The following is a 67,598-nucleotide window of genomic DNA, read 5'->3' as shown; positions in this document are numbered from 1 at the left end:
CAAGTGCATCTTAAATCCTCCCGTACACACCTTCACATTTCAGGTGTTTTTAGACTCCTGACCCATTGTTAGTGGACAGATGAATGAAGGGAATGAAATATTTGATGTGTTTAATGAGAGGGAAGGTTACAGAAAGAGCCTTGCATACAATATTTAGCAATTTATTTAGATTTCCTTGGGGTCAGTAGAGAAGAATACATGTCAGGTTTGCTTCTCATCAAAGCTTCATGTGTTTGCCTCGGCAAATAACAACAAGACAAGTGTAAAGAAGAAGAAATATATAAATAAACGTGGAGAAAGCCTTTTGAAACTAAACTCAAAAGTTTGATACGGCTTCCCTGTCCACGATGCCTTTGAAAAACGGGCAGGCTGCCGAAAAGAAAGTAGTAAATAAATAAATAATAATAATAAAAAGCACAGACAACATAAATTATTAACATTAGACTGAAAACTGATGTTCACGATGCTTTTTCGTTTTCCTTTCAGCTCTCTCTGCCCCCCCTTCATTTCAAAACACTGGATGTGTTTCTGAGTGGTGATGGCTGAGGTGTACACAGCTCGAGTGAGTTATTTGATGTTCTTTTGTTGTCGATCCGCGCCATTTTCATTGTCTTTCCCATTAACGGCGTAATTGTGCAGATGCAGCTCCTGACCCATATCTTGTTCCCTCAAACTGTTTGTGCTCTGCTGCTGATAAAAGTTTACTTTTCCGTCGTGTCTCTGCCGCAGCACAGCTTTTCAGTGGAGAGTAACGGAGTCCTGGCGCAGGATTACAGAGTAAATGTCAGGCTTTCAGCGTTTTATCAATCATTCTCAGAGGTGAATCTGAGAAGAACGCGTCACGCATCAAAGTTTTGTTCCTATTTGTGCACAAAGTTTTACCGTATCCCAGATTTAACAGTTCACACGTACGAGAACGCAGCATCCCTTTCCCAGAAGGTGCCTTTCCGAAAGCCCCTTCACACTTTTACCTTCTTAAATGTGAAAACATGCAATTATTTCATTCAAATTCATTAAACTTCTCATTTCTGGCGTGTTTTCTGATCAGAACAATTTCCACTGCTCATCCAACGTAATCTCAATCCAGTTTAGCACCAGTTTTCATCTGAAGGCATTTTGACGGGTCACAGCAGGAAGTAAAAGTTGCAGCAGTTATTTTTCAGATTAAGATTTCACGTGAGTTGTGAAATATGATGCATTCTTTAAGATTAGATAATGATCGTTAATAGCGAGTTTTTACAAGACAGCCGTTGAGGCCGTTTGTCACGTTTCAGTTCCACAAAAGAGACATTTCCCTCCTAAACGTCAGAGTTATTTTTAATTACTGTCAGAGGCTGGAGAGAAAGAACTCTACAATAAATAAATAAAAAGGCAGTGACAGGAGGATTGTCCAAAAACTTCAGAACTTTTGTTCAGATCTATTTTGTGTCTCTCTGGAGGGGCCTGACCCCCAGGTTGGAACCACTGCACCAAACTCTATATAAAGTAGTTAAAAGTAGCTCCAACCTCCAGCAGCTGCAACACTGAGATGATGAATTGATGCAGTGATGCATCAGTATTGATGATTATGGATTACGAATTGGGCAACGAAGGCAACTGCACTGGGGCCCCGAACAATCAGAGGCCCCGAAGCTTCATGCACCTGATTCACTGGGTGGCAATTAGTTAGTGCTAATTTGATTTTAATTAATGTAGTAAAATGTGCCGTTATAGTAGCATTAAAGCTTTGTATAAAATCCCATGAGGGGAACACATATTCCAAACCAGATTAGGCTGTGAATGCTGTGGTAACATTGCATCGGTCCTCACTCATAAAACAAATATTAAATAAACAAAGAGATAAACATGCAGCACCCTCTACCTTTAGATCCTGGAGCTGGATTAAAGGAAAAACCGGATAAAGGAAGGAATCTCAGGAGAAATATGAGGAAAATCATCATATTTTTTCCATAAAATCTAACATTAAGTGAAGGACGACAGTATATAAAGCAGCATATAGTCTGAGGATTCACACTGAAGCCTCGGTGGTGTGTGTGATAAAGACGGTTGAACAGTGAAGAAGACTTTTGATCTCTGGAGTTTGTGCTTTATTGTTACTTTCTGAGCCTGCAGAGGTCAACACAAGCAGCTGAAGTCTCCTTAAGAAGGATTTAAAGTGATCCGTAAGTCCTCCTTTTCTTTCTCTCCCTCCATCTCTCTCTCTATATATTTTTTTCTGAACAGAATCAAAGTGAAGACTCCAGTTTTCAGCCGACTGTCTGACTTGTTGCAATAAAACATTCCAACCTGCACCCACCTGAAATTGTCCTGAATGGGGAGAGGGAGGCCGGATAGAAATATTATGACATGTCGGCGCTCCAAATGGATTATGTTTCAATATCAGGCAGGACACAGAAACACAGAGGTGGAGGGAGAGAGTGCATGTGTTGGATGCAGATGGTTTTAAATTGCTGCCTTTGTTTTCCATCAGGCATGAAGCATTCACTTCCCTTATCTTTCAGACAATGCGCGGTGGGCTGATGTTCTGGGTAAATGAACTGTCTGTATATCCCTCACCCTCCGCTCCTCCGCCTCCTTGTTTTCACTTCCTCCTCAAGGTTGAGATGTTGGTACGCTGACTGTGAAGCCCGAGCTGCTCAGGCGTCTCCCACTTTGCTGCTTTGCACACCCAGATGCCTCTGGGGGTGCAATTACCAATCCTCACATGCAATCCGGGTTGGCCATGCATATGATCCCTTTTGCTTTCGCTGTTGTTTCTGGGTTTTTTCAGCCCTTTTTTCAGCATTATTAGCAATGACACACTGCGAGGTATTTGCAGGTAGAGGAGTTAATAGCCCGGGTCTTCGCAGAGACACCTGTCTGACTTGAGCAGCTGATTGCATCGGCACATAGTCCATTTAACTTTCTAGCAGCCCAGTTTTTGAATGCATGTCTTTAGGCTGTGATGTCTCTGTTTTCCCGCGGCCTGAACTCTGCTTCGTGTTTCTGTGCAGGAATGTTTTCCCCAGAAAGTCTCACAAACGCGCAGGTGAGGCTGTAAGAGCTGCTGCGGCGCTCCTGCTTCCCGCCTGGCTCCTGCACACACAGCCTGCGACGCTGCATTTCTATATTGTAGCAGATAAAAGAAAGCAATCAATAAGACTTTATTTTAAAGTTCACGTGCAGCTCTAATGGCTCGTGGGCGTGCACATGCTGAATGCACATTCTTTTGAATTTAGTGAACGTGCAGTAAGAAACACAAGGACGTGGTGAAAACAATCACAACCGCCATCAAAAATGTATTCGTACAGTCGGTGAATAGTTGAAATAGTTTGTTTTATAGTTGCTTTAATCAATAGCTGAGTGCTTGTTGTTGCTTGTAAAAAGATTATCTTTGTGTTGTGTCGGCCTTGAACATCAGCACCATTATTATGGAGTTTTATACGACACATTACATTACGTCCTGTTAAAGGAACTTTAAAGTTTGATTTCGGAAGCGTTTCCAGCCTGAAGTGCATCAGGATGCACATGATAGCTGAGTTTTGTCCTCAGACAGAAACCTTCATTGTATACAAATCTTCTAAGAAAAACCCGACTTCATTCATTTTCTGCTTCAGTGACGGCGGTCTCATAAGAACAGGTGTGTTTTATAAATGACATTTTAAGAAAAAGCTGACGTAAAAACTAAACTAAACTTTGCTTTGAGCCCCGGAGTTTATGAAGGAGATTCATTTATTATTGTTTCCATTTAATCAAATGAGGAATTCAGTCGTGATGGAGTGAAAGCAGCTGAATTTATGAGATTTGGTGCGAAGTTCCCTCCAAATATTTACATGTGTTAAACTTGATTCTGATATACTTTAAATATGAATAAATATTCTCCATTATGGCGACTTTAAATGATTGAGATAAAGTTTATTTTCTTTGAAGGTGAAGAGGCAGAGTGCAGTGTCTGCATCTTCTGTGTCTGATCTTAATCAGCCTGAAAACTTCATCGTTCTTTATGTCACTGCTTCTCCAGTTTCTCAAAGGCTCATCAGCAGCAAAGAATCACACTGCATCGTATTTTGTGTGTTGTGTTATTTTATATTAAGTGTGTGTGTGTGTGTGTAAAGTACTTGTACTTTACTTGAGTATTTCGATTTTATGCAACTATTAGTCCACAACATCTCAGAGGGAAACATCGTACTTTCTCTTCCACGACTAATTTTTCATCCCCTTCCTGTCCAGTGAAAACCACGTATCTCCAAATGTGTTGATTTTGAATTTTTCCCTTTTCCTTCCTTGTTCAGCTTAATAAACTCTTTAAAAACCTTCTTGGATTATCTGAAAAAATGCATCATCACAAAGCTGAAAACAGGCCGCCGTTTCACCCATGAAAAGTTGACTTTTTGGAGACACGTGGTCCTCGCAGGACAAACGTATGATGATCCTATAGAATGTGAAGCATTGCTGTAGATTAAACGAGCCTCAGCCGTTAAAATGAGCTCAGCCTTAAACATCTACAGCGGTAAAATGCACCATTAATGCAGCAGTAACATTCCTCCAAAAACATCCGCTACTATAATAAAACCCTGACAGGGAGCATTTTACTGCAATTTGAGTACATTTTCCTGATTACACTAACATGCTTTTACTTTAATTAGGTTTTGAATGCAGGACTTTTACTTGTAGTGGAGTACTTTCACTGTGTTTTACTGGTACTTTTACTGAAGTAAAGGATCTGAATACTTCTCCTGCTAATGTGCAGCAATAATTAGAGCCATTATTACAAAATGTGTTGCAGGAATGTGCCACTTGCTACCTGAAATGGATGATTACGAGTTAAAAGCAGCGGATGAAAAGTGAAACAGTTTCCCCTCCTGTCAGGTAGTTTGTAAGCAGCACGTGGAAAAGCCTTTGGCAAAGTGCAACTTCGCTGCACATGGGTCATCGCTGCTTTAAGAGCTCGAGGAAAATAACCGGCCCTGCCCTCCATCATCCTCTCATCCCGCTGACCTCCACGTACGGTATAGTATACTTACAGCACATGCAGAGAGGTGGGGGATGATTGCATATCTGAAGGCATCAAGAGAGCGGATATGGATGGTGGAGGAGTGACATGGTCAGGCACATCTTTGCTTTCTTATTAGTGAGGGCCTGTACGGACACTTTGGTCCTTTTTTACGGGGGCCATGATGAAACCCCTCTTCATGCATCTGTGGAAAATGGCCAGGGGAAATCACAGATGAGAATCACTCAAAGACAGGGAGATGTCAACAGGCACATAATGATAGCTGATGGTCCCAGAACACTCTCCCCTTTTCCCTCTCAGCCTTACCTGCGCAAGTTGCACTATACCAGAAAACATAATTAGAGGTAAAACAGAGCGATGGAAGCGTTATCTCTGTGTTTTCTGTAAGCAATGCTCTTTGTTTAATACATCTGGGAGTCCTCTTTTTCTTCTTCTTCCCAATCTCTCTTTCACTTCATGGAGAAGAGAGGGAGGAGGAGGAGGAGGAGGAGGAGGAGGAGAGCTCCCTCTGTGAGATGCCAAGGTGCTCCCAGTCCATTGTGCTGCTGGCTGTCAGGTTAAATTAGGGAGTACAGGCTCCGTGAGTGTAAAAAAATCAATACTTGATGGAAGATTGCTCCCCGGAAAATCTGTTTTGATTCCAGGATTAATTCTTGACCAAAGGCTCCAGCAAAATGACATGCCATTAGCCTGAAAATGAACACATTCTGCAGTGGAAATTGGATGGAAATGTGTCAGGTGATTGCCCCGGCTGGTTGTTTTGGCTCTTTGAGCGAGGGGACTGAAGGTGTGGCTGCCGTGAATGAGGCCTCCATTTCCAGAACAGAGACAACTCCGCCGTGGCCTGGGAGTGGTCTCAAGGCCATTGTTGTCCGGCAGCTGCAACAACAAGGTGAAAGGATGTGCCCGCCGTGCGCTCTCTCCTGTGTTTTCCAGAAAGCATGGCACGAGGAACGAGAAAATCTGAACATGAAACAACAAGAATTTTCCACCTTCGTGTCTTTGCTCAGCAGTGAGGTGAAAGACTGGGTGAGATGCATTATTGATAAGTGAATAATGTGTTTGTCATGATGGATGACACTTTTATTGTTTGAAAACTTAAACGGGAAGCTGTAAAGATGCACCGGACAGTGATTTGAAGCCTTCAGGCTGCACTGAACATGCAGTGAAGATGGAAAAAAAGGCAACGACAGGCATGATTTCTGACACCCAGACAACATGTTTCTGATCAGAAGTTAAATGTTTTTTCTCCGTGTTTTGCTGATCAGCTGCAGATGCTTTTAGAGACAAACATCAGTCTGTGCATTATTTTTCTTGGATATATCGTCATCATGCAGATGCAAAGTGACATTATTGTGTATTTTTCATTACATTTGCTGTTGTGTTTAATTCCATACACTCAGAAACAATAAGTGCAATGTTGCTTTTACCCCAGTAATTCAAGAAATCAGCCTGAAATTGAGGGCTGAAGTTCATTTCTGATTAATCTGCCTGCAGATCAATTACCAATTACCAAACAGCCTCGTTTAAGGCTTTGTCACAGTGCATTTTTTAAAGATAATTCAGTGAGATTTTAGAGTTTTTTTTTTTCTATCTTTAGACATTGGAACTAAACCTAAACCATTTTTTAAACCTAAAAATTCCAAAATATGGAGACAGTTTTCACTGTACAGCAATGAGACAGATATTTTCCTGAATCTTGTTCAAACTTTTCTTGGCATCATGACTTTATGTATATCCGTAAGGAAAACAGATGAAAAATAACGTTTATGTGTTTTATTGTATTAAGTATTTGCACCTCTATTTGACTCAAAAACAAACAGCAAAGATCAGCCACAGTGCTGTTTGGATGAAATTAAAAATATGAGACAGAAATAAAAGACAAAAACGGCAAGCTGACATGATGATGATGATGATTATGATGATGATAATGAAAGCCAAAACTGGAACATGTGTTAAGGCTTAAAGCTGGTCTCACATCGCTTGTGAGCGCTGTTGAGCTCTGATGTTTGGCTGTTAAGCGACACACTCAGTTTTCCAGTGAGCCGCTAGCGCCCCCTGCAGGATATGACGGCATGCAGCAAGGCTCAAACACCACAGAAGAAGTGCGCGTTAAAGGAAAAGTCCACCCTAAAAGTAAATACTCAGTACAAAAAAGAAATTGACAAGGTTTAAAAATGCTTAAAATAATTATATAATAATAACAAATTAGAACAAATATCTCATTTACATATTTAAACTGCGTCGTCAATAAATGGACACTTTCCAAAAGGAATTTAATGGAATATCTCATTAATCAATTCCATGTCTTTTACTCTCACTTACTTCTTCTTTTTGAACAAATTGATGTTAAAAAGAGATTGAGGGACGCTCCTTTCTTCCATTTATAACAATGGACGTGTTATTTATCCACCATTAAAACCAATTGAGTTTAATTGGCTATATTTGCTCCTATCTGAGTTGGAGATCGTTAATTGAACGTTATCAAGCTTCAAATGGATCTTTTGTGAATGCCAAACGAGAACATTTGATATGAGAGCACGAAAAAAAGATGCTTCAAAGTTTCCACTTGGTTAAATAAAACTCACAGTCAGTGGTGTTTGTATATGTAAATGTAATTAAGCACATTTGCTCACTTATGTACTAAGATACAAATTTTAAGCATTTGTGCTTCATCTGAGCACCTTTGGGACCCAAATTTTGTGATTAAATTATTGTTTAAACAAAACATGTGAGATCAAGTTCCAAAAGAGGTAAAATTAGTCGAGGGAGTAAATTCCGTTTTTAGGTAGAATTTCTCTTTGAGGCGCAGGATGATGACGTAGTAGAAGTTGTTGCTGCTGTAGCTTTTAAGTTATCCACCGACCGGCAGCGTGTCCAGATCCCTGTGACATATTGACGGTGTTCGTCTAAACAGGTTTTTATGATAAACTCACGATGTCTTGGGTCAAAGCAGTTTCGCACAGTGAAGAAGATGTTTTCGACGAGAACGCGGACGACATCAGTTTGCTCACGAGAGAGTGGACATCCAACATGAAGAGGCGAGTCAGGGTAAAGCTAATACCGCTAGCTATGTCATGCTATGTTAGCTCGAAAACCAGCCATTAAATATGATGTTTAACCGACTGACAATGCTAAACGTGGCCTGTATACCGTAGTAGCTTCTCCTCAGTCACACCTCACACGTATTCGTTTTGTGTACCATCTGTAAAGCTAAGTTTAGCTTCTTAATGTCCACCGTTTCCCTCCTGACTGTTGTTACGGACAGGATGGTTATGTAGACGGAGTAGATGACGGGGAGGAAGCCTCACTCCAGGTCGGTTTCAACATGGGCTTCAGTGAAGGAGCAGCTCAGGTTGCCCCTGTGGGCCGTCTCAAAGGCATTGTAAGGTAAACCATCGTGTAATTTATCCCTTATGTCTTATCTCTTCAGAGTTAAATGGTCAGGCCAGCGACAGAACTGTGAGCCCCAATTTGATTACAGGTAAAATGAATTAAACATATAGATATCAGATTTTCTGACCTCTCAGAACATTTTTTATTGTGACATGCTGAGTACTTTCACATCTTTATGCCCTTAAAACGTCCTTCAAATGAATAAAAGTGTCACTCCTCATAATTCACAAGACAGATGTGTTAAGAATCACTGCTTTAGGTAATCCTCCAGACCAGATACATGTTAATAAACCATGGTGCACAGTGGGTACTGTTAATCTTCATTGTTGTTCATATGTCAAGCGTCCATCTGAATCAAGAGCGAGTGATGACGTCACCTGGCTTTCAAAAAAGGAAGAAAATTCATGAATGGTTCCCTCCAGAAAACGCCAAGGGGATTTTTCCAGTGGTGTTTGGATTGTTCCAGAAAATAAGATCTGTGACAAACAGAAGTTTAGGATCCTGACACCTTTGATCCCGCAAGATAAACAGCACATTTGCATTTATTAATGAACTAAACCTCAGTTGCATCACTTCAGCGTCACCACAGCTAAGCTTCCTACTACCACTAGACAATGTACAGGTTTCAAAGTTTGGGTGAGGATAGTTTGCAAGAGTACGAGCATAAACACAGTGAGGCTGTGAAGACAGACGAGTGAGTTTCTGTGCACGCTGTGATGACGTTTCATGTCCCTGACAACCTCTGTAGTCTCATTCAGCAACCTCCTTTTTTATGTCGCATAAGAGCCTTAAAATTCACAAGTGGCGGGTTTTGCTGATGTATTTTATGTTGTAGAACAAAACATGAAAATGACTTAAGCTTGTGTTTATCACAGACAACACTGCTAACTCTTTGCCAGGGTTTAGGACTCATGCCCGCAGCACTCTGATATCAACACGAAGGACAAGCATGTTCATTTTTGTTTTACACAAAAGGGCCCGGGTATCTTTTGAAATGTTTCAGTGCTAGTGCCGAAATGAAACCTTTGTCAGTACCCTACTTTGAGGAGCACAAAAATGTTAAAAAATAAAAGCTAACTATTGCCAACTTTAAGAAACTTTGCAGCAAAAACAATACGTTCTAAAACTGTCAAAATTAGGATTTCTAATCGTAACTAAAAATAAGTGATCAATTATTAAAAAGCCTAAATCTGAGCAAAACATTTAATGTCAGGATTTAGTCATTTTATTAGAGAATGTAATTTTGTTATTTGTCTTTTTTTTATTATGTCAGTTTTTAAGCTTTAACATGATGCTGCACGATTATTTTGTTGTAGTCTCTTTTTTTAGATGTAATTTAGAGGACTGTTTTTGCCCTGCCTTTCAGTTTCACGCACTCTTTTAAAAGCGTTTCTGCCTCTTTCCTGCACAGAAACATCGTGAGCCTCCTTTGTTCTGGTCATTATTGAAGACTCTTCTCTGTCCCAGTCTCTTCTCTGTGCCATTGTATCTGATACTGTTGCCTCTTTGTGTGTCACGTCATAGTGCTGTATGCTGCTGGTGCCAGATCCAACATCCGGAAAGTCCCGTCCCAGCCTCTGTGACTGACCTCCTGCAGCGGGTTTCGCAATATGAAGACACGGTCATGGACGGCATCAGGCAGGTGTTGGAGAATCCTCCTCCCAGCGTGAGCGACATCTCTGAGAGCATGGAGGATCTTGAGGTGAAGCAGGCAGATCCAGGCTGTCATGGAGAGGGATGTAAAGAAACAGACTGCTGCAGGGGAGGAGAAAAAATGGACCTGGACCTTCCTCACCAGCAGCAAAAGCCCTGTTCTGGGTCCGCTGACTCGTCCTCCAGCTCAAGTGAAAGCCTGAACTACCTTTTGCAGCGCTGCGTTGATCTGGTGTCAGAGCTCGGACTGCCGCAGGAGCTCATCGGTCACATACAGGAGCTGAAGAACATGTAGTGTTGAGCATCAGGACAACTGCACAGGCACATGAACTATGAAACAAGACAGGTTTTAGTGTAAATTTCTTACACAGGGCGATGAAGTGTTTGATGTATATGGTACAATATAGAATTTTGCATTCAAAATTTGTGTAAGATGGTTGAAGAATATTTGAAAATAAAAAAGGCTTTACTATTTTTTCTACATTTCTGTTCTCATGCCTGCTTTGTTGCCCACCTGAATGAAAACATGTATATTACATCTTATTTATCACCGGCCACATACACTTTTTGTAAAGAATCACCATTAATTTGTTCTGATATCTAGGAAATGTTTTGGCCCTTTTGCAGAGCATGCAAACCCTTACAAACTGTTCATACTTTACTCATAACAAACATCGATAACATATTTTGAACCACAGATCTATTCTGACATTAATAAATGAGGTATAAATCCTTATAGTCTCATGTAAAGTTTCAAGATCCCCTTGATTTGCCCCACACAGGTAGACCTAAAAAACGTTTTTTGCATAGAAGTGGATCAAATTTGACCCAGAACAAAGGTTTAAAATGTAGATATTTGCAAATTTCTGCATTCTGGTTCACTTTTTAAGAAATTTCAGGCTGAATGAGAATGAGTGGCATTTACAGCGTTTTTTTTTTTCTATCATATGTTAAAATGGGTCATTCATTTGACCTGAATATTATCACTGAGAATGCCCGTTTTTGATTATTTTTTTGTCAGTTTATTTGGTTGTTTCTCTAACTCAGAATGTGGTCAACTGTGCAATATTACATATTTATGTTACGGGACAAAAAACTCCATTGCCAATTTACTTTTAACTTCTCGCCACTAATGTGCCGCATTCAGTTTTTGTAGGGCTGCAACTGGCTATTCCTATTATCAACTCATCTCTTAATTACTTTTTTAATTCAGTGATAAGTTGTTTGGTGAAAAAGATGCCAGAAGACAGTGAAATATGGCCCGCCAAGTTCATACAGCCAAACGTTGCGTTTTCAGTCCAACACCCGCAGATACCGTACTAGACCAGATACTGTCATATACAGTATAACAATATGAAACAGCTTTTTTTCACTTTTGAAAAGCTGGAAACAGTGCATTTTGGCTTGCTTTGCATTATCGTCAAATTTTTTGTCAATTTTGCTGATAGACTAAACGATCAATCCATTCATTCTTTCAGGATTAATACTTCGTACATATATCAAAATACACCACGGTTGATATGGTTGAACTCCCGAGTTTCCGAGGAGCCCTTGAACGCAGCAAAAGTCTCGGCGCACATGAGTATGACGTAATGCGCTCGGACCGTGCCGTGACCTGCTGCTCTGGCTAGCTAGGGGTTCGTACGAACAGATGTTCCGCATAAAATACAGTAAATGCGCATTATTTATGAAATGCGTCGTATTAAACGGCACTGATTTAATAGCCATAGAAGATAACCAGTGTGTCAGCAGTGATTCTCAAGACAGCGATCAGTCTTTAGTAGCGAATGTTATTTTTTATTATATTTTAAGTTTACCTCAGCTAGCTGGCAAGCTAACTTAAGCTTGTTTCCCAGCTAGCCAAAAGTGAAACAGGAATTGGAGCTACATGATTGCACGCTCGTGGGCTTTTTCTGTAACTGAATCGAGGTATGTTTTTTGTCATTATTATCAACATGGCAGCGACAGTTGAATATGTAGTGTCAAATATTCTGTCACTATTGTTAATTTCCTGTATTGTGGTTATATTAACAGTTAAGCTAATTTTACACTTACTGTATATTATAAAAACGTAGTAGCGGGTGTTACACTAAATTCTCCTACCGAGCTTGAAATTTCAGGTATAATGCCACGGTTTAATTTTTTAAAACCATCACGTACTGCATGTCTATAAAACCTGCTCCCTCGCAGTATGTAGATAGGGTCAAATTTTTTGTTAGCTGATAGCCAAATATTGTTAGCATACAATATTTAGACACAACAAACTTTAACCATAAACTTCATTGTACAGGCCTGTCTGTACAGCTCTGACACCTCACTTGACATTATTTGTTTGACCCTTTGGTGTTTTTTCATGTTGTTAATCCTCTTGTGTCTAGTGATTGTGGCAACAGCTAAAAATTCTTAATGAGAATTTATTTTAACCCCAGTTTTCATCCCATAGGGTGTGTTTTTAATCGTTCATTCAGTGATGTTTCACATTCTGCTTTTTAGGTACTAACTCTATTACAAGAGGTAAACATGGGTGCCTCCTGGCTTTAGCAGCAGCTTGACCCTCGTCATCATGGACTCCTGAATTCTTGACGCTTCAGCGACTCATCAGGTCGCTTGTGGCTGTTTTGGACCAGAGGTCACCGTTCAGCCTCCGACCTGTCTGACCTCCCACGCAGAGGGAGCGGTTGGGCATAGATGGGGAGCAGTTGCTGTCACGCTGAGAGTCCCTGTGGTAGTGCGGAGGAAAGAAGTGGTTTGCTGAAAGATGAGTCGAAGGCCACGGTGCCCAGAGGCGAAGCAGTTGTGGTGGGCACTTGTGGTCCTGAAGGAGATAATGTCATAAGGTGAGATAACCATTTCAGTAGTGCTTCCCTTTTTTGGAGTTTTGAGACCTTTAGCTTCATTTTAACCTCAGCACTGTGCATGTCACTACATGATCTGGTGACAGTGTTTCCTTATGCAGACTTCCAGGGAAAAATCATCAGGTTATTTTAAACCTGTTACTCAGCAGCGGGTTACACCCTTAAAGGTATTTTCATTCCATAGATACGCAGTAGAGAGAAGAGAAAACCTTTAATGTCCCAGATGGACAGTTTGGCTCAAAGACAGCAGCCAACAAATAAATAAAAAATAAAATAAGAAAACAAATGAAAATGATAAATACAGAAAAATACAGCGGTGGTAGGCAAAAGAAACCATTGATACCAAAAATCGTTCTAAGATCATTTAAGAGATCTTTATGTGACCTTATGGTCCACAGTCACAAATTTTCCCACTAAGGTTTGGTTTTCAGATCATAGCAAATGTCAGAATTGACTCAGTGAAAGCAGTAAAGGCCACTTTCCACAGAGACTTTTCAACATCAAAATGAACTTCTTAAGGAAGCTTAAACCTTTGTTGTTCTGTCGATCTGTGGAAGTATTGTGTCAAAACATTGGTTTTGACTCAGGCAAACATGTTATCTCTCCTGGCAGAAAGTTGACAAAAATGTGAGATCTTAAAAAAAAAATACCATTAAAGATGTGACCCGCTGCTGGGCAACAAGCAGAAAAAATAATGTTTTGGTGAGAAGATTAGATGGTGTGCGTAGGATGTGTTATATGACCAAATCACAGAGTGCTGAGGTCGCCAACCGGGCTAGGGGACTTTCCAAGCTCTTAAAGGGTTTCAGGAAGAGTTTCTTTGTCATTTCACACACAAGTAGTTACTGCAAAGAGAGTAAATTAAGTTTTTTTTTTTTCCCACCTCCCCCACACCTACAATACAGAAAGAACCTTGAAACATCACATATCAACTTGGGGTCCCTGGTCATGAAAAAGGTTATTACTCATGATAGAAAAGCTCTAACTGAGTTGGGGAGTTAATTTCGTCTTTTTTTGTGGTATGATGTCTCATTGCTCATCCTCTCTGTGTTATGTCCCTCAGGATCACGCCTGATGAGGCTAATATAAAGGTGGAGGTAAAGGCTGAGACTGTGCAGATGAAGCATGGTCCTGAGGTTGGAGAGACAGAGCCCAATAAGACTCAGGAGAATGGACCCTTGCAGGAGATGGTCACACAAACAAAGCCTTCTCCCAGGACGGGGTCTGAACTCAAAGAAAACTCCACCAGAGCACAAAATGAGGACGCAAAGGACCGTCCTGCAGACAGTGGACAAGCTGAACTTCTGCAAAGCACTTTAACCTCCCTGCAGAAAGAACACGCCACAACTGATTGGGAAGTTTTTACTGCAACAAACGCGGCACCAGAAGAAGAAAATCCAGCCTCAGCGCAGGACAAAGTCCCCGATAGCACCTCACTACCGGCCGAGGCAGTTTGCCCTGAAAACCATACAGACACAAACACAACAAGAGAGCACACAACGTTGTCCGCCGATGATAATGATGAAGAAGCAGCCTCCAAGGTCCCTATTGACAATGCTGTAGCCGAGCCATCGGGGGAGTGTTCTCACAATAATGAAGTGTTATCTGTGCCAAACACCCAGCTCGCTGCAGCAGCTTGTCAGTTGCCGTCCATCTCTGTGGTCAGTCAGGAGATCAACAAAGAGTCTCTGAGCTGGTGAGTCACATGACAAACTGTAAACTCTCTGTTGTGGTTTTTGGTTAGAAAAATGCATCAACATATCATGAGGTGGAATTGGAATGTGTTTCCAGATGTGATGGTTGGGTAGCAAGTTAAAAATGAGGCGTTGGAGGGATGATTAAAACATAGGAAAGCAGAAATAAACATTTCTACTATAACACTTTTAGACTTTTTCTGGTGAATTACTTCATAATTTTACCTCTTTAGTTCACTTAAACATATTGCAAAATTCCTGTTGACATGGCTTCATTTTGAGTCAAAAACATCAGGAACCAAGTGATTTTTCAGAACTAAAAAGATTCCATTGAGTACAAACATAAAGGAAAGTCTTCTGGCTGTAACTGTAGTAACAGTATTTTTACCATTCTGTGTGCAACATATGATATACAGGTATACAATATCATATGACATGACTTGATTCATCAAGTATTAAATACACTGGGCTGAATTAACTCTGTAAACACACATCAATACAATATTACAGGAATATACAGCGATAAAAGATTGTATCCATATCACCTAACCTGCTCCTGAACAATCAGTATTGTGCATTATTGTGCATACTGTGTAGAAATGACCATCTCTCTCCTGTCATCCTGTCTCTAGTGCTGCGGCACAGGATCCAGAGCATGAAAGCTCTGCAGCGTGGAAGGAGGCCGGTCCTGAAGTCATAAAAAGCCACGATGTCTCTGAGTCTTCTTCTGGATCAGAGCCCACGGGACCCAACCACAGTGGTGAGGAGCGAGACTCCACCAACTATGTCGGGGAGCCAGAGACCTCAGCTCTGGCAGAAGCCGGCGAGAGGTCAGTGGGTTCAGAGTTAGCGATATCAAAACAAGGCACTTGTTTACATAAACTGTGTACTTGTGTTTTTGATAGCCTTCCTGTGACCACTAGGGGGCATATAGACACCACCAGCTTGTTACATTAGCAAAATGATATTCAGACTCCTATAGATATTTTCTACAGTATTTGTGCACCTAAATAAGTATCACATGGTATAAAATGTCATCTAAGTGGCACATTTAGAACTTTTAGCCATTAAGGACATAAAAAGTAAAGTCATATATAAAGCAGGAAGAGTCAGAAAGATCAATTCTCTCTCTGCAGCTCAAAGTCCGATCAGGATGCAAAGCCAAGTCTTGAGTGTGCAGCTACGAGCTCGAAGGAGGTCAACACCTCAGAGAGCGTCAAACAGGATATTGGGGAGGAAGTTATGCTGAAAGGACAGGACGAAGATGGAGATGCTCCCAAAGCGGAGGAGAACAATGAGACGGAGGAGGGGGCGGAGGCCGAGACTCAGGCCGGGAAAGATGGTGAGATTCAGGAGGTCGCTGGAAATGAGGAGCAGCTGACAGTGAGCTCATCCGCTGGTTTAAAGGCTGATGAGATATCTGTCACGGAGAAGGAAGGCTCTGCTGAAGATGGCCTGGGGAACAGGTTTGTAATGATCCATTTTTTTAGGCCCTTCATCGAGCGAATTGGGTTTTAACGCCGCACATCACGCGTTATTTCATCTGTTGAAAGATTGAGTTGCAACACAGGAAGGCACTGTTTAGAAACTGTGTGGCGATGTAGACTAAGCACAACGTGTTTAGTCTTCAGATTTGAAAGATTTTACACATCGTCATCATCATCCCTGGAGACATGGTTAAAAAGTGCATGTGCTGTTGCTGCAGAGTAACCACAAAGAATACACAGCTGTCTAGTGAAAGTGAAATGGGATTTAGGTACAAAAACATGAGAAAATACTGATTATGCAGAGATTTGGGTATTTTTTATCCAAGATAAGCCAACAAATAATTATTTTCATTGTATTGTGAGTAAAAGGATAAGGTTGGTGTTATTCTCTCTATATTTTTTATTGTCAACAAATTCCATAAAACCACCTAAACCAACAGTGTTTGTGGCACTCAGCCCCAAACCCACTCCTTCCTACTGAATACCTAACTCTTTAAACACAGGTTACAGGCGTACAGTATATTTTCATTGTTTTTTTGTTTTTTTTTTAGAAAAGCTGTTCTTAGCAAACATTACTCAAGTAGGAGTAAAAAAAAAAGTGCATTCATTGGGGTCTATTTTCAGCTGCAGATTCATACCAATTTGGTGCGGTAGTGGGTATTTACAGCAGCAGGACAGAGTGTGCGGGATTGACTCAGAATAAACTACAGTGCCCATCATCACCCAGTGAAACGGTGTGTTTTTAATAGTTTTGGACAACAATGGAGATCCATGGCACTGGAATAAGATCTGTCAGCCATTGGATACTCTAGTTGTTAGCAGGATTTCTCTTCTTTTTTTAGCATTTGTTGACAATAAGGAAAGGATCAATCATTTATAATTTCTATATATTTTTTTTCTTCTAGCGAGGAAGACTTGTACAGAGGAGTCGATGAGCTGCCAGCATCACAAGAGAATAAAGCAGGACCACCGCCTGTGTTAGAAACTGCAGGTCAGTACATCCAAATCACACATCAGAGAGTTGAAACAACACTGCTTGTGTTTTGTCCTGTAAAATATAGACACCAGTCTTTTAGTTTTGTCCATGATGTCCTCTTACTGTCCTCTCTTACTCAGTTTTGAAGGTGGAGGACAGATGCAGTTTGGCCCCGGCGATGGACATTCTGTCTTACAGTGAGAGAGAGTGGAAAGGAAATACTGCCAAAAGTGCTCTCATTAGAAAGGTCGGTGTGCCTGTGGATCGTGGGGAGACATGTTTCCCATTAAAGCCAGTTGTTGTTTTTCATGTTTAATGGCTAAGAGTCTTCCTGCGGTGTCCCTGTGTGCTGCTGCAGGGTTATAAAGAGATGTCCCAGAGGTTTGGCGGCTTGAGGAGAGTGAGGGGGGACAACTACTGTGCCCTCAGAGCAACGCTGTTCCAGGTGCTCTCCCACAGCACCCAGCTGCCCCTGTGGCTGCAGGAGGACGACGTTTCTGTGGTAAACAATCGCTCACTTCACGAGAGACTAAGCGTGAAGTTGGCTAAGCGTTACGCTCTCGTTACATAGAGAATTACAATAATAATAATGTAGATTTAACACCGAAAATCTGAATAATTTCTCAAATAATGTGTGGATGTCAGAGAGTGTTAACAGTGAGACTTAGCCAAGGTTCTTATTCCTAGCCGTTGATTGTCCATTGTGCCGATTGAAATTTTGCCACCAGATTTTTTCACTTGTCGCCATAGACTGTATAAATCATAGACACGGTCTCCATGACATCACCAACAGGTTTCTGAAGAGCCTCTGTAAAGCTCATGTGCTCGTCATGAATCAACTTAGTTTGCCTTGGAACACTCATTTATTACTGTAGTTAGCTAGTTAGCAATGCTAATGATTGTAGCAAGCATTAGAGCATCTTATCACGGTTTAATTAATTCCTCTACCTGTTTGCAATTGTGTTTTTGGCTTTGGAAAGACTACAAAAGGTCATCATCCTCCAAACTCTTCGAACGCCTCTTCACCATTAGCTTGACAGACCTGCTGTGCATAGCTGTGGTTGCTAAGCTATGATTGGACAATCGCTGTTTGAGGGAGGGGTTTAAGAAATGGTTAATTACACATGACCATTAGAGCACAGAAAAGATAACATGAGAAAAGCCACAAAACAAGACAAAATCCAGAAGAGTGCCTGTTCTGACACTGGTGTTCTAATAATGTCCGAGCTTCAGCTCCTTTGAACATCCTAGCATCTTCATTCTGTGTGTTTACAGCTGCCGAAGCAGCTAGAGGCCCAGGAAGGTCTGATAAGTCAGTGGACATTTCCTGGAGAATGCTTGCAGGGAGATGGGACCGGAGATGCCACCCTGCAGCTAAAAGGCTACATGGAGCTCCTCCAGAATAAGGTACTGGCTGCAGATCTGCTCAGAAACAGAGGGAAAGTATTTTAAAGACACATAGCGAGAAAACCGCAGCACTATATTTATGCCATCCGTGGACACTGAGGGTATTGATACTCATCCGCAGAGCTTTTAGATGTGATTGCTTCCATATGTTAAAGGGAGGCAGTCTTCTAAATGCTGCACAGCTCCGTCTCTCAGGGCTTTTTTTTTTTTCTGTAGGTCATTAACACACAACCTTGTAACGCTTTAAAGGATTTTGAAGGATAGATGAACCCTCAGCCTCAAAGAAACTGCTTCAACAGTTAAAACCACAGTTCCTCTTTATTGTAACAGTATGAGGCCCCAGCCAGCATTTACTGTCAGTCACCGCCGCTGCTAGCTTGTGAGGAATTCTGGTGTTTACTGCACACACATTTTTTTTTTAATGGCAGACCTCTGTTGCTGAGCTGTGTGCTGGTTTTCTGCCTGACATTATGCATCCCATATAGCTGCACTCGGAGTAAACTGCGTTATTCTGGTCTGTGCTGGTTCCATAAATATGACTTTTCATATGCACTAATGTATATGTGTATGCAGGGAATGGGACCAAAACACTTTGCAATAGCCCTTCTGTAAATACCAGCGCTCCAAAACAGATTTTTTTCCATGATTTTTTTTAGGCCCATACTTTGAATTCTCATGTTTGATAAAACAGCCCCAGGAACTAAAGTGAAGAATTAAATAACTACGCCTCCCTGTTTTATATTCCTGTTTGCGTTTCCACTGCAAAGGACTGACAAGATTTACAAAAAAAATGATGTGTTTGTTGTCGTTCTTTAACAGAATCACTGTGTTGTTCTTTGGTTTTTGCTGGATGGTGATTTAAAAGAGATGTGCAGAGGTGTAAGGACTGAACGCACTGATGTGCATGTCTCAATTAGCAAATGCTGAAGCATCTTTCATTAATGGCTGGTCAGGGTAAATAATTTAGATCACTGTGACACTAGTCTTGGGCGTCCACCTTGAAACTGTGCTGCTTGGTTGAAAATGTGTGTGAAGCATCCACGCTCTTTGCTGCAGCCTCCATATTTGTGGCATTGTTGTCACCACAAGCTCATTGGTTCTGCTGATATTGAGCTTCGGGTGATTGTTGTTGCATCATGTGATGAAGCTCTCTATCAGTCCTCTGTACACTGGAAAAAGTTGTCTTCAAGTGAAGACAGCGTGTTTCTCACTGGGAATTATTCAATAGAATCACACACATCAAGATAGAGATAAGTTCCATTGACCAAAGATACGCTGAATACCTTTTATTAAATTCCTTCAAAGTCTTCACTTCTTATTTCATGAGTCTGGACAGACATGGAGGTAAACTCCAGGCATAAAACTGCCGGGCGGTAATTCTAGTTTGCCAGTGGTGTTTTCCTGTATTTGGCACACTAGTATGTCATCATGGTGGGGCTTAATGACGGTATTGTCACCCAGTTGATTAGTCTATGCTTTGCTCCAAACGAAGAAACCTTCCAACCACAGGCCAGATCACCATCAGTCTTTGTGTGGATATACAGGGTTCCCGAAAGTATGATTTCTAATTGACTGGACCAAAAGACTGGACCATATTCATTGTATCCATATGACAGACCTGTCTGTAACCATTAAGCCAAAATGGCAACTTTACACACAGGATACCTTGTAATTTCAGGCAGATTTTAATGAAATTTGCTGAATGGATCCATGTAGGGCTGCAGCTAATGATTATTTTTATCATCTGTGCATTTGCTGATTTTGTCCTTGACTGATTGATTGGACTGTAAAATGTCAAAGTATTAAAAGTGTCCAGCGTAATTTTCAGAAGCTTGAAGGTGACATCTTAACTTTGCAGCACAGAACCCAAAGATACTAAACTACGATTATTGATGTGCAATATGACGGCATGTATCATGTGACGATAGAAGAACGTCTCTCATTTCATTTCATGCTCTATCGGTTATTTTGTTGTGTCACATTTCGCACTCTCTACGGCAGTATTTTGCTTCATTTGCACGACGCTTTGTGTTCTTCCACTCGGATGCAGGCAGGAAATTTGCATGAAGGCAACACAAACAAACGTGGAGGAGTGAACGTCACACAGTACGTAGTCATTCGGACCAGGAAAAGAAGCTCATACCTAAAAGAGGCGCTGCAGACTGAAGCATCGCTTCCATGGAGATGGAATGAGGTCACATTTGGCCTTTTTCCTTGAAAAATAGCATGTCGGATAAATCAATTATAGAATAGTTGCTGAATCATTCTCTTATTTGACTAATCTATGAATAGATTTTTTCAGCTCTACATCAGCTCTCTCAGAGAAAGTTGATTCAAATGACCTCATGGCTGCAACTACTTCTTTTCTTACCTTTCATCATTCAGCAATCAGTCGATTTTCATTCATTGATTAATGATTTAGGCTAGAAAATGTCAAAAATAACGAGAAATTCTTGTCACACAGTTTAAAATGATCTCTTCAAATTGCTTATTTTGTCTGACGGTGACAATTTACAGTTGAAGTAAACAGGAAAACTGCAGCAAATCCTCCCGTTTGCAAATAAAACCTGCAGATGTTTGGCATTTGTGCTTGATAAATGACTGGAGCGATTACATGCAGAAGAGCTGTTGATTCAGTTCATCGGTTTGCTTCCAGTGGCGGGCGGCAGTGGACTGCTCCTCCACGGTGGAGCGGCAGCAGCTGTGCGAGCGAGTGTTCCGGGGAGGAGAAGAGGAGCTGGGGCTGCTGGAGGCGCTCAAGCTGCTGATGCTGGGCAGGGCGGCGGAGCTGCACCGCTGCATGCAGGCCGGCGGAGACGTCCCGCTCTTCTGCTGGCTGCTGTTCGCTCGCGACTCGTCCGACTGCCCGCGCTCCTTCCTCTCCAACCACCTCAGCCACGTGGGCCTCAGCGCCGGGCTGGAGCAGGTCAGAGACTCCTCTTTTTATTTGTCGATCAGCAAACCGCAGATCCACTTGAACGGGCATTTAAAGACCCGCTGAACGTTTTACTGGCTGCATACAGCAGTTTCCTGGCAGGTAGGGAGCATTTATGTGAACCTTTTATGGAAAATGACACTTACAAGAAAGTAGCTGCTGGGATTTTCTTGCACTTTTGAATCCAGCAGTAAATTGTTGCTGAATAAACCGCTGTCACACTTGGTAACAAACAAAAAAACAGCAACTAACTTCAGATGTCTTGATGGGGCGTGTAACGTTCTCGTCATCTGAAAGCTGAACAGTAAAACATGTCGGCACTTGTGCTGTTTTCTCTGTTATCGAGCTGTGGTGTCTTGCGCCATCAGCCTTGGGGGTGAGATGGTTTCAGGGAGAACAAGGTGTTGAGTGGTTTAATTGTTATTTTCACTCTTTTAATTGAAGCTTTAACAGGTACCGTTTCCATAAAGAAACCCCACCCATAAATATCATGTGCTTGAGCAGCTGATTGTGCTGTTTTGGGAAGTGTGCATTCTCTTACTGTGCAATTATCTCCGTGCTTTGTGCATTTTGTGCAGGTGGAGATGTTCCTGCTGGGCTACGCCTTGCAGTGCACCATTCAAGTTTACAGACTGTACAAGGCCGACACAGAGGAGTTTGTCACCTACTACCCAGACGACCATAAGGACGACTGGCCAACCGTGTGCCTCGTCACGGAGGACGATCGCCACTACAATGTGCCAGTTGTAGAAGCTGTGGAACACAGGGAGCTCGACTCGAGCTGATCGCCGCTGCAGAGAAATCTCCTGCCATACGAACAAAACACTCCTCAGGTGCATCAAGATTAATAGATTTACGCCAATTAAAGGAAGTGTTAGACATTTTGGAAAATATGCTTTCATGCTGAGAGATGGATGAGACGATGGATGCCACTGATGTCTGTCCGTTAGCTACAGCTTGCAGCTAGTTAGCTTAGCACAAAGACTGGAAACAGCTAGCTCTGAGGAAACGTAATAAAATCTGCCTCCTGGCCCCTCTAAGGCTCATTAATTAACATGTTTTATCACATTTTTTTCAACTGAACAAACACAAAAGTGTAAAAATTTTCATCATTAAACAAGATAAAGTGTGTTCATTAGTCAGCTTAAGAAGTACTGGTAGGTGGACTTCATTACCTTGGGACAGAGCCAGGCTAGCTGTTTCCCTCTGTTTCCAGTCTTTATGCCAAGCTAAGCTAACTGGCTGCTGGTGTTAGCTTCATAGTTAGCATACAGACATGGGAGGGGTATCAATCCTAAGGACAGCACATAAGCATACGAGCCAAAATGTCTATTCCTTTAAAAAATATGCTGATTTGAGACCCTGTACAAGATGTGGTTTACACACGTTTGTACACACTGTACTGTATAGAGTTTTCTATTTGGGTGTGTGTACATATATGTGCATCTGATGTTGCAGGATCATCTCAGTTAGGTCAGAATTAGTTTCCCAATGGAGCTGCCAACGGCGCCAAAACGATCGGTTGGTGTTTACACTGGAGTTTCGGCACTTTGATTTGTGTATTTAATTTATTCTTTTTCATTACGTCAAAAAAATGCATTTTTAAATTAAGAACAAGAGAAACGATTGAATTCGTCCGTGAAAGCGTTTGATGATTTATCAGGTTTAACAACAGCTCACACCAGACGACGATCGGGGGATTAATCGCAGCCTGTGTGTCGGAGGATTTGTCGTGGTCTGTGTGTGCATGTTTGCAACTCTCTGTGTGTGTGTGTGTGTGTCAGACTCAGTGCGTAACATGTTGCCTTTAACCAAGCTGTTCTGAGGATAGAAGTGTGCCAATGTTGCTGCAAATACTGGAAACGGTCCCAACCACCAACCACTGGATTCAGTAGTAAATGCTCGCTTGGTCCTCCGTGTTGCCTTAGAAATAATGCACAATAAGAATGAATGTTGGTCATTAGTGATAAGAGGCCATTTCCTTGCCCTAATTCTTAAATAAGAGCAGGTGAAGGTGATGTGTTAACAGTAAAATATTGCTTTTGCCATTTGCAGGAATGTTCTTGCACTGTCAGATGTTTGGATGGCGTTTAGATCAAATGAAAGAACAATTTTTGTATAAGTTTTTTTTTTGCTTTGATTTTATCAACTTGATACTTTGAATTTTCCTTATTTAATGAGAACTATGAACATGATTTTGAACTGATGACATTTCAGAAGTACGCTAGAGAAATTGAGTCTGTTTGGTGTCTCAGACTCCATCAGTAAAACGTGGTTGAATACAATGGATTTGTACGCGCCATACCTGAGTGGTGTCGACTGTTTTTTCAAATCACGCCCAATAAGTTTATCTAGAGTTCTGTTATAGAGTAAGAACAGGAGCTCTAACTGGGGTCAAACGTGTAACTTCAGTATGCCGGATAACATACTGTACATTTGTTTCGTCTGTCAGTGACTTCTTGTTCATGCATGGCTCATAACATCAAAATCATTTCCTTATTTGGTGTAATAACATGCTTTATGTTCAACTCAGTGTTTTGTCACCTGCACAGAATGTGCAAAACTGGTTTGCGTCAAAGAGAAGAGGTTAGCACGTCAGTCCTTTAATACGTATTTGGTTATTTAAAGGAAAAATAATGTAATAATATTTTACAGATACAGCAGTGGGGGTCAAACAATGAGGACTATTATAATGAGGGCCAAAACAAAACACAAGGGTTAATAATAAAGCAATTTATTTGCCAAATAAGAATGCCTATACAGTATATACAGTACATACGACAGTCTGAATACTACCAGGAAAATGCTTGGCAAAACAAAAGTAGATGGACTCCCAGACTGCATGGAAAGTGAACAATCATAACTGTATTCTGTAACACACGCAATGATATAACGAGGGATTCCTGACCCCCCTGGGCAATTAAATATACACATTGCATTACCTATATAAAACAACAATAATCTGTACACCATTGTATGTAAAATACGATTGCACAACCCAACAAGTCCCACAACATGTCTATATTTGAATTCAAGCAAGGCCTTGCTGCTTAATCTTGATAAAATAACATAAAATAATGAACTCTGTATTTTGGCAACTCCACTACCACTCGACAGATGTTTCTCGCTGCAGAGGAGGAAAAGTTCTCCTGTGTCGTTTTCCCTTGTTTACCAGTAGACACATGAAAGTGGTTAATACACCCGCTGATGTGATGATGCAAAAACTATGAGAACTGTTGAAAAGGTCGGAAGACAAAAGGTATTTACACTGATGAATGAACACTTGGAGGTGCATGGCTTTCTTTACAGTGTGCGTTTTAAATGGTGTGTGTGGGTCCACGTGAAGAAGACCTCGTCACTCTTTATTCAAAGTCTGTCGGGAGAACCTCTGAAACCAAACCATACTCAGGTCCTCGCTCCGCTCCAGCACTGTAACACTCGGCGGTCTCCTCTTCAGCAAAGTTCCAGGTGGAGGTCGGCTTTACCTTTCCTCCTGCTGTCAAAGAGTTCACTCCTGTTCCTCCTCCTCCTCCTGGAGCTCCTCGATGGCGTCCATCTGAGTCCTGGAGCACACCTCGCTCATCGGGGCGGAGTCCTCGCCCTCCACCACCAGCTCGTTGGACATCTCGTTGTTTTTCTGCGGAGACGGCAATAAAAACCAGGGAATGCTTGGAAGTCATTGAGAAAAGGAGACCCGGTGCTGCCAAAAACTGCAGCTGATGCCGCTGTTGTGCTAATCTAACACTTGATAAGCTGCAAAAAGAAAGACGGCAGTATAACTGAGTAATCCAGGCCTCACGTGAAGATGGAAGTATTTAGGAGCATGCAGAGCCTGTTGCACCTGATCACCTCATTAGGTTATGCTTCTGGTTATTTGCACCAGCTCATTACACACTGGCTGTGATTGCAGTAAATTTTTACTTAGAATAATATGCATTTGAAGAGATTGAGAAAGGTGTGGCTGCTCTTTGGGCTCTTAACGAACAAGAAAGATTAAAAAAAATATAATATATATAAAAGTCATGTAGTTCTAAATAGAGTAAATTGTGTATTGCTGTGTGCAAATCTTCCTTCAATTAGTGAGCAATATACAACATGCAAGAATGTTTAATAACTCTTGGTATTAAAGGAATAGTTTGACATTTTGGGAGGCCAACTTTCTTGCTGTGAATTAGATGAGAAGGTCGATAAGACATCTGTCCGCTAAATATAAAGCTACAACCAGCAGCCAGTTAGCACAAAGACTGGATAAATAGGCCTATCTAAAGTTCACTAATTATACCTTGCTTAATCCATAACCAGCCAGGCTCTTAACAAGTCACAATGTTTGGTTGCGTTTAATCCCTACAAAACCTAAATTGTAGAGATGACAAACGAGATATAATGAGTTAATTAGTGAGCTTTACAGGTGCTGGTAAGCAGGTGTGCTTTGGTGGCCTGGAGGTAAAAGGTGCTGACCAAGAACCGCGATGTTCCTTCTCGCCCCTCATTTGTTGCCATCTTTCTCATGTATATAATACAGTAAAGACATGAAAGTCCAGTGAGACAACGACTGGCACAGGAAGTAAAAACAGCTCTACTGTACAAACTGCGTGATGGCGCTATCAATGGATAGCGATCATAATAAATTGGGGGGCACGCCCGTGTGAAAATGGCTGCTGGCAGGACTTGCAGCACGGAACAAGGTGTGTACTTTCATGTTTGCAATGACCTCAACCCAGGTGCTCTCACCTGTTGTCGATAAACATAGCACGCCGCTATGGCAACCATTGTCGACTCTCCTATGAAACCGGCCAGGAGGGATCCAACCCCGAGTGTGGCCCCGTGAACCCTGAAAAACAAAAGGATTGTGTGAAGTTTCAGCTGCTGCTGCCTTTTATCCAAACTTATTCAACAGTTTTTGAGGCGTAGATATGAAGCCTCCTGTCGTTTGACCTTTTCAGGGATAAAAAGAATATAAAAACACAGAATAGTGAAAAAAATAAGGCAGCCTGAGTAACAGGGCTGACCTTTGTGACCCTGACAGTGATCTCTGAAGTGTTGACTTACCCCATATAAGGCAGCACAACCAGACTGGTGATGAGGACAATGATGCGGAGAACCGAGCTGGGGGCCAGCACAAAGGTCTTTTTCAGGGTCATGAGCCATCCAGTCAAATGAGCCCGAACAGTCACTGCAAACACACACACACACACACACAAAGTGGAAACATCACCCCACTGGTCCAAGCTACGCCCCGGGTTAAAGCCACAGCAGGAAGGAAAATCCAGCTGGACGCTGATGCTGAAAAACATCTAATCAGAAGTCTTACCTGGCAGAGGAAAGAAGGAGAAAATTCGGAGCGGGACCACACACAGCTCGGCGAAAGCGTACTCCACTCCAATGACATCAACCAGGATCTTCTCGGACACATGAGGAGTCCAAAACACCACAAAGCAAAGCTGCACACAAAACCAACAAAGGCAAATTCATTTTTGCGTCCGCTGCACCACAATAGAGTTGCCAGCACGCCTCATTAGATTTCATTAGTTCATTAACTGAAGGGCTTTCAGATTGAACGTGGGCCTTTGAAGCTCGCATAACACAAGCGAGCGAGCGAACGCGTGACAGACAATGTTATTGTTTCTAGAAGCAGCTGCCGAGGCACGTGCAGCGTGACCAAAGCATCTCAGAGCTATTACTGTATTAGAAGCACATTAGGGCGTGTTGAACATCGTGAACCTGTCTGATCTGAGCATGAATTATACATCAATTTGTTTAAAATTGTATAAAGACGGTTTGTCTGAACTCCAAACTTAGAACAAGCGCTGCGGGCCTAGAGATCCATGAAAGGGGTTTTTCTGGTTCCTCTCTGACTACACTGTTGCTAACTCAGTCACGCACACTCTGTTATCTCAGCTGTGAGTGAAAAACAATCAGTGCATCATCTGTGTCATATCTGGCTCTCGGCTGGCCCTCGTCCTGCCTTCCTTCTGTTAAGACCTCGTTTGTGTAAAGACCCGGATCCTGGATCCTGCTGATAAAAACACTGCTGGCATCTGCGTGAGGAGGTGAGACAGCCGTTCTAATTTCCTTTAAATTAAACAGTTCCTCATTTGAATGCCGTTCAATCCGCTGCAATCGATATCTCTCTTATTGTTACTGACTCTCCACCAGTTGGGCAGCTTTGCTGATGAGCTGGACATGCTGTTGTCTTCAGCTCCTTCCCCACAATGTGTAAGCAGGCCCAGGCAACCCCGAAACCGAGCCTGAACCCGTCTCAAGTTGAAACCTGCAGGCTGGTCTCACGACCATCTTTGCAAACTTCTACTCCGTCAGCAGCCTCTGACACTGTTAGTCAGCAAATCATCCTGTCCACCCTGCCTGAACTCTCGACCAGTCTGTTTTGAATCCTACCTCCAGGCTTCAACGTGGCTTGGCTCAGTAAAAGAGTCCAAGCATCACTTCCTGTCCACTGGGATACCACAAAGTTCAGTACTTGGTCCCCTTTTCTTTCCCAATATTTGTCTGTCTGTTCATTAAATGACTCCTCATGGAATTATTCAGAGATCATCAACATTATCCAAACATAAACCTCCCATAAATCGCTTCAGGAGATATCCCATAATTGAAAATACAAAAAATATACAAATACACAGACACAGGCTCCAAAGCACAGAAAAACTACATCTGCATCCATTAGTGCATCCAACACTGCACATTTGATCCAGTTCATAAACCAACAGTCTGCAATTCATGTAGAATAAAGTGAATAATTTATCTAATTGATCATTTATTTGTATTTTAGTTTTCATCATATGTTCTTTTCTTCTTCTATCCCATGATTCAAAAGATATTCACACAATGCAAACACATTATTTAATTAAAGCTCCACTCAGTGCCGATCAAATCCAAAGCAGGAAAATGAATTCTTTTTAAAATAAAACATCTTAACTGTGCACACAATGATGTCGGACTTTCCTGCAAAATATATGTGTTTAAGTTCTCAACTTTGGCTTTTAACAGATTTCTTCTTAACTCGAGTATCCAGCTCAGCGTCGCCTCACTCTCACCAACAGACCCTGCATCCTGAAGACCAGCTAACATTCCCTGAGCATGTTGCATCTGTCACTCGGCCACGTCTTGTTGTACTATAGAACATCTGAATGATCAGGTCCTGTCTGACTGAGCAAGCCTCTCAGCTTTTGTGCACACTGCTCATCTCTGGCAGGCCAGCCAGCATGCACAGTGAAACATCTGCAAACACACACACACACACACACACACACATCTGGACTTCACCGACCCAAACACACCTCGTCACTCCACTTCTCATGACTGTGGCTCCCTGTGGCTGCTCCCATTCAACTCGTGTCATTAATGCTTATCTACAACCCTGATCGCAAAACATAAAACAGAATGTGATAATTTGTTGATCTTTTTTGACACATACTCAATCAAAGACAGCACAAAGACAATGTATTTAATATTTTACCTCATCAATTCCAACTTTTGTGAATTTGATGCAGCGACACGTTTCAAACAAGTTGGCACAGGAGCAACTAAAGACTGGGAAAGGTGTGGAACGCTCCAAAAACACCTGTTTGGATTAGTCCACAGGTAAACAGGTTGATTGGTAACAGGTGATAGCATCATGATTGGGTATGAAAGGAGCATCCTGGAAAGGCTCAGTCGCTCACAAGCGAGGATGGAGTGAGGTTCACCACTTTGTGGACACATGATCGGATAAAAGGTGTTACTACATGGGCCACAAGCACAGAAGCCACCAAGCTGAACTCCCACATTCAGGTTTACGAGCCTTCTCCTTCACTGCATCAAAAACCTTGAGTCAAACTCTTCTCCTGTCCGTTCCCTCGGTGATGGAACAAGTCACTGAACTCAAACCTATCAGCAGAATCGCTGTCTTCAAAAATCTTCACCTTCTCTTCTGCAAGTACTTACTCATCTAATGTGCTTCTCTATTTACGTCCCAGCCTTGTGACACATGTGTCAGGTGGAACGTGGAACTGAGTGTTGCCGCATTTATTCTCTGAGCCTTCTACTTGATCTACTGTGGCCTGGACTGCACCTCGTTTGTTTGGACCAAGGCGTCTGCGAAATGAATAAATGTGAAATTATTTCACGCTGCCGACACTGAGTCATACTTATGCTGAGAGAGAATAAGGTTAGGAGAAAGGACGGCGCGCCACAAGCGCTACAATATTGTGAGTAATCGGATCGAAACATGGCCCGGAGTACCTCCATAAACATCTCACCATCTCACTGTTTTTACAGATTTACATGTGTAGTAGGAATTGATGAATTGTGCACAAGCCTTTGATGTGGTTTTGTGGTTTTTGATCCTGTGAACCAAAATATGGGAACAGGTTACAGTAAATGATGATTTCATGTGGTATTACCTTACCAGCTATCATTATTTTAGCAAGATGGAGGCACATAATAACTAATTTGTGTGGCTCAAGCGAAGCCGCCGTCTCCCCTGACTCAGCTGTGGTTTCTCTAAACAAGGTGACACATCCACGCTCGCTGCCTCGCCATCCTGAACACGGCCTGTTTTCGTAAAACCGGACTTATCTGTTACAGAACTCGCTGCTCCTCTCCCGAATGCACTTCCTCCTCTGCTGTTTTCCATTCTGCCGTCTCTCCTTCATGTGCAGTCAGAACAAGCCCTGGCATGAGGGCTGTCAGCTTGTGTTTTCCACACCGCCACAGGCCATACCTATGTGCCTGTTGTGCTGTGTGGCGCGCACACACACACACACACACATACACACATATGCACACACCCTCACGTACATGTTTACAGCTCTGGGATTCCACATCTGGTGTGCCATTCTCCTCCTCCTCCTCCTCCTCCTTCTTCTCCTCCCAAAGAGACCCAACCTTGGCCACAAACTTCCTGTTTTTCTTATTCGGGCTGTTAAGACAACTAACTGGGGCAAAGGCTCCTTTTCACTCAACAGAAATTCACTCTGCATCATTGCATTAACGTTGAGTCCAAGGCTAATGCGATCAGAGAGCCTGGACAGTCGTACAGCGCTCCTGCTGTTCTGCAGCCATAATGATCTGAAGTTTGCTGAGGAACAAAAACTCATACATAATAAAACTGCAGCCCTCGTCGCTGAGCAGAGAAGTTCACCTGCGAGGGGCTTTTGGAATGTGTGAACTGTTACCTTTTATGTGCATGCCTGTTTTATTAAGCTCTTAAAGACTGGGTGGGAGGGGGACACAAAAGCTCCTTAGCCTCTTCACAAATTCCACCCTAATGTGTCTCTCTCTGTGCAACCCGAAACCACAACAGGACGGCAAAGGAAAAGTACATTCAGTACGCCTGCGACCGTGAACCCCCATCACTGAACATGCAAAATCAGCCCTGAATGTGCCCTTTTTTTTTAATTTTTTTTTTAAAAACTCCCAAATTTTGGCTTGGTTTCTGAGAGAACGGGGTGAGAGGTTAGCGAGTGGAAAACCTTTGACAGCGCTGCCTGTAGCGCGCTTTCAAAAACTATGTCAAACATGTTTCTGCATAACCCTGGGCTGGTTATGTCAGTGCTGGGGCTGAATCCTGACCGGCACACGCTGTCTTCCAGCCTGTGGTACGGCGGGATTACAAAACGGTAAACACAGCGCAGGTGCTGTGTTTCGGGGAAAACATTCTGCGTGTTGCTGATGTGTTTTTACCTTTTTTTATCTTTTGTGGCACAGAATCGGCATGTGCACAACACAGATTTACCCCCTCCCCTCCCAAAAAAGAAAGCTGTAATGTTGTGTTTGTTGCCAAAACATGTGCGTGTGTGCAGTATCATTAAGCATTTCTGAAAGAAAATGACGTGCTTTGGATATGAGGCTGCTGTAACGCACCATGGTGGGACAACTGACACCTACTGTGGGAGATGTCGAGTGTCAGTGAAGGACACCCCAGGCTGTAAACTAATACTCTGCCAGAGTAGGAGTGACTATAAAGAGAGTGAACACTGGAACATCATGCTAGCTGTATCAATTGTCAAGGTGTGTGAATAACACGGTGTCTCAATTACAGCAGGGCCTAAAAAGAAACTGGTTTGTTTTCCTATTTCTGTAAACCTCATCAGGGCTGCAGCTTTTTACTAAATTGTTTGTCCATCAGAACATCAGCTTCCCACAGATCATGTCTTCAAACGGCTTATTTTGTCTGACCAATGGTCCAAAGATATTAGATTTTTAATCAACTTTATGACGACATGCAAATCGTCACATTTGAGACGCTAGAGCCAAAAAAAGTTTGGCAGATTTGCTCGATAACAGACCGTGAATTATCAGAATTGCTGCCGATTCAAGCTCTGTTTGAGCTCTAAGCCTCGTTAACTTTTCATCAGAAATTCCAGCCAGAAGTTGAGGATTGTTTCCACACAGGCCATGAAAACAAACCGCCAGCCACACCTTCCCTCTGAGCTAATTAATGCCACATTCTTAAGAGCATAAACAGTGAAATGATGCGAGCGAAAACATTTTTCCTCCTCATCTTACCGTGAGCGATAGAGCCAGGCAGCAGAATGTAAACTTTTTAATGTGTGACTTGGTGACGGGGCTGCCAGCGTTCATCTTGTTGCTGGGATTGTTCTGTAGGCAAGAGAGCAGCATTAGTGGCATAAACAAACCCGCCGACAATACACTGTTCCCACTGCAGCAAACACTGGTAGGGGGAGTCTGGAATACCTTGTCAAAGGCAGGATACACTGCTCTCAGTTCAGTCAACCAGCCGTAGGGCATGTGACCCACAGGGTATGTGGCTGTGAGGACAGCCACGGCCTGGAATGACAAAGACACGACAGCTATAAGTCATCGGCACGCCACCGCTCTAATGCTGAAAATACCGCGCGCAGCACACACACGGCTAAATTAATGACAGCTGTCCAACAACAGTGGACACGGAGGCAACACGTGTGTCTCTCACTTTCCCAGCTGCGTGCGGTCTTTCACAAGTTTATGATTGGATAGCAGCCTTGAGCTTGTTATTGTGTCCCAAACAACAACGGGCAGCGTCAGGCTTTACGCAGGAACAGTAGGGCCATGTAGGAATGTTTTCACTCGGTGTAATCATGCCCTGAGTTTCACATGAACATGGTGAATCACCCAAACCACTGGCAGCCAGTGTTGTCAATGATTTCCAGTTCATTCTGGTAAACAGCTTTGTATTGTCTCTAGTAGTTAGGGTCTCTGTAAGCCAGAAAGCTCCAGAGGGAGTTTGTTAGCATCTGGCATTTCATCCGCAATAACTTGAGGGAAATTTAGTCCACTGGCTTCACATAGCTGTAAAGTCCTTCTTAATGACACCTTTTATTGAACAATATAATTATACTGGCTTTACTAATAAGACATTTGTGGCAGCTTTATTAAAAACATCCAACTTAAATGTAAAATAAATAGAATTCTTCTCAATCGTACATGACAGTCACTATGAGGGACAGCTTTCTAGTTCGGATATGTTCGGTGAATTAAACTCCTGATACACCCACCTCTGTCGCATCAGAGGTCCCCTTGAGGTCGCGAGACACAAAGAGGTTGACGATGGGTCGGCTGATGCGCTGAGTGGCCAGGATGAGGGCCAGGGGCCACCAGAAACTCAGCATCTTTTTGATAGTGGCATCGCCCTGCGGGGATCAACAAATCGCTCTCATTTTAAAGGAAAGACACACTTACTTTTATGAACTATTCACATTCTGCTTTTTTCCCCCTTTGACAAAGACTAAACAGCTTAGCAATAAAAAGGCAGCACTCACCCCCACGTCAAGTCCACTAGAGTCTGGGATGTTGTCGTGAATGTTGCAGTAGTAACCCAGACCCACGATGCTGAAACGGACCAAGGCACCCATGTACAGGGAAAGGATCGGGATGAGTAGAGGCTCCACGCACTCCAGGTTACTGTGGAGGAGAATGGCCACGAACACAATCTGCAGGAGAAGGACAGCGGCGAGAAAACACCAGAAATCACAGACTGAGCTCCTCAAACGTAGCCTCTCGGTTCAAACAAAAGGAAGGAAATTACCTGGGCCACAACATCGGAGATGGAGGCTGAGCCTACTATGACGCTGTACTTGTGCTTGAGAAGTATCCCTGCATGAATCCACGCCTGCAAAACACAACAAAGGACAGAGATGCTATGCCAAGATGGACACCGAGCTTTAAAGTAAAAAGAAAAGCTCTATCGCAGCCGGATGACAGGCGGAGACTTTAAAGAAGGGGACACACCATCACTCGAGACCAGCATGGGCGGAGGATTAAAAACCAAGCATTTGTAGGTCAGCTGCATTTATATCCATGCATGCACGATAAAATCTCTGGTTTCTCCTGCAGGACAATACTGCTATACTGCACACTCACCATTGCATCCAGCAAAGGGAACGCAGCCAGGTATAGGAAGGCCTTTCTTGTCTTGTGCCCCACAGATTCATCCACATGGTGGAGCTTGTTAATGATGTAGTATCCTAAATCTGTGTAGGCTGCAGAAAAAGAAGAAAAAGGGGAAACCACAGATGAGCAGGGGTTAAAGATCATTCCTTCCCTGTTTTGACTGTGACTCCGAGATTGAAAGAAAGCTCTGAGGGCGCTAAAACAATCAAACTTCAGGTCCGCCACAAAAACCAAAATCTAACTTTTACAGGATGCGGTTTAAGCGCAGCATGTCATCACGTGTGCACAAACAACCCTTAAACACACACCTATCAAGATGTGCAGGACGAACGCGATGGCCCCGGCCGTCACCATGCAGAACACCGCCTTCCTCCGGTCCCTCTTGCTGTTGACAAACACCAAGCCCACATTTTTGAAGTCGCTCATGGGTCCAGTGAAGAACTTCATCAGGGAGTAGGCCAGGCCGTAGCTGGCCAGCATTTCAACTGCATCCTCTTTGACTGTGGCTATGCCCCTGTTGAGGGCCTGGAAGAGATGTGAGGGGTAGGGGTGGGGGTGGGGAATGAAACAGCACACAAGGGGAAGTTCAGTATGACAGCGTGACCGGCCCACATGACTATGACTTAGTCTAACTTTATCTCTGACCAGATGGGACTGCGACCACCGCAGCCCTTCACTGTCTGGCAGTAATTTAATAGTGGATATCACCATGTGACAGGACAGGAAACACCCACAACACATCCCAGGATTATTTCCATTCAGTTCCACCTGAAGAACAGCTACTACTGCTGCTGCTGCCCTTTTCCTTTGCAGGGCTGTGTGCTATTTATACCAGCTAACAGAGCCATTACATAATCTTAATCCTAACATCTCCAAGCCTCAATGTGTTTTTTTTTACTCTCACACTATCTGCTCGTTGTCTCCTGGGAGAGGGCAGCCACCACATCACTCATAAAGCCGAGACAGCACAGGAAATATCTAAGTAAGAAAATATGGCGATGAAGGAAAAACACCCCCCCTCCCAAAAAAAAAAAAAAAAAAAAAATGCCGGGTACATGATCCGCCATCATCTCCAAAACAGGCCCTGAATCAGATTTAGTGATTAATCAGAAGACAAACAAATCACAGGCACGTAGAGAGGTGCTGGTCTAGGACAGGCTGGAGGATAAAAGCCCGCAGCAGCTCCATGGATTTCATGCCAGAAGTGACAAAAACACCTCATCGGTATAAACAAGGGGCCTTTCTCTGCGTGAGGTCCCTCTGCCTAAATAATGTATAGAAAAACCTAATGGATACCTTCACAGCGGCTCGGCTAAGCTAGCTCTAGCTACAGCACAAGACAGCCGCCTTTAGGCGACGAAACGGTCTGGAAACACTCAGTGTCGGAGCGGAGAGACGCTGTTTTTCTGGACATCAAAAACTGATGCTCACACACTGAAACACATTTCTCCCAGAGGCGGAATAAAGAGCGTCAAAAAAAGAAAGAAAGAAAGCCGTTAGCCGCGGCTAGCGAAAGCCAAGCCGCGGTCTTAAGCTTTTCCGTTATTACGGCGAAAGCCAGCGAGCCAGGCGCAAACGTTACCTGTTCTCCGAGGTCGATGGCAACATTGGTGATAGCCAAAGGCACCAGAAAGCGGATGAGGGGCCAGTAAGGACTGAGAGATGGAAACTCCACCATGGTACGAGCCGGGGTGACAGAGCGAGGGCATCTGCCTCGGTCTTAATTGATTGAAAAGAAAATCAAAGAGTTGCGGCTAGAAGGCGGTGGGAGCACCTGTATTTCTAGCGAGAACGAGAGGTTAAAGTGCGGCAGCGGCGGGCGCCGGGGCGCTCCTGTAGCGGCGGCGCTTCGCAATGCTTCGATGCTGCTGAGCGGAGGCGAAGGTCAACGGAAATTTCAGACCGGCGCATCTTCCTCCCAAATCATCATCAAGGGGGTGGGGGGAAACGCAAGGTGACATCAAACTGCGCCGAATTTGAGCGAGGAGGCGTCCCGCGGTGTCGCCGGTGGAGGTTTACATGAAAGCGCTAATCTGGAACTGGTCGGATTAGTTCTGTCGCTCCGCATTTGACTGCGCCTGTGCTACGCAGTCCGGTTGTTGTCGACCCTCCCCGGGGCTGGAACCAACTGCTGGCCGCACGTGGGCCAGGCATCCCGGCCGTGACATCATCACCGAGTCCAAACCTGGCTTTCATTATCGCCGCCTGTACACACACAACACACACCGTCCTCACAATGCGTGTTTACAATAAAGCTGGCCGAGGGCACCTAGAAATAGCATTAATCTGGTTTGGCTTTGCGTCCGCTGACATGATGAATAAACATACACGCATTTTTTAGGAGACTATTATTTCTGTATGTACAAACCACCAAATTCTAGGAAAATTGAACTGGAATCTGGTACAAAGATGCTCCACTGAAACATTAGGCTGCTGGATGTACATTGTGAGAATACCTCCACAAACGTTAATGTTACACATGTATTTTCACGCAGGAAAATAGCTTGGTCCCATACAAGTTTTTATATTTTCACTGTACACCTCCTTTGAGGACAGAAAGGATACACAGGGTAAACAGACAAACCCTGACATGGACATATCTTGGGAAATACTGGCCCCTGGTGGACAAAGCAGGAAAAATAGTTCCAAAACAAGTCTATTTTTACAAATTGTATTGCTTTTTAATGCAAATGCTGAACAAAATGAGTTGATTTCTCCTCAACTGTACTGAGTATCTTCGCGTCACGGATGTATTTGATTTAATTCTGTGATAAAATCTCAGCTCTGGCAGACAGATGTATGAAAGAATGTGCCTGAACACTGATTAACACACAAAAAAGACCCAAAGATTACTAAAATACTGGAATTTTGTGCTGTTCTTTTAACTTAATATATTGTGCTGAATATAGAGATTGCATGAATTAGCTCATACATGCAATTACTTGTTTTTATACAATGTGTCTCATTGCAAATGAGTGTGCACGTCAGAAGAACAGTCATGCTAATACGGACAATTTTTAGACTAATCAATTGAAAATTCCTCATTATTTAGCCTATACTCAACATGGGAGGACAAAAACTCTCAAAGAAGATGCTCATTAATGGGGAGCTCAATGGAAAAATCAAATGTTTTACTTGTCAGAAACTGATTTAATGTGAAATATATATGTACACATATAAATTGGAAATTGTGTGGATGCTGTGCAGTCTTTTTTTGAGCGTAAATGTTCATTTTTGACCTTGGAAACCAATGTTTTTTTTGGTCAAATGTTTCTTTTTCTTTTAGCCATTAAAGTCAGACTTGAAATGCACATTGTCACACAGGTATGCTGTGAAACATACTGCTGCTGCAGTGTAAAGAGCTGTGAGTAAAGTCTGCACTGTGAGTAATGTTCAGTCAAAACACATAGTTGTTTGTGTCTCTGCTGGTGCCTGAGGGAGGTTCTGTAGTGATTTTAACAGTTGACTCAGCCTTTTACTAGCAGACATGCCTTTCCTTGGCAGATGTTTACCGAAGAGCCCGTTTACCTGCAAGAACTCTTTTGAGTTAAACTCCTAAAGCTCCAATATAATTCCTTCATAACGTCAGGATTGTTTCATTAAATTCTGTTAACTGTTCACAGGGTTCTCAATCACAGAGGACCTTGCGGTTTTCTTTTACGAGCAGGTTTTTAAGTGAATAGTCCAGAAGTGTGTTTCTTTCAGCATGTATCCAACCGTGTGCACTACAACTCTTTTTGTGTATGTTGCAACAGCCAGGACCCCAGATTAGTTATGTCTGTTTGCATTAGAATGATGGACGTGCAAGCCTGTGATAATTTCATGTAGTTCAGCAGAGTGTTGTTTGTTCCTGCTGTAAGAGGTGGGAGCATTGGACGCAATCACTGGCATGGGCATGCTCATTTTAGTATTCATTTTCCATGACTTGGAAAACCGTGTTTACAAGTTTCCCAGACTATTAAAACCCACCTGCAACTAGTGTTTCCTACTTACCTGAGTAGGAAACACTGTTTTTATGGGTTTCTCTTATCACACAAACCTCAGTCTATGTTCTGAGCACATTTGTCTGGCAAACATTTAGAGTGCATGACATAAGCCTACTGTGCAGCACTGTAAATATTGGCTTTAAGAAAATTATTCATGTGAAAACACCTCAGAGTTTCTCTTAAAAACTAGGCCGTACACATTTGTTGTATTTTCAGATAACCGACAACAGTGATCCAAGTGAAATATGAACAAAGTTTAAAATGTTGCTGAACTCGGACTGTGAGGGATAAGTAGGATTTATATTTACTCTACCTGTTAATGAATGACTAATATACTGTAGGTTTTAGGTGATTCAACGCGCCCTCCAGTGGCCATTTTGGTGATTAACAGCTCCTAGTAACAGCACCTGGGAACACGTGATGTAGATCTGACCGTCACTCTCTTGCATGCACACCATGCTTCAGTAACTTAAGTTATCCTGTGTACACTGTGCAGCTTTGTGCTATTTAAGGAAAGATATATGATAAAAAACATGGGTTTGCATTCTATGTGGGCAGATACTGAAAATTTAAGAGCTCAGACTGGGATCAAAACATGATGGAGGTATTCACGCTCTTTGACTTTTGAACAGGAAATGTTGCCTCTGCAGAGAGCCTCCATCTTCGAGGCCCCTGGGCCTGTGCCCCGCAGGCCTGGAGGATAATCCATCTGTGTCTCAGCATAGAAAACAACTCATAAACAAACCTGGCCACATATTAGATAGAAACATTATGCAGAGGACCACATCTCTACTACATTAGCAGCATTCTGACAGAATGGGTGAATCTCAACACAGATGTCAAGCTAGAAAATAAATGAAACACATATTGTAGATTTTGCATAAAATATCGCACATTTAAGACGCCACCACTGATGCACACCTCCTCCAAAGAGATGGTAACAGTTTTCTTTCACTGTCAGACCATCAGCTCAGCCAGCTGATAGTCAATGCACCTATGAAGGCTACTGGAACACAATCTTAAGCAGCATGTGTGACACTGCCATCTGTACATGTCTGCTGCCAGCATGGCTAAAACCTGCGTCTGCCTGTATTTAGTCTGTCTGCATGAGGATGTGCAGTATGAAAAACATGACTCACACAGATGAGCTGCACTTCGGGGAGTGGAAACTTCCACTTGTCTTCTCTCCAGTGACAGAATTTTCCAACTTCCGCAAAATGTCGAAATTTAGAAGTGGCAACCTGAAAAATGAAGCCAACCAAAAAATTGCTAAAAACTGCAGCTCCTTAAACGGCCACTTGAGGCTGCCTCCAAAAGTGAGTCAATTCCCATAGACCCCCATATTAAAATGCTAACCTTTACAGCAGGAATAAACTTAATTTTAGGTACAGTAGTTTAAAGGTAGTTTAAAGCATATTAAGACCTAAAATTATGCATAATTATGGGCATTTGAGTGACAGCTAGCCACGAGGTTCCAGCAACCAGGCTTCATTCCACCTCAGCTCCACCTGTTTGCCCAGAAACCTGTGGCCGACGTGATGGAGACTACATCCAAGTCTTACACAGTCTACGATCTTCACACACATCCAGCTGTGTGGTAACTGGATGCTGCAGGTGACCCGGCTGGAACTCAAGGGCACTGATGATGTGTCTCCTTCAGCAGTTTATCACTCTCCACTTCACTTTCCAGGTGTTCTCCCTCAGGTTCCTCACAGCAGATTTATGTTGTTTTCAGAAAATGGAGCATCACAGTTGCTGCTGCAGAACACATCGCTAAATAATACAACCACAAAGAGTCATATTCAGATGGGCGGACCCTCTGAATATGATGTGCACTCTTTATCTGCCCTCTCTTCTTCCCCATTTCATCATGCTGATTTGCCTTTCTCCCTCTTCTCTCCTCTCCTTTAGGTTTGTCATCATTACTAGTTTTCTGATCTTTGTATTTGGCTTGTAATGTGCTTTTTTGTTGACTTTGATTGTTGTCTTGTTATTGTTCTTGTTTTGTAGGGACCCCGCCGGCGACCACTTTGTGGATCCGAATAAAAAATAAAGAATTTTTCAACTTCTGGCTCTGGAGCACAAATCAAAAACGAGACAGCTGACATCTCTCAGGCTGCAGGTGTGGTCTGTTTTTAGCGAAAGTGACTTGACACACAGGCTGACCCAGTTTTCACAGAAAAGAAAAGAACAGAAGATTCACGGGACATCAGAAATGATTCTGCTTCATGTCAAGTGTGCAGGACTGACTGGATCTGCACGGTGCAGCAGGGAAAGCACAGGGTTTATTACGAGCCCACAGCTTTCAGAAGACGGATCGGCTCCATGGCAACAAGTGCTCAGATAGTCTCAGGTAGCCAGTTCCATCATGTGGCTGCAGGTGCTGCCGGTTGCACAAGAGTTTTGTTGATAGATCAAAGAAATTATTGCGCAATCATGAATCATGTTTAATTAAAGAAAATAAACGAAAAAAACGCTAAACCAATTGTCGCTGTGGGAACAGGATGCTTATTTATCTGGACTCGTCAGAGCAGTTCCCCAGAATTACTTCTGAATGATGATTGTTTGTTGGCATTAAGAACCCAGCAACAGCAAGGCGTATTTGCTGGTTTGCTACCCTGAGCAACATGGTTTGAGGTGGTTAGTACATTAACAATACAATGGTTTAAAATTCCTTTTCTATTTGTCTTTTTGTTCTATTACCATTGTTATAGAAAGCAAGTTTATGTAATAATGGGGATGAAATTTAGGAGTAAACCTACCATCACTGTGTCCCCCCATGCTTCGGAAGCCAAACCTACACCCTCTAAAATGCTAATCCACTCTCTTTTATTATCATGCACTCAAAGCAGTAAGCTTCAATCTACTACAAGGAGTTTTAACTGGTTATGAAACTGTCTCAGTCTTATACTGATGCCTCCAATAAGGAAATGAGACCACCAGCGGAAATATTGGCTTGAGGACATGTAGATTTGTACACTGTTAATCTTACTGCCTGTCGGATTCCCCACAAAATTAGTCTAAACGATTTACAGCACGCAGTCCAGAAGAGTGCTTTTTTTTCATTCTTCCAGGCAAAGTTTAAACGTGAGCAGTATGTTAGACAGTCGAGGTGGAGACAGGAGGAGGATTTTTCTTGTTATATTTTGTGGTTCTGGCAGAAAGAAGAGAATCGATTACATCAGGTTGGTGCAGGTTGTTGGTGCTGAATGCCATCTGAAAGGAATACCTGCAGACACTACTCAGGGCTGCAAAGTAAAATTCAGCTTATCTTTCTTGAGTTTAAAAAACATGTACCTGCATTTATATTTTCAGCAAGAAATTAACTCAAACCTACACCCTGGGAAATGTCAGTAAGCAGAGGGAACAGGTAGAGATGTCACTGGCATGAACATCTATTTGCTAATAATTGCTATTAATGATTTAATTGCTCATCTTATGCCATTATTACAGTATAAGCCTTACAGTTTAACAATACAAATACACCTTAAACGTGCACTGGAACCTTGTGTTCAGGTAAACCAGCTGATGGAAACACACCTAATTCACTTTCTATTTGTTGCAATATCTCTGACATTAGCCAGGTTTCCATGCACATGCACTATCATTATATGATGGAAATATGTTACCGATCCAGCTGTTTTTAAAAAAAAGATGAATGGAAACTATGCTCACAATTATGCAAAATGATTGTGGTGAGCTGAAATAATCCCGGTGATTATGCAATAATTGCGGTAGGCCTATGAATGGGACTAAGCAACATACTGTCAATCTGTGCATGTCTGTAGCGTATAAAGTGAAATATTTCCTGTTAAATAATTAAAGTGAAAGTCGTTTTCCCTGCCCCTTACCCGTACTTTTGTTACATGTATAGTGTCTTTAATGTGCAGTTTCTTATGGAACTTGTTTGGATATAAAATATGCTTCATATTCATATATATGCTCCAGATATTCTTTATGTTATTCTGGGTGGGTATGAAATATCGCCAGGGCACAGATGGGGTCTTGCTGCATCTGCAGAGTGTGCATGTTTAAAGGATGTAGTAAAAGCAGTAATAAAATGTAGTAAAAATCTGATTTTTAATTATACTAGATTTGACTTGGCGCTGGCACACAAGAAGAGACAAACTGCTTTTTAAGAGCGAAATGAAACAGTGAGTCTGCTGTACAAACATGCTGCAGGTCAGGGTGTAGCATAAGTTAGAGGCTACGTCAATAAGTGCCTGTTGTCACCGTCAATAATTAATGACACAATTAGCTCTTGAGTGGTCCGACAGATCGGCCATGCTCTCATTGTTGATTCAGCTGGCATCCTCCTCTCACCGGCAACGCTGAACATCTATTGATTTTCTGCCTCATACTGAACCGTGTCCTCGCTGCATGACACTGAACGCACCCTCCATGTATCTACATGCTGATGTGTTTGCTGCATCAATGACTTCAGGTGAAGGTGCTGCCGCATGACATGATGCAGGAAAACCACTGACTTGCAGCACGGTGACACACACAGTAGAGAGTCAGCTTGTGCTGCCAGCCTATGTTGAACATGTGCATGAACGGTATGTGAGACCAGAGAACACGACATGTTGGACTTGTGGTCAGAAATGGGTGAAGTTCAGAAAAGCAGCCTCTGAGTCAAAAGGAAGGACAACAGTTGGTGCACAGTGTGAGAATCTCCCTCGTGACTCATTCGGCAGTTATACATCTAACGTATTGTTCAGTGAGAAGACGAGTGCAGATCTGTGCCACATCACTGCTGGATATAAACATCAGTTTAATAAAAAAAATCATTTGGCAAAATCTTCTAGTTTCTCTTATATAAAAACCCTCAAATAGGAGACACCAGGTGTTTGTATATCCATATAGTGGTAGTTGTTAGGATTTGCTTTCTCTTTCATTGTGGCCAGTTCCTTCCTGCCTGTTTGAATGTGATTTTAGTGTCATTTCCTCCCAGCGCTCAATAGTTTACTCTGAGTGATGAGAATGAAGAAGTACTAACACAGCACAGAAAATACTCTATTACATGAAAAGTCCTGCGTTCAACAGTGGTGGAAGTAAAAAAGTGCATTCAGTCAAGCACTACACTTCTAATCAACTATCATTCAGAGGCAAACACTTTGTACTCCACATTTATCTGACATTAGTTACTAGTTACTTTGCAGATTAAGTTTAATGATACAAGTACAAATAATAACAAGTAATACTACTATATAAAGAAGTTAAACCACCTGATGAACACATTAATGCATCAGTAGTTATAATCCAATCATATAACAGAGATTATTCTTAAATATGTCAGTCCGTATATGAGTATTTTTACTTTCTGTACTTTACAAATATTGCTTTTATACTTTTACTTAAGTAAAACAATTAAATGCATGACTTTTACTTGTAACAGAGTATTTCTACTCTGTGGTATTGCTGGGATTCGACACCTTGCTTACAAGAAAAATGAGTGTTTTCAGTAAAATGTACTTTAAGTATCAAAAGTACTCACAACATCAGTACTATCTGATGTTTTACTATTAAAAATACTGGTGCATTTATGTTGCATTTTACTGCTGCAGGTGTTTAAGGTTGAGCTCATTTTAACTAGTTTATATACTGTTGGCTAGTTTAATATACAGCGATACATCATATTCTATAAGATCATCATATGTTTGTAGTGTCGCTGTCCTGTGAGAACCTCGTATCTCTGAAAATTCAGAAAAACAGCTTTTTTCAGCTTTGTGATGATGCATTTTCCAGCGAATCCAAGAGGCTTTTTAAAGAGTTTATTTGTTTTAAGAAGGGGGAGAAGTTTCTTGACCCATAAAGGAACACTTCATCCTTCAGTTTATCAGAAGAATTCAAATTCACTGTCATTAAATTTGGAGATACATGATTTTCACTCAGTTTTAAGGTGTTGCTTTGCAGGGTTGTAAACAGTAGCATGCATGCTGTGGACACTAGAGGGCGCTATAAAGGCTTAAAGGTTACTATAAACATTCTGACAATCTAATTTCAAACACAGCCTCTGCTGATCAATGAGCCTGTCATCTTAAAATCAATCACCAGTTGTTACAGATGAATCAATTTAGTCATTTATCGAGCAGAAAATTCTCATTTCACAGCCGTTCAGCTGTGAGAATTTGATGCTTTTCTTTGCTGACTGAAAACTGAAAATCTTCTGGGTCCTTTGTTGGACAAAACTAACAGTAAGAAGAGAGATTATGATGCACGGTTTTCATTCTTCTGTAACATCCGAACAATGAGTGGATTAATTAAAAATAAAACAGATTAACTGATAAAGGAAAGTCGTGTTCCTCTCTACATGATTGTGTTGTGTTGTGTTACACTGGGACTGTTGGCGTACGGTATCCAGCAGCGGTTTGATAATCATATACGTCTTCCTCAGCCTGATTTTACTTTGCATAATTAAAACCACAACATATCACAAATCTCTGTATCTTTTCATTTTCAAGTTCTCTGCTTCCATCACTTTTTGTCTTTTTATTCTGGTTTAAATGCTATTTCTCATTCAGATTTATTCCTTATTTAACATCTCATGTCTCATATAAACACACTTTGAGTTTGAGTGTAGTATGTGCTATAAGTGAAAAAAATAAACTTGACTTGCATTGAATTGATAATGACTGAAGTTTTATAAGTAAACACTGTAAATCCACCTTAATGGCTGACTTTGATCCTCATATAATGTAAGGTAATGGAAAAAGCACTTTTTTGGCTATCATCATTTGCCAGACTTGATGGGAATCTGTGCTCTCGATGGAAAAGAATGAATTTTATTGTAAACAGAACGTCTGCACTTGTAGACCTTTTCAATCAGAAGTGGTGGAACCAGTTTTACTGAGAGAGAAAAAAGGAAACAATCAAACCTCTCCAAAGCACCTTCGGTCTCCACTTATCAGAGGAAATGATACGAGCCGGCCGGTCTCAAAGCTTCCCTCTGTGTCTCCAGACGCTCTGAGAGCAACACAAGAAACATCCGGAGCCGATAAACACAATGACCACAGCACACGAGTCTGCTGGGTCTGATGGCTGCTCAGCATCCAGACTGAGGCCAGTTCAGGTTTTCTTTTCCACTTCCTCTGGACTTCAAGTGGCAGAAACAGAAACTGGTGAAGTTTATCTCTCTTCTCTCCTTTTCTTCCCTCTGCTCTCCTCAATTCACTTAAAAAACTGTAGTAAATTCATTGTTTTAGTTAATGAGATACATGGCACTTAATTATATTGTCAACTGATTCTGGTCCTAGCCTGTAATGTTTATTGTGATGGCAGTTTTTTACCTTTTTCCTGAGAAAAACTGTGTGATGTTGCAGTTTTACTCTTGCATTTTGTTTAAACATGAGATTAACTTTGCATCTTGTTCTCTTTGAAAGCTGAGAGACATGTTAGCTAGTTATCCTTTATTTAAACAGTTGATCTTAGATTAAAATCTCTTTTTTAAGAGAGGCGTTTGTGTAAGAAAAAATATTCACAGAATAAAAACACAATTGGCCAAACCAAAAAAGTGTCGTCCTATAATGTGATTTGCTTAAAAAATGTTTGAATAAAAACTCTAAACTACCATCTAACATCAACAATGAAACTTTGAACTCAATAAGTAATATTTTATGTGCATCTTAACTCCAAAGACCGCTTTAATACACGGCATTATTTTCGCTTGGTGAAATAAGCTTTTTGAAATTATACATTAAAGAAAACAATTAAAAGAGGAATTTAGACTCATGAATCTTTAGAGTACATATCTTAAAGCAATAATGTACATTTTAAAACAACATTTTAGCATATAAAGCTTTTTTTCCCCCAGATTTTTTTTTCAGTGATTTTTAATGGACATCAGCACTTTTACTTATTCCTTTGTCAGGCTCATATGTGTTTTGTTTTTTTTTTCTTAAAACAGCATTCACACGCCCAAACTGGCTGTAAAGTGATGCATTTTAAGTGATGACTAACGAAATCCAGAGTCCTCCCTCTGTTTTCTTGTTTATTTATTCACTTAGAACATGAATCACAATTACTGTTTTATTGTACAGGTTGTAAAAAATGTCCAAAAACACAACTACATATAAAATCTTTAATAAATTCACTTTGTCAGAATCACAGTGGATCACATGTTGCTAATAAATATACCTTTTTAACTTTTTTTTAGCTGATTCTAAACAGCCAATTCTGTGAAAAGGCTGCAAGCTTAGTTACATTTCTCATTTAATACCTTCCAGAACTCGATGCTTTAATGAAGTGACCCAGTAACCCCAATAACCAGCTCCACTAAACCCCTGTACAGCCCTGTTTCATTACTGACACATCAACCATCCTAACAGTCTCTCTGCGTCTTTGATCTGCTTCCAGTCAACAATCCCTCACTTCATGGATGCTTTGTGCAGTTTAAAGTTCACCTCCATCTGTGTGACCCTCCACCTGCCTGGCCGCCGCCCGCTCCTGGAGCACTTTGACCAGCAGAGGGCGCTCCGACTCCGCTCAATCTCCTCCTCCCCATCGCAGCAGAGGAGGGCACCTCCATCCGACTGCGGTACTCATCTGATTCCTTTAATTACTTCCTTCCTGTAGTTAATTGGTGCCAATCTGTCCAGCCTCGAAACCGAGGTACATTACATGGTAAGGAGCGCGCGCGCACGGTGAGCTTGTGCACCCCCCCAAAAAACAAAAACAAAAAAAAACAAAACAGCAGTTATTTAGTGCGTCTGCTTGTCGACTTCACCTGTTTCAGCCGATTCAGAGCTGTCAGTGCTTGCAGATACATCGAGGTAAGCCCCTGCACCTGTGAGCTTTGCGCTGCGTTGTCCTGAAATTGCTGCAGAAATCGTGCAAACCTGGCAACATGTTGCATTTGAGCATTTCTGCAGACAGTCGCTTATGATTGTGATTTTTTTAAAAAAAAAGCATGTGTGGTTTGCACAAAAGCAGATAAATTAATTTAATCTCACTTATTGGTTAATTATGATGAGGCCAAAATCTGCAAGAAGATTGAACTGATTTCATGAGACAGCTGGGATGCTAAGTGATATCTGAGGCGGGGTGGTAGTAAAATAACTCGTCCTAATTATCTCCTACTACTACTTGCATTAGTATTTTTCGCATGTCTCCCGTCAATGGGAGCTCTACTCTACTATGACCCCTCCCACTTCTAACCGAAGTAGACCCGGCGTAAAGACAAAATATATCATTTAGTGACAAAACATGCCAACGAAAGCACGTGTTTCGAGTTTAAATCAACCTTACTGGCGTGTGGATATTTTCAGGGCGTTTAAAAGCGGGAAATGAGTTTGGCTTGTGTGACATTTTTAAGGCCGGCGAGTGTTTCGCGGGAAACCGCGCGGAAGGATACAGCGGAGGAGCTGCGGCCGTTTTTATTGCAGCCCGGCAGAGCACACAGCTGTGATTCTCACGCTGCTCAGGGCCGACTGCGCGTCGTCCTCACCGGGTCGCTCCTGCAGCCTCTCAGCTCCCCATGCATGCTTCACACAGCCTCACTGAACCCGACTGCAACACCTCCGTGGAAGGATTTAATGTGTCTTTCGCGTTGGAATAACTTTCCTGCCCTTTTTTGCGCCTTTTGGGTCGATTTCGCCCCGTCTTCTTCCGCCGACAGTTTAAAATCTATAAGGTAAGGGAGGGAGTGGGTTTCTGGAGCTTGCATGTCACCTTCCCACAGCAGTTTAGGCAGAAATGGTGTTAGTTTATCGTCAGTAGCAGTGTAGTGAAGGTGGGGTTTCCCCTCGCACTTAATTTACTATCAGTTTCCCAGTTGAGCACCTGCTGCTGCAGCAATGCATGCATGCGATGCGTGCAGACAGGGTTGATGTTTTGGAGCGACCATGTGATGTTGCTTACACGTAAGTTAGTGTTGCAGAGCAGGATCAGAGCCAAGCCGCTGCTGTCTGCTTTGGACCTGTGGGCCTTTTAGAATAAACATCTAATCAGAGCTTTTTTTTTTCCTTTCAACCAGCTTCATAATAAGGAGAAAGCCAACAGAGACAACATGCCGCTGACTTCAAGTTTGGCGAGTAAAAACTATGACTACGACTACGACTCTCTGCAACCGTATTTCTACTATGACAACGAGGAGGAGGACTTCTACCCTCAGCAGCTTCAGCCTCCGGCACCGAGCGAGGACATCTGGAAGAAATTTGAACTGCTGCCGACCCCTCCCCTCTCCCCGAGCCGCCGGCCGTCCCTGTCAAGCCTCTTCCCCTCCACGGCGGATCAGCTGGAGATGGTCACCGAGTTCCTGGGCGACGACGTGGTCAACCAGAGCATCATCTGCGACGCCGACTACTCACAGACCTTCCTCAAGTCCATCATCATCCAGGACTGCATGTGGAGCGGCTTCTCCGCCGCGGCCAAGCTGGAGAAGGTGGTCTCCGAGCGGCTCGCGTCCCTGCACGCTGCGAGGAAGGAGTCGGCGGCTGGCGAGTGCGCGGAGCCCGCAGGCGCGGCTGCGTGGCGGCTGAACAGCAGCTACCTGCAAGACTTGAACACATCCGCGTCGGAGTGCATTGATCCGTCTGTGGTTTTCCCGTACCCGATAGCAGAGACACCCAAGCAGAGCGCAGGGACGCCGCCTAGTAAGGATTTGGGGCTGGATACTCCACCGAACAGCGGCAGCAGCAGCAGCAGTTGTAGTGACTCAGGTAAGCTGTGCTCATCATGCAGTCACACCCCTCTGTCCAATTAGGAATTTCCCTCTGCTGAGTGTGCCAGGATTGTCTGCACTACTCTGAATAAAAGCAGGTCAACTCTCGCTTTAATTCCTGTGATTTGCAGTCAGATTTACAGGCAGGAGGTAGGGACGTGCTGTCTGTTCCACCCATGTCATGCTGTAGACCGCTGTGAGATTAGCTGCAGGGTATGGCTGCAGTGTTAAGCAATCAACTGATGTGGAAGGAGAGATTGTACCCCCCTCCCTTCCCACCATGGCATGCAGCATGAGTGTATTGCATCCTCACCACCTAAGCAGTGTGTGATTGTTTTGCCTTTTGTGTTGTAGAAGATGAAGATGATGACGAGGAGGAAGAGGAGGAGGAGGAGGAAGAGGAGGAGGACCAGGAGGAAGAGGAGATCGATGTGGTCACGGTGGAGAAGAGGCAGGCGGTGAAACGATGCGAACCCAGCCCGTCTGAGACCAGGCATCCCAGCCCGCTCGTGCTGAAGAGGTGCCACGTCTCCACCCACCAGCATAATTACGCCGCCCATCCATCCATGAGGCACGAGCAGCCGGCTGTCAAGAGGCTGAAGCTGGAGAGCAGCAGCAACGGCGGCGGTGGTGGAAGTAGCGGCGGCCACAGCAGGGTCCTGAAACAGATCAGCAGCAATCGCAAGTGTTCAAGCCCCCGGACGTCTGACACGGAGGACTATGACAAGAGAAGGACTCATAACGTACTGGAGCGCCAGCGGAGGAACGAGCTCAAGTTGAGCTTCTTCGCCCTGCGGGACGAGATCCCCGAGGTGGCCAACAACGAGAAGGCAGCCAAAGTGGTGATCCTGAAGAAGGCTACAGAGTGCATCTACAGCATGCAGTCAGACGAACAGAGACTCCTCTCACTCAAAGAACAGCTGAGTAGGAAGAGTGAACTTTTAAGGCAGAGACTCGCACAGCTGCAGGGCTCTCGTGCTTAAAGTTTGAATCATAGACTTTTTGGCCTTTTGTTCTTTATGCAAGTTCAAGACTTACGGTGTACAGTTGTTGCATGCAAATGCAAAATGGATTAAGTTGTTTGGAATCTTGTTTGATTTCAATGTTAAAACTGCCTCAACTGAAGTTATGGGTGGATTAAATATTTAAAAGTTTATTTTTATTAATAAAATATTAAAAAAATGGGGCTACCCTGTTGAGGGCCCAAACTAAAATATAAATTTTTACGTTTTGTATATAATTAATATTTCCTAAGAAAATGTATTTTTGGATTTCAATTGTCTGGATGTTCAGACCCAGTGTTTGGTTTTTTTCATTATGTTCCTAGATTGTTTTTGAAATATAAAAAAAATGTTTCTTCTTGAATTTGTGTCCTTGTTCTTGCAAAAAACACTTCGCACATTTCATCAAAGCTCCTTCTATGAGTGGACGTGCATTCATACGTGTTGCAGCAGGGTGGGTTCAGCAGGAGGAGACGAGCCACATAAATGATGGTGTAGCTTGTATATAGTGACTGACGTGGACTGAGATGGTCATGCTCAGGTGTGATGATGCTCAGAGAGGCACTCCTCTCCCTCTGGTTACTTAAGGTGAAATATGAAGCACATTAATGGCTGAAATGACTAATATTTTCACTTGAAGTTGCAATTTTTGATGCTGCTCTTGTGCGTGGTCATAAACAAGACCAGGTAAGCTCAGACCATGGTGTCTGGTTTATGTATAGAAGCACTCGAGAACTCAAACAACTGCACACTTGAGCCTTAGTGAGAGCTTGTTATTGAAGATATTCCAATATCACAGACGCTCAAGTGAAGAAATCTCATTAAAAAGTGTCATAATCACTCCTATGTCTGTTTTGTGGACAAAAGAGAAATCAGATATCAGAATCAGACCTGTTTAACCTTTAATATGCAGCAGAAACACTTAAACATCAGTTCATGCACACACACTCAATTTCCTACATGACTTTCTTCCTCAACATTGTTCTGAGAAGACTGCTGAAAGCCACTTCCAATGATTAAACATCAATACGCAATGATGCTTCTCATAATTTCACGTCTCAGGTGAGGTTTAAGTCAAACTGTTTGGTGTAAGGAAGCAAAAACAGGTCGTTTTACATCTGCAAACACAAATCTGAGCTCATAATTTGCCTGTGGACACTGCTTCCACAGTGTAGTTGTGTGTTTTGCGACAAGAAACTTCTTGTTTCTATTATAAAACAAGCTATCACAAACACGATAAAAGTTTAAATCTCGTTGGAATATTAATGGAAATGTATAAACAACAGCAAATAAAAACTTTATAAATAACCTCCCAGTCAAGCACCACGCATAGTTAACCTTAACATTATACATCACGTCGTATATAATCATTAAATACCTGTGTTATTATCATTATAATTATTATTGTCATTGATGTTGCAGCGATTTTTCCACCGGCTTTCCAGTCTCGCCGTGACGTCACGCGCCGTATCCCGAGCGCTCCCCTGAGCGCGTGGTCCTGGTCGCGAGCACATGGAAGTGAGGACGAGATTTGTGCCTGTGAGACGCGCGACTGATCACCAGGAAAAAAAAGGAATATAAAAGCAGCAAAGCAGCGAAGAAAGCAGCCCGAGCAGCGCGGTAAGAGCTCCTCATGGTGTCCTCTATCGATTGCATTCATCACAATCTGAGCAGTTGTTTAATGACTGTGGTTAACAGGCCTGATGGTGCTGTTAGGTAAAAATCTCCCTGTCTTTAAATCTGTGTGGTGAAAACTTCGTTTAAAGCAGTGATAGTAAGTGTTGAATGACAGCGACTCTGCAGAGGTTTAATCTGAGGTGAATATAAAACCTCTCGCGATACAACCTGTCTGAAACTATTGTTCTCAGCATAAGTGTTATTTTCGTCTGGCTTCTCTATTGTCTGTCCAACTCCTGTTAATGCTGCGCAGTTGAGAGCTGGAGATGTTTAAACCGCATGTTCTGCTGCTCTGCTGTCGTTCCAGCTGATTACACTGATGAAGATGCTCACTTTTATGCTCTGTATTGTCTGCCGGCCATGCTTTTATTCTCCATGGACCACAAAGTCTGCTGCTGCTTCTAGCATTGCTTTATCTCTGCTGTCAGTGTGATAGTGCAGTGGTTTGGATCAGAACAAAACATGATGAAAGGTGAATGCATCAGGTGTGGTGCTCGTTTGTTGTGCAGCAAAAGAAGAAATATTCCTGAGTTTTTGAGTGCATGTAAAAGCAGAGGTACACTGAGACATGGGAGGACTACGAACATGGGATTAGTGTGGATTCATTGTGCTGGACTTCGTGGGTGGGCAGGACGGTGTGCTGTGAGCGGGGAAAGTGTGCTGGAACTGGCTGGCCTGGTTTCAAGCGACCACTCTGCTCAAGTTTTGTCCAGGAAAAGCTCTGAATGCCTGTGCAGATGAGGCGAGGTTTCAGATCAAAATAAATGCAGGATTAATACCCAGTAAGTCTGGTTTGATCATTTACAAGTCCAAAGACCTCTGCAAAGAGGCATTTTTGTGTTAAAGCTGGGCTGGGCTTTTTTTTTTTTGCATTTGTTGGTTAGAAATAACCGCCTTTTAAAACCACATATCTGTATCAGCAGCAGCATCTGGAGGGCCACTCTGTTTTTGCAACATTACCCAGTATTTCAACTGCTTGGCATAGATGATCTATTTCCACAGTTTTCCTCCTACTAACATCTCATATTAATTAATTCAATCAAGTTCAATCCGGCTCACCTTCCGGAGAAGAACGACTATGCTGCTGTACCTGATGTAGATGTAAATAGGCTGAGGCTGTCTCTATATGTGTTAGTGATGCATTCAAGCCACAGAGCTACGCATTAGATAATCTTAAAGACAAACAGACATAGATGCAAACCCAAAAGGTCATTAAACAACACTTTCCCTAACACTCTTCTAACATGTGAACATGTGGATGAACAACAAATTCACCTGCTACGTGATCACAAATTGCAGCTCTGTTCCCTCCTCAGGTGACCACCAGCTCCATCTATTGGGAAACAGAGCGTCAACTGAAAGCAGGTTAATAACTCTTTTATCATGAAGCCACATTGTAGGATCATTTTATCCAGACTCAGGTTCCAGGTCTAAATTAAGCCCCCCCCCCATAAGTACAGGAACTTTAGGAATGAGGCTAGCAGCGCCGAATATTTGATTGGTTGAGCACTTCCAGCATTTCATATCACCTTTTTTTGTTCGTCGTTGTTCGCTCATTGGAGATGCAGGACGAAGGATACAACAGATGTGCAGGCGACTATGTCCAGGATGGACGTGTGAAAGCAGCGGCCACTTTTTCATACATGAGCTGGCTGTTTCGGCTGATCTTTGCAGATCTTTAGACCGCGATGGAAACAGCAGACAACAGCAGGCTGAAGGAACCTTTTAGTTCCTTCAAAAGCAGTTCCTGGGACTAAAAGCTCTGCGTACTTTGAATAGAAACACAGTTTAAGACATTCAAGGCACAGTAAAATTGAGAAAAGAATCAAAACATATCTAATATTTAAGCTTTAATTGATAGCAGTCGACGGGGGCAGAGATGGTTTACAGTTGTTGGACTCGTATCATATTGATGCATACAGTGGATTCACGTCCATACATATTTGCTATTCCTCGAGTGAGAAAGGGAATTTATGTTTATTCCTCTTTGCTATGATTGCATCAGCTCTCTGCTCGTCTGGTACTTCTCTCGCTGGAGTGGTTTTGTAGTAAATGTTGTGTGTGCTCGAGTGTATCTCAGCGATCTGTGTGTTTTCCACACAAACTTCCACCAAGCCAAACTTCACTGCCTCGCCACAGCGACTGCACACATGCTTTTCAGATACTTTAGGGGCCCAGGAGTGCATTGGAGATCTGCTGTTACATAATCAGTGTTTGCTGGAAGCTGGAATAGATTAAAGCAGTCCTGAAGTCAGAGCTGCAGCCGCTCGCCAGCGAGACTTTTCTCTCTGGCTGTGTCTCATTTTACGGCGTCATTATTATCAAATGACATCACTTTCCTCCCTGGGAATACGCTGCCTCATTTGCATGCTCTGTTTCTGTCTCCGAGCTGTCAGCGTGTTTTTATTGGCGGTGACGACTTGTGTTTGGCTGCGAGCGTCTTGCCTCGAATAGTGTTTTTCAGTGTGAGACATTTTACCATACGAGAGCGTTTAGGAATATGTTGCTGAGGAATGTGACACGTGTGCTCTTGGACGCAACTCCGCCGCATACTGAACGTCAAGCTGGAAGTTTGATGAGCCTTATAATTTTTTTACATGGAACGAAATGATGCTCCCGCAGCTATTGTGCATATTTTTCCATTAAAACCTTTTTTTGAGCATACGTAGAATTGGTGTGTAGCTTCTAACTTTTGGGTGATTGTTTCCCATGGTGACAGTTGACTAACATTTGACACCCTGTGTTGCTAAGAGACACACTGTCAAGTTCCGTGGTGCCCTCTCAACCCCGGTACGTCATAGTGTAGCGTTAAAATGATGATACAAGCACATGTAGAACTGGTTATGTGCCGTTAGCGATTAATGACATCTGTCTCTTTTACAACTTGAAACACTTGGCGAGGATCCATCAGGACCAGGATCACGCTGTTACGTTTGGTTTCCACTCCAAAAGTGGAAGCTGGCGAGCTAGGCTGACTAGCTTCTGCTCAGAAATGGAAAATAGTTAGCCTAGCGTGCTAACATTAGCACTGCTTAAGTTACTTATTGTTTGTTATTTCAACGCATGCTGTGTCATTAACAGTTCTGGGGACTCCCCAAGGGGAACTGCCCACTGGGGGCACTGAGGGCTCCCCCTGAGAACATTTTTTCTGTTTTGTTCGCTCCGCCAAAAGGAACAGTAGCGATGTTAGCCGGACCGTCGTTGGTATAGCAACGTCACCTCTGTGCAGCATACTGTGCAACAACAATAACAACAGCAATACAGCCTGGACTTCACTGTCGGTCCATTTAGTCCGTGTTCAATTTTTTTAACGCGACCGTTACAAGCAGTTGTTTACATGGGTCACGTTTTATACGTTTTATACCTCAAAAGGACGTTCTAAGACCTACGATCATTCCCACTTCTTCCAGTGTGGACGTAATAAAAGGGGGTGGGAGGCTAAGCTGGAACCAAAAATTCTCGTCAACCAGAGAAAACCAACGTATGGGGCCGCTATCACTGCAGAAACATGCATGAAACTTCCATTTCTTATTTTTGTAATTAAAGTTTTAAGTACACAAGTCAAAACAAACCACAACAATATCATGTATGCTGATTCTTAGCATTAAATGATTTTCATGTCCACTGCAGCACCCTTCCTGATTTTGTTCGAGCCAAGCTGAAGCTACAGATCACATCTTCTCCAATGCCCCTGCTGTTTAGTCGTCACCTTTTCCATAACTTTGCGGATGCTCGCAAATAATGCACTTGAGATCAGCATCTGACTCAAACATCAATTTTCTCCGATTTAAATAAGTGAGCAGGCCTTCATACTGTATGGAGCCTGAGACCATTTGGAGCAGTGCTGCAGAGCGCTCTCAGCAACGTCTGGCTGTTATGTAACAGTATTGGTCCCTCTGCTGAATGAAGTCATTGCTTAACCTCATGTACTTTTAAAATATACAATTTGATAAACAAAGGAAAGAAACAAAGACATGGAAAATGTGTACATTCCAAACTCCTACTTCAAAACTCATTCAGAAATGTTTTTGTTTGATGTTTTCTACCAGATTACCACCACACTGTAACACCGCCGCCTCTCAAAGGTGAAGCGTTTACTGTCAACCACCGTAACACACCGAATTTTCAAGCGGCGCGGCCCGTCTGCATTCAGATGGAGCACCGATGACAAAAAGCTGCTGAACACCATCACTGGTCAGCCTTTTTTTTTTCTGTTTGCATGCAGGGAACATTAGCGCATAGCAATGAGAGGAGAGCATTGTCGTGTGCCATATTGTAACGGCTAACCTCATCAAAGCAGGTCGTAGCGGCCGGATTAGAGCTAACTCTCCCACAGGCGTTTCCCCTCAGCGTGCTGCGTGCAGACCTCCACTCAGGAGGCCAAGGAGAGGGCAGGTTTTTGAAGCCAAGTCTTGGCGGAGGAGAGGAATGTTGCAGCACACTGGCTCTACACACAGTAGATACAGTTATATGTGGAAGGAGGCTCAGATGTTGACGTAATTATCGTTCCAGTGATGCCTGTTTTTTTTATTTATGTCACATGACAGAGTGGGATATAAAGCAAGGAATCTGTGGAATTTGTGAAATTGTGTATTCCTGTTGAAATTGTGCATAATGTTGTTCATCTTGGTACTCAACTGTAGGGCATAGTTGAAATGATTGGTGGATTAATTAATCCACTAATGGACAGAACATTAACCGACCACAAGCGCCAAATATTTGCAGATTCCAGCTTCTTGATTTCCTGCTTTTTTTTTTATCATTGTTTGAAAATGCCTTTTGGCAGAACAAGCATCTGGGAACATCTTGATGTGAATTTTTCACCATTCTCTAATATTGCTAAATCATTAATAAATAATAAGAATAATCATTAGCTGTAGCCCTACACTCTGCTTTTGAAGGACAACCCTTGACACCTGTGTTAATTCATTCCCTGGGATGGACTGGCTTGGAGTCATAAGTTTGATTGATGGCGCTGACTTCAGACAGGTGACTTGCATACCAAAAACACAGTGAACTCCTGCATTTGCATTTTGGGACCACGCATGAGAGGCTGTGTCTGTTTCTTATGTTTGCAAGTCGTGTTGAGGTTAAAGAAACGGATGAATAGAAGGGTTTCCGTGCACATTAACGTCCCCCTCCAGAAAACGAGTTTCAGACCCAGTGTTTCAGTCAGCCACACTGACTCCAGTCCAGCCTTGAGTTGCTCCATACAAGCGAAGGAAATTGATGTCATCTGACCTTCTGTCTGCACCCGGACAGAACTCAGTGTTCCTGTAGTTTCAAAACTGAATATATGACTGGAAAATTATCATAATTTGATAATGTCACAGTCGCTTTCTTGTATAGTAAATATTAATGTTATGTCTGTAAAGATGAGAGCCAAAATTGAGCTGAGGGACTGCTGATATATATATATATATATATATATATATATATATATATATATATATATATATATATATATATATATATATATATATATATATATATATATATATATATATATATATATATATATTGCACAGCGTCCGAACTTTTGGGGAATCAAGGTCGTACTTTTGTTAGCAGGAAAGAGCATCTGCCTCATTTAAGGGCAGAATCATTTTAAACTTCATGCCAGCGGCTCGCATCGTCAAACACTGCCTTGCATCTCTCAGACGTCCCTCACAGGCCAGACTATTAAAACGTAGGTGTGGGGGCCATTTGTGGTTGAAATAAACTTAACTGCTGGTCTGCAGGCGGAAGACACAGTCAAATATCTGTCTTTGCCGTTAGCTGGCTCACAATAATCAGTCGACACCATGTGTGTATCTTTACTTCTTTAAGCTTCAGCACTCCGCTCTGCCTACAAGCACCTCTGCAGCCTCTGCACCTCTGCAGCCTCTGCCTTCGACTGCACCCAAATTATATTTATGTGTTTAGAGAAAAGGGTTGAAAATATGAATACAAAACATGCAAGAGTTACCTCATCTTTAATCTCTTGAACCCCACACTAATTCCTCTAGTTTAGAAACAGTTTTCCACTCAGGATAATGTCCCATATATTCTTTTCCTGCTTATTCCAGAGCTCAATTGAAGCTTTCACATTTAAACTTTATTAAGTTCAATACATCAACTCATGAAGGCACTTTTTATGGCTGTGACATGATATCAAATGGGAAATCCCGTGTGTTTTATCTGTGTAACTCACTGAGTGGATTTCACTGTTTTTATCCCGTGACATCTCTTTCCGCTTTCTCTGCTCATTACAAGTGTCCCGCCACAGTTTGTGGCGCCATGTGACCTACTGCCACGGACACACAGGAAGCGGGAGTCATCAGTGCTAAGAGAGAAGAAGCGTTATCCTCAGCTGCTGTCAAAACAGCCTGAGCAGCCCGACAGGTATGTTGGCACCATCTGTGGGACAGGTAGAAGCGGTAGCGTGCAGGGCTACATGAGGCAGGAGGCAAACCCTGTTCCACCTCCCAGGTTCTCCGGTTGAGATGAGTCACACTTGGCAAACAATGTGTTTGATTTTGCTGTCAGTTCACGTCAGGTGTGGAGGGAGAGAGCAGACGCGAGCTGTTTGACTGACCTACATACTGTGTTTACGTGCCCTGCCGCAGTGCTAGTGGGTACATTGGCCGGGGACTCGAGTTTGACAGTAAACAATCCCACACATTAAATAAGCGGGTTTCAAAAATCCCATTGTTCAGCTGACAGGGCAGAGGAGGAGCCCAAGACGGATAGACACCTTGTGTTTGCCCGCAGCGGGCAAGGTAAAGCCCACACGCGTTGTGACAGTGCTGATGCATGCCAGCTCTGTGCAAACACAATGAGTAATCTGACATGTATTACCAGTATTGCCACATAAACCACTTTCACACATGGAAGCTGTACCGTTGGTGGGTTTTTTTTGGCATTGAAACAGAGGCACTGTACTGGCTCTTTTCCCAGTGGTGAATCGAATTGAAGAGGTCATGAGATGATTTACCAGCCCAAAAACTAAGAAAACGTTGCGACACAAAATGACTTCATAGCTGCTTTTATATTGAAGGGCTCTAACAGTCCAGTCTGATATCTGAGTCTAACCAGCGCAGAGATCCACTATCCCATAAATTTCCTCGTTAATGTCATCATTTATTAGCCTGGATCTAGACCTCTGAGTTGCCGCCCACATTTTCCACTTCAGATTGATTGGCAGTTGTTTTCCTGGTTGCAATCCTTATATTCTCCCATTGATCGCGAGGAAAATGGCAGAAGCATGTTCACATTACAAAATATTCCACCAAGAATCTGCTGTCTTCCACGTAAATACTCGTCTGGTGTTCTGCCAGATTAGGCTGCCTTGCAGTTAAAGATGAGCCGAGTTCGACGCGTTTGCTGGATGATCTGGATCTTTTTGCCGGAGACCTTTGCATGTGCACCTCTGTGAATCGAATGTGGAAGCATTGTGTTTTGATGCGGTGCCATTGTCTGAGTAAGGATAGGGATGTTATCTTCCTGTGCCAGAGCCAACAAAAGAAAAAAAAGAAAAAGGCGACAGATAAATCATGAAAACAGCGGAAAGCGAGGAGCTCGGTGCAGGTTATTGCAAGTCAACCTGTGCAGGTAACACCTCTTAAATCTGCACACTTCTTCTGCAGGGACTATTTTTGCAGTTTTCATGTTGACTAAAACAGATATTTGACTTTCAGGACAAAACCCCCGCTGCAGGTTAACCTCCAAATCCAACTGTGTCCAAGCACCTTAAAAAACAAAAAAATCATTTTGCTCACATGTGCCAGTATTTTGTTGGATTTTCATACTGTATGCAGTTGGCATGAGCATTATTTTTCTCTTGAGAATGTCCTACATGACTTAAGGCTCATTCATAGAACTTTAAACTGATTTTAATTGCGTTACGCCCCAGAAATAAAGTTGTGCTGCTGCCGCCTGTGTTGTGGAAACATTACTGGGTGTGACCTCGTCAGATCGCCATCTCAACTTCTGCAGAAAAGTGGCGTGTAAGCTTATTTATTGTAAAGCTGCCAATACATTTCCATTATGAAGAGCGTGTGAAAAGAGCAATATTTTTCTACACTTACAGGCTAATCATCCTTATTTATTACACAGAGAAGCAGACAGCACAACAAGGGATCACATGTTGCCAGCTGAGTTCACAGCGCAGTTTAATGATCATTAAAGCACCGTTGATGAAATATTAACGTCGTCTTGTCACTGCCAACTCCCTCCATCACTCGCTCGTCGGGGGTTGGAGGTCAGGCTGCTGTCTGTCTGGCAGAATTCATCAGGCTGATTAAAAATACCTGTGAAAGGTTAATGTAGTGCCCTCCTGCAGCGAGACTGGCAGTGTGCTGTCATGGCAGCATTCAGCAAATGAGGAACCGCTTTGGTTCAGAGGTGAGATCCTCTGGTTGCTGTGCCCGGTCGGTCCTTTTTTCTTCTTTTTTTTTAGGTGGAAGCGGCTCTCTCAGCTTTACTCAGTGTTTTCCTGTTGTTGTTTTTATTTAAAGCAGCTGGCGTGAAAGTGTGAAAGCTGCCAGCCTCCTACAGAAACCACCAGCAGCTCCTCTGCGGCTGTCGTCAGGACGTCCCCCGACACCTAAACGCAGCCCGGCCCTCGCTCGGGCAGCCTCGGGTCGTCGCTTAGGATCTCCGGTTGAACTGCTTTAGTGATCAAATTCAGGAGTCTGCAAGATGGCCCACAATACGGCAGTCAGTGTCATTTATTTTCTCGTGACAGGACGGATCCATTAAGGTAGAGGCAGGACTGGGATGTAGAGGTTTGTGTTTACGCTGACATTTAAAGGTTTTTGCCTTCATGTGAAATCACTAGATTGATTTGGGTTTTGGGGCGCTTCATAGTTCATTCACTTCACACTTCACAGAGCTCAGCCTTCGTTCGCCCTGATGGCGAGCTTTGGGCGCGCAGATCCCGCTCCCTTTTGATGTGCTGACTGTCTGTCCCAGGGGTGGTTTTGATTGCCTCTTTACTCCCCTCCTATGTAAGTCAATAGGAGCCAGCCTGCCATCTGTGGGAATTGATACCTCTGCTGAATCATACTATTAAAGTGCTCCTCCATCCTTCCTTTCCACTGTCTCTGCCTGCACCCTCTCACCCCGGGCTCCCCTCCCTTCCCTCCCCCCTCTCTCCCTTTCTGAAGTTAGGCTGAGGGGACGCGTCTTATCTTACTGCTGGAGATGCAGGAGACGTGACTGCCAATTGGGGCTAAGGCCGCATGCTCGCTGAAAATAGCGCTGCATTACAAAAAGGGTCTGCGTCTGTGTGAGCATCACCGGTACTGGTGAGAGGATGGAACATGAACACCGGAAGTCTATTTTTAAAAATACATCCATGCATACTGCTCATAAGATGCCAAAACACTGCACAGAGGGTCAGAGTAGTGTCAGACAGGATTGGACTAAAGGTGGAATCCTTCTATCCTCAGCCTCAGTGATTCAGTGTTTTCATGCAGTGTCTTAAAACATGACTTGAGAACTTCTGGGGGAATTTTTGCTGACCGGGATGAATTTCAGTTGACGATTTTGTTACTCTTTGGACTGTTAGTCTGACAAAATAAGACATTTGAAGACATTTCCCTTCGGTGCGGGTAATTATACTGGCATTTTAGAGACAGGTTGATTAATTGAGACAATAATTGGCAGGCTGCTCAATCTGAAAATAATCATTGGCTCAATTTACAGTATGTTAGTAGGTTATTTTTGTCTGGCCCTTTAAAATGGAACAACGTGAACTCTCATCGCTGGTTGCAACCACTTCAAGCTACTTTATTTTGTTTACAGACACCTGAAGAGTGGAGCTTGTCCAGTGATTCACTTGAAAAATGGCAAAATTAAATTAAGCTCATGACTTTGTGTTGCAGTACTAGTTTTTTTGTCTTCTTCCTCACTTCTTAATGATCCCATGGCCCCTCAGATTTATCCTGCAGTCCTTTGTTGGGGTCTCTCTTTCTAATGATCATGTTAAGGCCATTTCTTTAAGTGTGCTTCAGTAAAGTATGACTTTTTAATCCACTGCCTTGTTCTCACTAACACAGTAAAATGTAAATAGAAGCTTAGGGTCAGCTGTCTGAGAAGGTCGTGTGAATCTGAAGTCATTTGGTCACTCTGCATGAAAACAGTTCCTGAAGCAGATGTTTATTTATTGGTGGCATTAATGGCAGCTCGTAAATTATTTCCCTGCTCGTCTCGTGTCACTTTTCTTCTGTTGTTCTTAGAGGACAGTTGTAAAAACACGGATAGTGACAACAGAGGAACAGAAGCTGCCGTCAGCTGACACCTCCAGCCTCTAATGGAGATACAGTGTGAGGTGGAGGTACAGGAGGAGGAGGGGAGGAGGAGGGGAGGAGGAGGAGGGTTTGTGCCACCGCTCACTTGTCACTGCGAGCCCAGCAGGCTCATCCTGGTCCTGATTAATGGAGCTGTCTGCTGGGCCTCGCAGGGGAAGAGCAGGACCGTTCACTGAAGCCCCCGTTTGTTTGCCCGCAACAGATGGGCCCCCCGGGGCCCCCGGCTCGTTTGCACCTCCCGTGCCTTATGCGCTCAGCATCCTTCATCTTAATCAGCGAACAGGTTCCTGAGCACGGCCACCTGACCTACCGGTGACCTCTGCGACTCTGTCACAAACTCACCAGATAGGACAGAGACCGCGGCTCGTTCCCCTGGTGTCGTCAGGTGTAGACTGCAGGTTTGTTTAGGCTTCCCCCTTCTGTCCTCGCTCTGCAGGAGGACGACGCACTGGCAGGATGACAGACCTGACGGTGCCATCCTGTGGCATTATCACGTGTTGTTAACCAGGCAGTTGCATGTATGTTTGTGCAGAAGTTACGGGCTCAGAAACGGGTTTATTGCCAAGTAGGTTTTCACATGCAAGGAATTTGCCTTGGTGTTGTTGTGCATTATGATCAACATTAACAAAAAGGTAGAGCTTGAAATATAAAATAAAAATGTACTGTGCGGTACTTCAAATGAAGAGGTTGGAGTGTGTAACACACAAGATTTGTGCCACAGCATAAAGAAAAAGAAATATGGCAGCAGAGTTTTCTTCCGCATAATAAGCGACACGAGTCCGCATCATTGTGCTGTCATTCCTTGTCCTCTCTGAAGGACAAGCTGGAGTCATGTAAGATACACAGCCGAAGTGTTGAAAAGACCAAAACAATGTGAAGATTTTCTTCTTTGTGCACTGAGTTTGAGATTGACACTCTCACTGAACTGCAGTTTCGCCATCAAGGTCATACATTTATTCCATGTTTCCACTGTTGGTTCATTCATTCAGTCACAGTATCTCGGTTTGTAGCACCACAGCAATCCCTGGCTTCATGCTGCATCGGATCAGGACTCAGTATGTGCTGATCAAACCTTAAGCTGAGGAGTGGGAATTGGTGTTTGAGGAGAAACTCAGCCAAATTCCTTAAATGATAATGTCAGTTAACCTGACGCTATTCTCCCAGAGGATCAATTAGATGTCAGAAAACAGGTAATAAAATGCCCATAAAAATGTGCAAAGTAGTTGCAGATTTATCTTCTGTCAAATGCCTAATTAATTAATTGACTTATCGTTTAAACTCTAATGAAGACCTTTTCAGCTCTTTCCACCATATGTAGATATAATATATTTAATCTGTTTACTGACACCTCTCTAGAGGATTAAGTTTCAGGAGCATCTCAGACAGTAACAGCTTAGAGTCAAGAATTTCTTAATTGGATGAGAGCAGCATGTGGTCGATCCAAACACTGTAAAAGTAGAAGTAAAACAGCCAATTAAACGTTTTCTGGTTTCAACCATTCGCCAGTGTTGTGTTGTGCCAGAACATGTTTTTTTTTTCTTCTTGTCTGAATAAAATTAAGCACTGTACTCGTACATCTAATCATCAGGTTCTGCCAAATGAGACAAATGCAGCACCAGACTGAAAAATGTCTCGTCCCGGAGGCGTCTGCGCTCTGCCATGTCTCATGAGCTTTTCATTCACACAGCAGATTGTCTTTGTTTGTCGGAGATTCATGATGAATTCCACGTCTTGGATGGAGGAGACAGTTTTGAAACTCCCCGTTAATTGTTACAGATGTACAAATCGAGTCCTTTTGTTTAACCCTCTGATTTTGGAGAACGGGACATCTCGCCTGCGGTGACGTCGGACATTGTTTCCTCATCCTGCTGATGGCTGTTGTTCTTTTCACTATCACGAAGACGCAGGACGGGACTTTTTCAGTTGCTGCTGATTCACCACAGATTAGATTGCTGTCCCCAAGTGTGAGATTGCTTGGTTTCCCTTTGCAACGTTACATGAAGCTTTAATGGTACAGGCTGTAGGACACGCCGTTGGGTTGATGTCTTGATGACTGCAATTTCCCATCTTGGGATAAATAAAGCATATCTATCTATCTATTTATCTATGTCTTATGACTGGTCTTTACATTGACGCAAGGTTGTGTCCAAAGCATTTGCGACAGATTTAGCAAAACCTTGACAGCAGATCCCGTTCAGTAATAGCTTCCTTCCCATGATTATTTCCCCTGGAAGTTGAACTCTCTGACTGACCTAGACACTTTTTCTACTTAGCAGGGAATAAAACAGATGCTCCATTGGGGAGAATTAGCCAGATCTCCAAAAGTAACCTGATTAAGGATTAAGAATAAGAGAGCGGAGTCCTGCTCTCACAGCTCTCTCCCTTCGCTGCTCACTTGCCTCCTTCCTTTCAGCCCTGCCTCTTTTCCCTGCAGCACACGTCTCAAGTGTCACCAAAACTGTCTTCCCACCTCATTTTTGGCTCAGCGAGGGCTCGTGCTGCCGGGCGATCCAGCTGGAAAACGTCACAAAGGCAGTTTTGGTCACGTTACAACAGGAGGAGGCATCTTAAATCTTAAAATCCAACAGATTTTCACACCTCTCACACTACCATTTGGCATTCACTAAATGCAGGTGACATATTAGGTTAACTGACAGTTCAATTAATCCTCTCTCCTCTACGCCCCCCCCCCCCCTTCTTGACTTTGCACATGCAGCCAAGACAAAAGCATCCTTCTAATCGGCAATTTCAGCATCTGAAACGACAGCTAATGTAACAAGTGATGCTCAGTTCAGTTGCTGTGGCCAGTGTAAGCCAGTTAGCCGGACATGCTAACAGACTCTGCTAACGGAGCAGTTGTTATTCTTCTCTCTTGTGTTTTTGTTTTTGAAAGGCTAGACCATCAGACTCTTCACACATTGGGTATCACTCTTACTACAGCTCCATGTACACCGCTTCACCATGCGGAAAAAGCTTAGCCCTGGTTGCTGAGCTGTGATTGGACAACCGCTGTTTGAGGGAGGGGTTTAGTGAATAATTAATTCAGAAAAATGAGTAAAAATCGCGTTTGTGCGTGCCTCTGTGCGCCTCATCCTTTTGTGATGAGCGGTATGCTCGCAGCTGATCAGATGGCTTGTTGTCTTTGTCTGTAATGCCCTCACATGGTATTCCAGCCCACCTCCGTTTAATCTCTTTGGGCCTGAGCCAACTCTAAATGCACAGATCGCCTCTTTTCACAGAGACAGCAGTGTCAGCAGGGCCGTGCTTCTCCGCTGAGCCCCCGAGCAGACCCCTGGGTCACTGTCTCCCATGCCCTGAAAAGGAGGTTGAACCTGTGGGGCCGGCGCTGCAAAGTGGCCTGGTACTCATCAGCTGCTGGAGGTGTTTTTGTCTAAAGCTTTTTCATTCATTTACTCTGCTGTGCGAGTGCGCCTTTAACATTAAACAAGCAAGGGCAGACGTGTAAATATTTAGCCTTCCGTGTTTGAGAGAGTTCAAAGGCGGCGACAAAAAAATGAATGGAGGACATGCTCCGACTTCTGCAGCCTGGATAAAAGAAGCTGAATTAGATGTGCGTAAAGAAACTTCACAGCTAAACCTACAGTTTCATTGTGAGGGGGCAGCAATTAATCACACCCCGTCTTTAATGTAGGACATCCAAGCCCCCGGTTTCACATGTCCCTTGAGTTTCCCACCACAGTTGTTGATTAATGTGCCTCAAATTCAAACTCCACCGTCCTGTAAAGCTCAGTTAGTTATTGGTTATTCCTCAAAACGACGAGCACGCTGGGACAAGTGAGGGGAAGGGGTTGCAGGGGGCCTGGAGGGAGGGCGAAAAGCCGGGGCTGAAGGGCACGAGAGGTCATTTTAGGCACGAGCATGGTCGCTGTCGCTGGAAAACGCAGACTGGTGTCAGGTGTCCAGACGGTGCGGTCAGAGAGGTCATGACCCTTTTTGAAATGTCGAAGATGTCTGGGAGGACAAGTTAATGTGACGCAATAAGACTTCCTCAGTTTGACTAAATGGAAAACTCCCTGAAATAATGACTGTGCACAGCAGAACTCGTTGAGTTTGAACGTTTTTCCCCTGAATCAGAGTTGTGGTTATCCCCAGTTATTGATATGTGAATAAGATCTTTGGTCTTTTTTGTGAGCCAGGCGTAAGGAGATCATGCATTTGTCCGTGTGTGTGGATATGCTCAAGGACTCAGTGAAAACCTGAGAATTATTTACTTTTGAACAGGCGCTTCTATTTTAAAGGGACAGTTCACCCCCCAAAAAACATTTTTTTTCCCTCTAACCTGAAATTTATCCGTCTGGCTCATGGATATTAGTTTAAAGGTAACTGATACTGCTGGCTAGCGTTGCAGCTCAGGTGAAGAGGGCGTCAGTGGTGTTTACTAGCGTCACAAGCGTGACCCTCTCGTCCATGATTGGATGCACGCTTCCTTCTGCACAGCTGCCGGGAGCTTTGAGCAACACAAAGCGAATGCCGTCTAGTTACTACTACTACTCAGCCAATCACATCTGTGCATTCCGATGAGCATTACGAATCGAGTGAGTGGGATATATATACTCGCACACTGGGGAGAGACAAGACGAGAACAGTTGCAGGAATAAGAGGCATGGCGTCCTCTAAAGAGAACAGTAGATGGTGACAGCAAAGCTTTTCATCAGGATGGACTGGTACAAGCTTGTTCTATTACACTATTACTTTTATTAATAATCCCTCCAGTTCAAGGTGAGAACTGACAATAAAGGACCAACGCACACACCTGGCGGATCTCCTCGAGTTTGTCACGTGTCGTCTTTGAAGTACATACCTCGACCGCTTCTGTTTCATTTCTGTGTTCATTTCTTAGCACAGAGGGCTTCGGCTGCTGCCCTCCAGGCACAAAAACCGCATGAAATTCCTCGTGACATTTCGATAAGTCAGATACATCTCCATTATCTACAGCATCAGATGGTTCACGATTGAGTCAACCAGATGAACTGACATCATGGAAAATGTCAAAGCTGCCAATGAAAAAAAAGACCAACAAAGTTCTCCAAGACCAACAAAGTTGTCACAAAAATATGAAACTCTTCTTTAAAAAGTAAAACCTCCTGAATGAAGCCGCGTTTGACCTGAAAATACTGCTGAATAATGAGGGTTTTTTTGTTGCCTCTCCTCTTCTACTAGAAGCGATTTAGGAGCTCAGACGTGGAAAAACCCACATTAAATTCTTTGTCTGATTTTCTGAGAATGATAATGGTGTCATTCTTGCAGCAGGAAATAAACACTGTTCCATCAGAATGCTAATGTGAGGCCTGGTTGTTCATTTATTGGATTTGTGTGGGATGCTTCGTAATGACTGGAAGTGAAGATGAAAGAAGAGTAAACAGGGTGAAATTCCATGCATGCCGTCGGGAACAGTCGGCCTTATATCACCGTGGCTGAGCGTGACGGGCTGTCCGGACGAATCATTTAATCATATTTCTTCTGTGTCATATAGCAATTTCACACAAATGTGTTCATCTTAAAGAGGAAGTCTGTAAAATAGGGCATGCTGGACAAAGCCAGGGGTCTATATGAGGTTAGTGTGTGACCCAGTGTGACCTCTAAGTGACCCAAAAATCTGTCTTCTTTTGAAAGGTGGCTAAAGTTTTGTCCTTCACAGTACAGTTAGCTTGAATTTTTACCCGCATAATCCATTTATCAGGTATTTCTGCAGGCTCAGTGTCAGTCCAGTCTCAGTCACAACGGTGCCAGTCAACATGTCAGTAGCTCTGGTCTTTACAAGCAAAGAGCCGGTTGCAACCCAGACTTTATGTGTTGTTGGTTGTGTCCCATTCTCCTTATCGGAGGAAGAGGCTGTGCAGTCTTATTTATCGGTTGCAGTAAGTATAAGTAAACGTTACTGTTAGTTTGCTGTAGCACTAACTGCCTGTTTTATTTTGTGGTTATGAGTCTGCGGCCAGTTTCACCAAAAACATCAGCGGTTCCACAGATTAGTCACATTACAGTTCTGTAATGAGCCACCGCACTTGACACATTCATAAAACAGGAATGTTCCAGGTGAACCATATCTTCATTTCCAACTGGCCCTGGTTGTCTTACACTAAAATGTTAGATACACAAATATCTGAAACTTCTAAGAGCCATTGAGAGTTCTGCAGGTAGCGGATAATCACAGTTGTTGGCGTTGGAAAGG

The 67,598-nt window shown here is 43.0% G+C and overlaps 4 protein-coding genes across 4 annotated transcripts; 3 read left to right on the top strand and 1 right to left on the bottom strand.

The window, feature by feature from the left end:
- The first annotated feature begins 7,854 nt into the window (after window positions 1-7,854).
- Window positions 7,855-10,525, top strand: otulina (OTU deubiquitinase with linear linkage specificity a). The gene is made up of 3 exons (XM_041961700.1): window positions 7,855-8,044; window positions 8,262-8,383; window positions 9,914-10,525. The coding sequence occupies exons 1-3, from the start codon at window positions 7,931-7,933 to the stop codon at window positions 10,335-10,337; spliced, it is 660 nt and encodes a 219-aa protein (XP_041817634.1). The 5' UTR covers window positions 7,855-7,930; the 3' UTR covers window positions 10,338-10,525.
- Window positions 10,526-11,662: 1,137 nt separating this feature from the next.
- On the top strand, window positions 11,663-24,178 carry LOC121623740. The gene is made up of 11 exons (XM_041961162.1): window positions 11,663-11,971; window positions 12,536-12,879; window positions 13,961-14,593; window positions 15,224-15,421; window positions 15,728-16,057; window positions 16,984-17,069; window positions 17,195-17,301; window positions 17,413-17,556; window positions 18,330-18,461; window positions 21,118-21,387; window positions 21,975-24,178. Exons 2-11 carry the CDS (start codon window positions 12,731-12,733, stop codon window positions 22,179-22,181), a joined length of 2,256 nt encoding a protein of 751 aa, XP_041817096.1. The 5' UTR covers window positions 11,663-11,971; window positions 12,536-12,730; the 3' UTR covers window positions 22,182-24,178.
- On the bottom strand, window positions 24,097-35,882 carry ankha (ANKH inorganic pyrophosphate transport regulator a). Its single transcript, XM_041961163.1, has 12 exons — window positions 35,369-35,882; window positions 34,095-34,311; window positions 33,757-33,875; window positions 33,422-33,505; window positions 33,156-33,326; window positions 32,892-33,026; window positions 32,092-32,184; window positions 31,903-31,995; window positions 26,708-26,837; window positions 26,446-26,569; window positions 26,128-26,227; window positions 24,097-25,033 (listed from the first exon to the last, which is right to left on the bottom strand). Exons 1-12 carry the CDS (start codon window positions 35,462-35,464, stop codon window positions 24,905-24,907), a joined length of 1,491 nt encoding a protein of 496 aa, XP_041817097.1. The 5' UTR covers window positions 35,465-35,882; the 3' UTR covers window positions 24,097-24,904.
- An 11,308-nt stretch (window positions 35,883-47,190) lies between these two features.
- On the top strand, window positions 47,191-49,791 carry myca (MYC proto-oncogene, bHLH transcription factor a). The gene is made up of 3 exons (XM_041961521.1): window positions 47,191-47,403; window positions 47,746-48,430; window positions 48,787-49,791. Exons 2-3 carry the CDS (start codon window positions 47,779-47,781, stop codon window positions 49,413-49,415), a joined length of 1,281 nt encoding a protein of 426 aa, XP_041817455.1. The 5' UTR covers window positions 47,191-47,403; window positions 47,746-47,778; the 3' UTR covers window positions 49,416-49,791.
- The last annotated feature ends 17,807 nt before the right edge of the window (window positions 49,792-67,598 follow it).

This window comes from Chelmon rostratus, chromosome 20, assembly GCF_017976325.1.
Source record: "Chelmon rostratus isolate fCheRos1 chromosome 20, fCheRos1.pri, whole genome shotgun sequence".
Taxonomy (NCBI): domain Eukaryota; kingdom Metazoa; phylum Chordata; class Actinopteri; order Chaetodontiformes; family Chaetodontidae; genus Chelmon; species Chelmon rostratus.
Note: the sequence above shows the minus strand (reverse complement) of the source record. Positions and strands in the feature narration are given on the sequence as shown.

What these genes read in the sequence shown, in the direction of transcription:
- LOC121623740 (XM_041961162.1), top strand. Translation starts at nt 12,731, where the DNA reads ATGGGGAGCAGTTGCTGTCACGCTGAGAGTCCCTGTGGTAGTGCGGAG. An exon ending in AAAGTGCTCTCATTAGAAAG is followed by an intron (nt 17,302 to 17,412) that starts GTCGGTGTGCCT and finishes GTGCTGCTGCAG; the next exon opens with GGTTATAAAGAGATGTCCCA. An exon ending in TCAGCGCCGGGCTGGAGCAG is followed by an intron (nt 21,388 to 21,974) that starts GTCAGAGACTCC and finishes CATTTTGTGCAG; the next exon opens with GTGGAGATGTTCCTGCTGGG.
- myca (XM_041961521.1), top strand. Translation starts at nt 47,779, where the DNA reads ATGCCGCTGACTTCAAGTTTGGCGAGTAAAAACTATGACTACGACTAC. An exon ending in CAGCAGTTGTAGTGACTCAG is followed by an intron (nt 48,431 to 48,786) that starts GTAAGCTGTGCT and finishes TTTGTGTTGTAG; the next exon opens with AAGATGAAGATGATGACGAG.
- ankha (XM_041961163.1), bottom strand. Translation starts at nt 35,464, where the DNA reads ATGGTGGAGTTTCCATCTCTCAGTCCTTACTGGCCCCTCATCCGCTTT. An exon ending in TCTCCGATGTTGTGGCCCAG is followed by an intron (nt 33,327 to 33,421) that starts GTAATTTCCTTC and finishes CTTCTCCTGCAG; the next exon opens with ATTGTGTTCGTGGCCATTCT. An exon ending in GCCTGGCTCTATCGCTCACG is followed by an intron (nt 26,838 to 31,902) that starts GTAAGATGAGGA and finishes TTTTGTGTGCAG; the next exon opens with CTTTGCTTTGTGGTGTTTTG.
- otulina (XM_041961700.1), top strand. Translation starts at nt 7,931, where the DNA reads ATGTCTTGGGTCAAAGCAGTTTCGCACAGTGAAGAAGATGTTTTCGAC. An exon ending in ACATGAAGAGGCGAGTCAGG is followed by an intron (nt 8,045 to 8,261) that starts GTAAAGCTAATA and finishes TGTTACGGACAG; the next exon opens with GATGGTTATGTAGACGGAGT. An exon ending in CGTCTCAAAGGCATTGTAAG is followed by an intron (nt 8,384 to 9,913) that starts GTAAACCATCGT and finishes GTCACGTCATAG; the next exon opens with TGCTGTATGCTGCTGGTGCC.